The sequence below is a fragment of the Rutilus rutilus genome (assembly GCF_951802725.1).
Source record: "Rutilus rutilus genome assembly, chromosome: 4".
NCBI classification, from domain to species: domain Eukaryota; kingdom Metazoa; phylum Chordata; class Actinopteri; order Cypriniformes; family Leuciscidae; genus Rutilus; species Rutilus rutilus.
This window is the reverse complement of record NC_140212.1, coordinates 33,181,197-33,246,413: the sequence shown is the minus strand read 5'-3', so window position 1 is coordinate 33,246,413 and position 65,217 is coordinate 33,181,197. Positions and strand designations below refer to the sequence as shown.

Here is a 65,217-nt window from a genome sequence, read left to right as displayed (position 1 = left end):
GCATGTATAGGATATTACATTGATTTTGTCTGTCTGAATGGAGTACTAATATAATAATATTTCGAAGGGCAAAAATAGGAACGTTTAATTGGCTTTACATCATCAGCTAACTCGATCACGTCGAGCTAGGTGATTTCAAATAGCCAGGCCAGGCTCCGCAGCTCCGCTCACGCCCCGCCTGTTTGCCTATTTTCTGTTATCCGGGAGTGACGCAAGGCCAAGATGGCGACGGCCGGCTCCGCCCACTTTAGGCTTCAAAAATGCTCTTCAGAAACCTACGGGTGACGTCACGGACACTACGTCCATATTTTTTTACAGTCTATGGTCCTAACACGAAACTAAACCACTGGCAGGTGAATGTCTTAATTAGCAAGTCATTTGTTCAAAACACTAAATTCAGTAATGAAAACACGGTTATGTGTTCCTGTGAGATGCGTTCTGCAGTGATCTTTGTTTGTAACTATTTTCGCTGCTGAAATGGAACAAAGACAGTCAATATTGTGTCTAAAATGTAAGTGACTTAATATTAACTGAAATAAGTGTCACAATTTCAAAAGTTATAGTATTCAGCAATCTTGGTCGTGTGATGTTGCTAAACTGTATCATATGTTATAAATATTAAAACTCAACATGAATTTTTTCACCGCAGTATGTTAGCTGAGTTTCTGTGTGTGTGCTGCGCTCATTTGTTTAGATTTATCCTTGAGAGGCTGCGGGAGCCTCAACAGCACAACGTTACCGTTAGTACATTATATTATTATTCACTTTCAATCGCCACTTATACTGAATGAATGCAGAATCATTGTCACGTTTTTGTGATTCCATAGTTATTTTTTGTTATTAGATGTTTTAATCAGTCTAATTGTCCGGTCACTTGCCCCATCAAAAAATCCAGGTCAATCATACATTCATTCAAAAATCCCAAAAATACTTTCCAGCCCCATCTTCTTTATAGAGATAACCACAATTAATGTTCTATTTACATGCAGCTAAACATACATGGTTGTATACAATTTAAATAGTTGGGATTTTTTATTTATTTTTTATTTTGCTGCAGTGTAGATACACCTGGATAAAACAAGCAAAGAGTTTTGTTCTGGCACCTCATTTGCAGAGTAATTAGTTATAGTTACTTGTTACTTTTCGCAAAAAGTAACTGAGTTAGAATCTGAGTTACATCATTACAAAAGTAACTAATTACCAGGGAAAGTAACTATTGCCTTACTTAAAAAAAAAAAAAGTTTAAATATGTGAAATAACTTGGATATCCCAATATTAAATATGTTAAAATGAATGAAATGGACACTAAATACAATAAATTAATTATTATAAAATATTGTACAAACAAAAAAACAGGCAGGCGTAAGAGGCAAAAAGAGAATCCAAGAAACAGGCAAAAATTCAAGAACCAAAAGACAATTAAATCAGGGATAATGCTCAGAGATACAGTGTAACAACATACAAGACTTCACAGATAATGAATGAGAAAAACAGGCTAATATGGGGTGAGCTAAACAAGATAATGAGACACAGGTGAATGTGATAATGGATGAAGAGTCCGGGCAGTGAGTTATGGGAAATGTAGTTTGTGAGGGAATGACAATAGTCTAATGTGGAGTGCCCTCTGGTGGCTCTCAAGGGCACTCCAGCTGGTGACTGTTACACTACAGTCGGAGGGCCAGTTCTCCTCTGGCCAACAAACAAACAGTGTATGATTATGATTTAGGCAGCATTATAGGTCAGACGTCAGATTGGATTGAAACAATCAGAATATTATCCAGTTCCATCTGGTTTAAGATCGGAGTCATCACGCCGGTATAGAGACGAGTTTGTTGAGGATCAGTGCCGATGGCTGTCGTGTCGATGACGCTTTCACAGGGTAGAGTCTAGTTGACACAATCTCTGCTAACAGTTCAGGGATGCGTTGTGGTCGTGTCTAGACACCTCCATCTGATCTGGACACGGCCCGGATCCGGCTGACAACATCATGCGTTGTGGTCATCTAGGTGCAGGAACACCATCTGATCTGGATATGGCCCGGATCCAGCTGATTACAGTAAACCTCGGAAAAACCAGAAAGACTAACATTAGCGTAGGTGCCATTCTTCTTATGATGTAACAAATACATCAGGGGTTATAGGAAGTATTCCCGGTTCCGGCTGACCTAATTTATGCAGCCTAATAATCATTTAACTGATTTGAATAATAGGAATGTATAATTTTCTATGTGTATGCTAGGTTAAAGATATGCGTTTGTAGTCTAGATCTAAACTGACAGAGTGTGTCTGCTTCCCGGACAATGGTAGGGAGACTGTTCCAAAGTTTTGGTGCTAAATAGGAAAAGGATCTACCGCCAGCAGTCGATTTTGACATTCTAGGTATTATCAACTGGCTAGAATTTTGAGATCGCAATAGACGTGAAGGACTATAAACCATTTAGTGCTTTGTAAGTAATCAGCAATATTTTAAAATGTTTATGATGTTTAATAGGCAGCCAATGCAGTGTTGACAGAACAGGGCTAATATGGTCATACTTCCTGGTTCTGGTAAGAACTCGAGCTGCAGCATTTTGGACCAGCTGTAGTTTGTTTATTAAGCGTGCAGGACAACCACCCAGTAAAGCATTACAATAATCTAGCCTTGATGTCATGAACGCATGAACTAATTGTTCCGCATTTGTCATTGAGAGCATATGGCATAATTTAGATATATTTTTAAGATGGAAAAATGCGATTTTACAGATACTAGACACGTGACTTTCAAATGAAAGATTGGTATCAAAGAGCACACACAGGTTCCTAACCAACGACGAAGACTTAACAGAGTAGCCATCAAGTGTTAGACTAGCCTGGGTTTCCCCATGCTGCCTTGCGCGCGATTTTATTCACGCTGCTAGGCAGCCTGGACACCATGGACCAGATTTTCCCCTCAAAAAGGGAACCAATCACAGAACGGGGAGGGAGCAGCAAGACGATGACGACGTCTATGCGACACACCGAAGCAGTTTGTTTATATTTATGGATCCAACATGGCATCAGACGCGAAGTTACCTTTCGATGCAGCCTTAGATAGTGTTCTAAGTAGTTTAGAACGCAAGTTTATTTCGTCTTCTTCCTCGTTGAATTTCTGTCGCTCTACATACGTCATCTGGTATAATTTAAACGATTGGCTATACGTACAGGCGCATTTGATAGACATTCGTAGCGCCCAATAAACGGCTCTGGGCATTCGTAAACCACGCCTCAAATACGAGAAAATTAACATGTGGTTCCCAGACCACGTCTCAGACGAGGTCTGACGTTAGCCAGGCTAGTGTTAGACAGTACATTTACATTTATTCATTTAGCTGACGCTTTTATCCAAAGCGACTTACAATTGCTATATATGTCAGAGGTCGCACGCCTCTGGAGCAACTAGGGGTTAAGTGTCTTGCTCAGGGACACATTGGTGTCTCACAGTGGATTCGAACCCGGGTCTCTCACACCAAAGGCATGTGTCTTATCCATTGCGCCACACCACACCACAGTATTCTAGGTTATTACGTGAGGAAGTTTTTTGTCCAATAATTAGGAACTCTGTTTTTTCAGAATTAAGTAGTAATCTACACTAAATTGGTTAGTTCATGCGTTCATGACCTCAAGGCTAGATTATTGTAATGCTCTTATGGGTGGTTGACCTGCACGCATAATAAACAAATTACAGCTGGTCCAACACTAATCTACACTATTTAAATGTTGCTGTGGGACAATGTGAGGACACCCTAGGGATACCTAGTATTTTCTTCCTCACAAAAGTAAACAGTTTAACAAAAAGTGCTCTTAATACTGAACAATGTACAAACATAAATAATAGTAATAAAATAAAATATTTTTGGTGTAACGTCATCATCAGAGGCTATTTAAGCCAAATTCTAGTCGTGTTTGCCGCACGTGTTTAAAACCGGTCAAACAAATACGTTTTCTTTGAACGTTCCCTGCAGGTTATTTTGGAGTTTTAATTTATAACCATGTAAACTAATTAAAACGTTACAGATTATACCAATAGGCCACAGAGATTATTCTAATGCTAAAATATGTAATTTATTTATAAACAAACTATATTATGCTCGGACACCCTCTCTTTCGTGTCGTGTCGAACGCGCTCTCGGACACACTCGGTCTCTCTTGCGCACTGTCGGTGGTCGCTTCGCTTTTGTCCAGTCCAGCGCCTCATAAACACACACACACACCAGAGAAAAAACTTTGCAGGTCCTATGGCTGAGAAAGAGCCTACTCGGATGAAAACCGCTTCAGTGAGCTCAATTATAGTAACGCCACATGTTAATGTCAGTAACAGTAATGGCATTGTAACGGAGGAAACAGTACTTCGTTTGATTACTCGCTACTGAAAAAAATAACACTGTTAGTAACGCCGTTTATTTATAACGCCATTATTCCTATCACTGCTCATTTGCCTCTGTTATAATCTATAAATAAATTTTGTATATAGTCTAATCTGTTCTGCCATTCATTTCTTATTTAGGTTACTCATCCCTTTTTGCCTCTTCATAAATGCCTTTTGTCAAGTGTCTGGTTTTAGCATGTTTGGTTATAGTTTGTGCCTAGATGCTAGATGCCAGTACTGTGATGGTGGTCATTTTTTATTACTGCATTGGTAAAGGACCATCCTCTAACAGTTAACAGAGTGGAAATATACAATTATATTAGTTGTGCAAATAATTCACATCCCTTAAATGAACTTTTGTTGTAATTCAAACTTTAAGATTTATAGATAAATACAGTGGGTACGGAAAGTATTCAGACCCCCTTAAATGTTTCACTCTTTGTTATATTGCAGCCATTTGCTAAAATAATTTAAGTTCATTTTTTTTCCTCATTATTGTACACACAGCACCCCATATTGACAGAAAAACACAGAATTGTTGACATTTTTGCACATTTATTAAAAAAGAAAAACTGAAATATCACATGGTCCTAAGTATTCAGACCCTTTGCTCAGTATTTAGTAGAAGCACCCTTTCGATCTAATACAGCCATGAGTCTTTTTGGGAAAGATGCAACAAGTTTTTCACACCTAGATTTGGGTATCCTCTGCCATTCCTCCTTGCAGATCCTCTCCAGTTCTGTCAGGTTGGATGGTAAATGTTGGTGGACAGCCATTTTCAGGTCTCTCCAGAGAAGCTCAATAGGGTTTAAGTCAGGGCTCTGGCTGGGCCATTCAGTCACGGAGTTGTTGTGAAGCCACTCCTTCGTTATTTTAGCTGTGTGCTTAGGGTCATTGTCTTGTTGGAAGGTGAACCTTCGGCCCAGTCTGAGGTCCAGAGCACTCTGGAGAAGGTTTTCATCCAGGATATCCCTGTACTTGGCCGCATTCATCTTTCCCTCGATTGCAACCAGTCGTCCTGTCCCTGCAGCTGAAAAACACCCCCACAGCATGATGCTGCCACCACCATGCTTCACTGTTGAGACTGTATTGGACAGGTGATGAGGTTTTCTCCACACATACCGCTTAGAATTAAGGCCAAAAAGTTTTATCTTGGTCTCATCAGTCCTTCAGGTGTGCTTTCATGTGTCTTGCACTGAGGAGAGGCTTCCGTCGGGCCACTCTGCCATAAAGCCCCGACTGGTGGATGGCTGCAGTGATGGTTGACTTACTACAACTTTCTCCCATCTCCCGACTGCATCTCTGGAGCTCAGCCACAGTGATCTTTGGGTTCTTCTTTACCTCTCTCACCAAGGCTCTTCTCCCCCAATAGCTCAGTTTGGCCAGACGGCCAGCTCTAGAAAGGGTTCTGGTCGTCCCAAACGTCTTCCAAGGATTATGGAGGCCACTGTGCTCTTAGGAACCTTAAGTGCAGCAGAAATTTTGTTGTAACCTTGGCCAGATCTGTGCCTTGCCACAATTCTGTCTCTGAGCTCTTCAGGCAGTTCCTTTGACCTCATGATTCTCATTTGCTCTGACATGCACTGTGAGCTGTAAGGTCTTATATAGACAGGTGTGTGGCTTTCCTAATCAAGTCCAATCAGTATAATCAAATACAGCTGGACTCAAATGAAGGTGTAGAACCATCTCAAGAATGATCAGAAGAAATGGACAGCACCTGAGTTAAATATATGAGTGTCACAGCAAAGGGTCTGAATACTTAGGACCATGTGATATTTCAGTTTTTCTTTTTTAATAAATGTGCAAAAATGTCAACAATTCTGTGTTTTTCTGTCAATATGGGGTGCTGTGTGTACAATAATGAGGGAAAAATGATTTTAGCAAATGGCTGCAATATAACAAAGAGTGAAAAGGTCTGAATAATTTCCGTACCCACTGTAAATAGTGTTTTTTTTAAACGAGTTCATATGATTATTGCTTGCTATTAAAGACATACTTGTATTCATAGAAATGCCCACATATCAGTGAACTTATTACATAAAAATGCTTTCAACATTTAATTATGCAACACTCTTTACAGAAAAATATCCCCCAGTTATATATAAACTGACTACTTGCAAGTAATGTATTAAAATGACCTTCCTTTCTGTTTTACAGGATTACTTAGGTTTTTTTTTTTTAAGATCTCTACAATATCAAACTCAACAGCTCTTTTTTTTTTACTGTATTTTTATTGAAGATTTTTTTCAAGCTTTCAACAATAAAAAAAACAGGGGGAGGAAAAGAAAGAAAGAAAGGAAAGAAAAAAGAAGCAATCAATAGAACAGGGGGTATGCATTCTGTTCAGGGGCAAGCATAGGTTTAGCCTATATATAATCATTGGTTGTTTACATTGCAGTACTCAATCCATTTCTTCCAGTTTTTTAGAAACAAGTCCTTTTTAAGTTTCAAAATAAAAGTCATTTCTTCCATATTATATATTTCTTTAACAATTTTTATCCATTCTCCAAGCAAGGGGGTGTCCGGCTTATACCAATGCCTTGTAATGCTCTTCTTACATGCTACACTCAATATATTAACAAGATATATACTGTATCTCCTTTCAACACTGAATGTGTAGTGTTTCCCAGATACAATGTATTGAAATTTCTTGATATTTTATAACCTAAAATCTTTTGGATCTCCATCAAAACCATGTTCCAGAAAGGTAATATTTTCGGGCAACTCCAGAATACATGTAAATGGTCAACATCAGTATGTCCACATATGCTCCAGCATAATTGTGGTGTAGATAATTGTTTACTTCTGATTCCGGGAGTAATGAAATAACACACTAAATTTTTCCATGCAAACGCTTTCCATCTCTGTGAATAGGTAATCGTATGTTGTGTCTTGCAAGCAAAATACCATTCTTCATTTGGGATTTCTTCCCCTAATTCTCTTTCCCATTTCTGCTTAATATAACTAGATGTGTTTTTTCTATTCTCCATCATGGCCCGATAAAGGGAAGAGATTATTCTGGGATTATTCTTTGTATAGGAGTTAACTATCAACTCTACCAGTGTATTCGGCCCCGTACTATCCATTTTTTTAGACTCCCTTTCAAAGTAATTCCTTATTTGTAGATACTGATAAATTTTTTTTTTTTTTTCAAATCATAATTTTCTTGTAATTCAGCAAAACTTTTAAATTTTTCCATATGTAACAAAGGTGCACAAAGCAGTCAAACCTTTAGTTACCCATCTCCTAAATCCTACATCGAGGAGCCCTGGTTTAAAATTTTTATCTAATGCCACCCATCTTAACAATTTTATCTTATTTTTTAGGTTATACTGCTCAACCAGTTTAAACCATATCTCAAGTGTAGTGACTGATATTTGATCTAGATTCTTTTTTGATGCCGACATTTTTTCTTTTGCTAGCTGTAGCGTTGTGTATCTTATTCGAGGTTTTTTACCCTCCCAAATAAACCTTGAAATCATCCTGTCCCAAGCCCTGAACTGAATCTTAGGGATCGTTACTGGTAAAGCTTGGAAAAGATACAATAATCTCGGGACAACATTCATTTTCACGACCTCTATTCGCGAGCTGAATTCCATAGGTAGAGTCGTCCATCTCTCAATGTCTCTTTGGATGTCCTTATTAAAAATATTATAATTATTACAATATAGTTCTGAATATTCTTTTGTCAGAAATACCCCCAGGTACTTAATGTGTTTGCGTCCCATTTTAGGTTATATTTTTGTCTAATTAGTTGTGATGGGGAATAATTAAATGATAGAACCTGAGTTTTTGAGACATTTAATTTATATCCAGATAGTTTCCCATAATCTTCCAGTAGGTTCATAAGTAATGGGAGAGCAGTTTCAGGCTCCTTAAGATAAATAATGACATCATCAGCAAACAACCCAATTACATGATGGTCATTTCCAATTCTTATCCCACCCAAACTTCACTTTGCCTTACTGCTTGGGCCAAGGGTTCAATATAAAGAGCAAAAAGAGTGGGGCAAAAGTGACGCCAAGGGGTCCTGGCCAAGCGTCCATATGTGACGAGCTGGGAGTGAGAATGTGTTGGTTTTAAAGTTTAAGGCACATCGTTTTGAACAGATTCATTATTTTTTACTCCAAAAACGCATTATCATACAATGATCGTATTTCTCCATTGGGTGAGGTGGATTATCCTACCGAAGAGTGAATAAATCAGTAAGTTAGTGAATATAACTTAACTAAAACATGAATTAACTTACTTTCTTTTTTTTTTACTATAATTTTATAAATGTTATTTAGTGTAATTATAAATAAATCTAGCGTTAGGTGGGCGGAGACTCTGCTTCACACACTAATCTATACGCTACTCATTCATGTTTCTACCGTCGATGAGTGATGTATCATATGGAACTTAAAACTAAAGTTTAGTAACATATTGTAATGTTAGAGAACTCAGTCCTATTTGTTTGATGTATTATTATGTTTTGTTTTTTTAAAAACTTGTTTTAAATGATTGCACATTGATTTTTTTAGTTGATGTTGTTTTGAACGGTTTTTAAATCTGTATGTGGAGAACCACGTTCTAACTTTTTTCAGATAACGTTGTAAAACGTACGAATACTAAACCATTGCATTTTAACTTTATACACACATTGTTTTTAAAAAGTTTTAAATGTATGTGGAAAATAAAACTTTTCTTTAATTAAAAAAAACTCGCTGATCTGTTACCCAATACATAGCTGGTGTGGGAGGGGTCTTGGTGTGGGAGGGGTCTAGGGGTGGAGTCTACGTGTGGCTACTGTGCAGACCTCACAGATGTCATTCTAACTTTTGGGATGTAAGAGTGTGGTCGCTTTTCGCTGAACTCCTCATGAGGACTTTGTAACTTTTGGAATTAAAATCTCTACACCTTTGGATATGGATATACATTTGGATAAACCTTTGGTCTTGGATATATCTTTGGTGTTGGATAAATCTTTCGAGCTGGATATACATTTTGGATAAACCTTTGTTCTTGGATATATCTTTGATGTGGAATATACCTTTGGAGATAATAAGAGTTTTGGTTCTCTTTCAATAAACGGATTTGCAAAAAACGTAAGGCTATTTTTTTAGATACTGTGATTTTTAACATGATGTGGTTTTAATATCATGATGTGTTTGAGACACTTTTTAAAGATATTTTATGTAAAATGTAACATTTTACAAATAATGTGTGAAAGTTAAATGCTTACAAATCAACATTTTTAAAAAAATTATCTTTTTGTAAATGAAAAACTCTTAACTTGTTTTACTTTTCTGTAAATGACTGAACATTTAATTTTTTATGTTTTAACATTTTTAAAATGTTGTTTTAGATGTTTATATACTAACACATTTTGATATCTTTAAGAAAATATAATTTAAATTTTTTTATACATTTTTTTACATTTTACAAATGTATGAATGCTAAAGACGTGTATTTTAACTTTATACAACGTTTTATACACCTTTAAACACTATGTAATTGTGAAAGTACAACTTTTCTTCAAATGTATGTTAGAAAATAGAACTATTTGCTATGTATAATTTTAATACATGTTGTTTTAGAGGTTTTAATTCTAGAACATGTTTGCAATTCGAACTTTTTAATTTTTTTTACATTTTACAAGTGTGTGTGTGTGTGTGTGCCACCCGTTGTATTTTAATGATATACATTGTTTTATTGTCGTTTTTTTTGTGATTGTGAAAAGTAGTTAGTTAACTTCTATCAGAGTTAGTACTGGCTGCAGATAAAGTCCTAATTGTTGGCGTTTTAATATACATGTAGATAACGAAAAAGATGTATTGGGATTGGCATTTAAAGACATTCTGAACTCTACTGGAGTTAGACAACACGTGTCAGGACCTACTCATTGTCGTAATCATACTCTAGTCAAGTCACCTTTATTTATATAGCACTTTTTACAATACAGATTGTATCAAAGCAGCTTCACATTGATAACATGAAAATAATACAAAAAAGTTTGTTTCTAGAAGAAAATTGCATAATCGTCCACCCATAATAAGGCAGATCAATAATATTGTTGAATATTAAATGTCCCCAACCAAGCAAGCCAAAAGCCAAGGCAACAGTGGCAAGGAACCAAAACTCCATCAGTGACAGAATGGAGAAAGAAACCTTGAGAGAACCTTTGTTGAGGATCAGTGCCGATAGCTGTCGTGTCGATGAGGCCTTCACTTGGCTGATGAGGCTGGCACTTCAGGGATGTGTCATAGTCACGGATGGAACAGGAGTCAGACAGGTGGTAAGTGAAATGTAGCTTTATTAACAGAAACGTGGAACCAGATGGAGATATGGTGAGTATGCAAGCAGATGATAATCAGACAGGAACTTAACTGAAGAATAATCAGAGTCTCTGTTTCAGATGGCGGCTGGAAGATCTCAGGAAGAGGGCTGAAGACTGATGAAGGCAGTTGCAAGACGGGATCCGGCTGACTTCAGTAAACGGGAGGGACTGGTTGACACTTCAGGACTGCGTTGTCATCGTGTCCAGGCGCAGGTCCTTCATCAGATCTGGATACAGCCTGGATCCGGCAGGCTGCGGGAAAACCTCGGGATAAACAAAAACACTAAAATTAGCGTAGATGCCATTCTTCTCATGATGTAACGAGTACATCAGGATTTATGGGGAGTGTTCCCGGTTCCGGCTGACCTAATCTATGCAGCCCAACTTTGAATTATAGAAGTCTATAATGCATTATGTGAATGCTAGGTCAAAGAGATGTGTCTTTAATCTAGCTTTGAAATGACAGAGTGTGTCTGCTTCCCGGACAATGGTAGGAAGACTGTTCCAGAGTTTTGGTGCTAAATAGGAGAAGGATCTACCGCCAGCAGTCGATTTTGATTTTCTAGGTATTATCAACTGGCCGGAATTTTGAGATCTCAATAGACGTGAAGGACTATAATGCGTTAAGAGCTCGCTCAAGCACTGCGGAGCTAAACCATTTAGTGCTTTGTAAGTAATCAGCAATATTTTAAAATGTATGCGATGTTTAATAGGCAGCCAATGCAGTGTTGACAGAACCGGGCTAATATGGTCATACTTCCTGGTTCTGGTAAGAACTCGAGCTGCTGCGTTTTGGACCAGCTGTAGTTTGTTTGTTAAGCGTGCAGGGCAACCACCCAGTAGAGCATTACAATAATCTAGCCTTGATGTCATGAACGCATGAACTAATTGTTCCGCATTTGTCAATGAGAGCATATGGCGTAATTTAGATATATTTTTAAGATGGAAAAATGCGATTTTACAGATACTAGACACGTGACTTTCAAATGAAAGATTGGTATCAAAGAGCACATCCAGGCAGAGCCGTCGCATAGACTGTGCGAACTATGCAACCGCACAGGGCCTCACGCCACTAGGGGGCCTCGCAATCCTGCTGTTTTTTTGTTTTTTAAAACATCTCACGGCACGAATGTAACAATTCTACAAATAAATAAAACATCTCCACTTAACTAGCAGAGTATTCATTTCGTTCGTTTTTTAAATAAGAGACGATCTAGCTCTGAAATGTGTTTTTTAAATCAAGTGATCAAAGTGCTCGTTGCCGCTGCGATCAGAGGCGCGGATACAGTGTTCTCTTGTGTGGCTCGTGCACACGCCGCACTGTCTTCACTCGGACGTGCGCTTCAATCCGTTGCGGATACTCTCTATTCGTTCTGGTGAAATCACAAAACATAATGCACACAAACGCTGTAGGGGTGAAATCTTTGCGTGGCAGGGGGAGCTGCCACTCGACCAGTCACGGATATATGCGCCGGCCACTCGACCAGTCACAGATATATGCGCCGGCCACTCGACCAGTCACGGATATATGCGCCGGCCACTCGACCAGTCACGGATATATGCGCCGGCCACTCGACCAGTCACGGATATATGCGCCGGCCACTCGACCAGTCACGGATATATGCGCCGGCCACTCGACCAGTCACGGATATATGCGCCGGCCACTCGACCAGTCACGGATATATGCGCCGGCCACTCGACCAGTCACGGATATATGCGCCGGCCACTCGACCAGTCACGGATATATGCGCCGGCCACTCGACCAGTCACGGATATATGCGCCGGCCACTCGACCAGTCACGGATATATGCGCCGGCCACTCGACCAGTCACGGATATATGCGCCGGCCACTCGACCAGTCACGGATATATGCGCCTGCCACTGCGTTATATGTGCCGGCCACTGGACCAGTCACGGATATATGCGCCGGCCACTCGACCAGTCACGGATATATGCGCCGGCCACTCGACCATTCACGGATATATGCGCCTGCAACTGCGTTATATGCGCCGGCCACTTGACCAGTCACGGATATATGCGCCGGCCACTCGACCAGTCACGGATATATGCGTCTGCCACTGCGTTATATGCGCCGGCCACTCGACCAGTCACGGATATATGTGCCGGCCACTCGACCAGTCACGGATATATGCGCCTGCCACTGCGTTATATGCGCCGGCCACTCGACCAGTCACGGATATATGCGCCGGCCACTCGACCAGTCACGGATATATGCGCCGGCCACTCGACCAGTCACAGATATATGCGCCGGCCACTCGACCAGTCATGGATATATGCGCCGGCCACTCGACCAGTCACGGATATATGCGCCGGCCACTCGACCAGTCACGGATATATGCGCCGGCCACTCGACCAGTCACGGATATATGCGCCTGCCACTGCGTTATATGCGCCGGCCACTCGACCAGTCATGGATATATGCGCCGGCCACTCGACCAGTCACGGATATATGCGCCTGCCACTGCGTTATATGCGCCGGCCACTCGACCAGTCATGGATATATGCGCCGGCGACTCGACCAGTCACGGATATATGCGCCGGCCACTCGACCAGTCACGGATATATGCGACTGCCACTGCGTTATATGCGCCGGCCACTCGACCAGTCATGGATATATGCGCCGGCGACTCGACCAGTCACGGATATATGCGCCGGCCACTCGACCAGTCACGGATATATGCGCCGGCCACTCGACCAGTCACGGATATATGCGCCTGCCACTGCGTTATATGCGCCGGCCACTCGACCAGTCATGGATATATGCGCCGGCGACTCGACCAGTCACGGATATATGCGCCGGCCACTCGACCAGTCACGGATATATGCGACTGCCACTGCGTTATATGCGCCGGCCACTCGACCAGTCATGGATATATGCGCCGGCGACTCGACCAGTCACGGATATATGCGCCGGCCACTCGACCAGTCACGGATATATGCGCCGGCCACTCGACCAGTCACGGATATATGCGCCTGCCACTGCGTTATATGCGCCGGCCACTCGACCAGTCACGGATATATGCGCCTGCCACTGCGTTATATGCGCCGGCCACTCGACCAGTCACGGATATATGCGCCAGCCACTCGACCAGTCACGGATATATGCGCCTGCCACTGCGTTATATGCGCCGGCCACTCGACCAGTCACGGATATATGCGCCTGCCACTGCGTTATATGCGCCGGCCACTCGACCAGTCACGGATATATGCGCCGGCCACTGCGTTATATGCGCCGGCCACTCGACCAGTCACGGATATATGCGCCTGCCACTGCGTTATATGCGCCGGCCACTCAACCAGTCACGGATATATGCGCCGGCCACTCGACCAGTCACGGATATATGCGTCTGCCACTGCGTTATATGCGCCGGCCACTCGACCAGTCACGGATATATGTGCCGCCACTCGACCAGTCACGGATATATGCGCCGGCCACTCGACCAGTCACGGATAATATGCGCCGGCCACTCGACCAGTCACGGATAATATGCGCCGGCCACTCGACCAGTCACGGATATATGCGCCGGCCACTCGACCAGTCACGGATATATGCGCCGGCCACTCGACCAGTCACGGATATATGCGCCGGCCACTCGACCAGTCACGGATATATGCGCCTGCCACTGCGTTATATGCGCCGGCCACTCGACCAGTCACGGATATATGCGCCGGCCACTCGACCAGTCACGGATATATGCGCCGGCCACTCGACCAGTCACGGATATATGTGCCGGCCACTCGACCAGTCACGGATATATGCGCCGGCCACTCGACCAGTCACGGATATATGCGCCGGCCACTCGACCAGTCACGGATATATGTGCCGGCCACTCGACCAGTCACGGATATATGCGCCGGCCACTCGACCAGTCACGGATATATGCGCCTGCCACTGCGTTATATGCGCCGGCCACTCGACCAGTCACGGATATATGCGCCGGCCACTCGACCAGTCACGGATATATGCGCCTGCCACTGCGTTATATGTGCCGGCCACTGGACCAGTCACGGATATATGCGCCGGCCACTCGACCAGTCACGGATATATGCGCCGGCCACTCGACCGGTCACGGATATATGCGCCTGCCACTGCGTTATATGCGCCGGCCACTCGACCAGTCACGGATATATGCGCCGGCCACTCGACCAGTCACGGATATATGCGCCTGCCACTGCGTTATATGCGCCGGCCACTTGACCAGTCACGGATATATGTGCTGGCCACTCGACCAGTCACGGATATATGCGCCTTCCACTGCGTTATATGCGCCGGCCACTCGACCAGTCACGGATATATGCGCCGGCCCATACGGGTAAAAAGAGCAAATAAAAAAACAGATAAGATGAGAAATAGCTAAATAAGATATGTATTGCACTGTGTGCTTTTGTGTATCATTAGGAGTGTCTGATAGATGTAAACAGTGAGAGATCGTGTGGCTGGTAGTGGCCGGCGCGATGCTAATAGAGCCACGAGCGTGCTGCATTTATTTATTTTATTTTTAAACCTTACATATTGTGTAAGTTCGAGTGACCGGCGCATATATCCGTGACTGGTCGAGTGGCCGGCGCATATAACGCAGTGGCAGGCGCATATATCCGTGACTGGTCGAGTGGCCGGCGCATATAACGCAGTGGCAGGCGCATATATCCGTGACTGGTCGAGTGGCCGGCGCATATATCCGTGACTGGTCGAGTGGCCGGCGCATATAACGCAGTGGCAGGCGCATATATCCGTGACTGGCCGAGTGGCCGGCGCATATATCCGTGACTGGTCGAGTGGCCGGCGCATATAACGCAGTGGCAGGCGCATATATCCGTGACTGGTCGAGTGGCCGGCGCATATATCCGTGACTGGTCGAGTGGCCGGCGCATATAACGCAGTGGCAGGCGCATATATCCGTGACTGGTCGAGTGGCCGGCGCCTATAACGCAGTGGCAGGCGCATATATTCGTGACTGGTCGAGTGGCCGGCGCATATATCCGTGACTGGTCAAGTGGCCGGCGCATATAACGCAGTGGCAGGCGCATATATCCGTGACTGGTCGAGTGGCCGGCGCATATATCCGTGACTGGTCGAGTGGCCGGCGCATATATCCGTGACTGGTCGAGTGGCCGGCGCATATAACGCAGTGGCAGGCGCATATATCCGTGACTGGCCGAGTGGCCGGCGCATATATCCGTGACTGGTCGAGTGGCAGGCGCATATATCCGTGACTGGTCGAGTGGCAGCTCCCCCTGCCACGCAAAGATTTTACCCCCTCTCCACAAACGTGTATCTGCTTGATATACAACCACTGATGAACATAATCGGTTTTGATGAGAAAAACCGACCCGGTGGACTCTTAAGCTGTAGCAATTCAACTTCCAAGTACATCACAGGAGAGGATGTCTCAACCTGGGTCCAGATGCCTTGTCTCGAGCCTGCGAGTCTAAGGAAAGAGAAAGCTTGCACTGTATGGCCATAACAACATCTAAGTGTGCATCAGACATACCTCACACTCTAGCTGAAATCTCTCAAGCACAAAGTAGTGACAATACCATTTCTCTCCTGCAGTTGGCCCAAAAAATCAGATAAGTACAGTATCAACAGATTACCTTCGAGGCCCACCTGGGGGTGTTCTATCGCCGGTACCTGTAAAGAATAACGGAGACAAATTCCAATTGGTTGTTCCTCAGGCATTAATACCTGGATTTTTACATTACTTTCATGATAACTCTCGGGAAGGACATCTCGGCCGACTAAAAACCCTACTGAGGCTCTTGGAGGTTGCGTGGTGGCCCACTGTCCGCAAAGACATCTGGCAAGACGTCAAAGGAAGCGATATCTGTCAAAAATATAAACACGACAACACAAAACCCAGCGGCTTTCTACAGCATATGCAAGTGACAGAACCAGGTCACACTTTGGGTATGGATTTTATAAGACATTTTCCTCTCAGTAAGAAACAAAACACTTACCTTCTTGTGATAGTCGACTATTACACAAAATGGGTTGTCTGAAGTTTAAAATCATTGGTTACCCTGAGTGGGAGGGACCAGCTGAAATAATAAAAAAATAGGGCCGATAAATTACACAACACACACACACAAACACAAAAATACTTTGTGTGTCTTAAGACTTCAGCAAACGCTGTCTGCTGCTAGACATGGTCCTGCTCTTCTTTTTCCCATCTTTGCCTCCTCCTGCACGCAGAGTTTCTTTACGCATGACCTGCGACAGAAAACCCACAAACACCATTTAACTGTAATGCAAACCATAGTTAATGAATACATCAGAATGGGAAAGAGCTATGCTGTGTGCCTTACATTTCTCAAAGCAAGCTGACGGAGTTCTTCGTGGGTCAAAATTCGATCCTCCTCACAGTCCTCAAAGTCCTCATAATCACAGCTTAATCTTGCACAATAAGACCAGGAGCATATATTAATAAAACAATAAAGTCATCATTTCCACCTATTTTGTGTACTTTTGTTTTATCTCCATAGACTGTGTCTATAGCTCAACATACTGTATGAGAAGCTTCTCTCACCTGGTAATGGGCCTGGACGGACGTTCCTGAAGGATCTCTGTGTGTCTCAGCACGTCTGGTTTCTGACCCAGCAGGACCTGAGCAACCTCTTTCAGGTCGCAACTCTTCTTCCGGTCCTATTTATTAACATTAGTTACACCACTGGTCAGCATTTCAGAATAAGTACTTTTATACTTATCAAGGATGCATTTATTTGATAAAAAATACAGTAAAAACAAAGAAAACAGTGCTTTTAAATTGCAATAATATTTCAATTTTAATACATTTTTTAAATGTAATTTATTCCTGTGACCAAAGCTGAATTTTCAGCATCATTACTTATCACCAAATCTGAGTAAAAGCAAAATGATGCTATTTGGCAACGGTAATTCCAATGCTCAGGAATCAATTCAGATAGAGGGTGTTGTTATAGAGCGGGAGCATGAAATCTAATTCCTTGGAGTTATTATAGATGATAGAATTACTTGGAACTCTCATATTAAATACATAATCACTAAAATATCAAGAAGCATTTCAGTAATTGCAAAAGTAAAGCATACTTTAAACATCAAAGCTCTGCATACTTTATACTGTTCTCTGATCTTGCCCTATTTACATTATTGTTCTGTGGTATGGGGTAGTACTTATATAAGCACATTAAAACCAATAGTAATGCTGCAAAAAAGAGTTATCCGATTAATTCATAAAGTTGTTTTTGGACCACACAAACTCATTTTTAAAATCAAAGATCATGAAGTTTTATGACATTGTTGAGTTCCAAACAGTACAGATGCTATACAAAGGTTCCAAGAACATACTGGTTGTTATGAATTACGTGATGAATTAAATTTTAGGACTCAGAAACATAGCGCAACAAAAAGTTTTAGCCCTACAGCTAATGGGGTACAATTGTGCAATAACTTGGAGATGGACATGAAACGATGTCCAAACATCAACCTGTTCAAATATAAATACAAGCAAAAGATTTTTGAAAAGGTTAGAGAAGAATAAATAAATTGCCATTAGGGGTATTTCTACCATGATCAGACACTGCAAGTGTATATAATCTAATTAATCACATTATAATCAATATAATATATAATCAAATTATTATTATTATTATTTTTTGCTGTTGTTTCCTTGTTGTTGTTTTGTTGCTTTTGCACTATGTTCCTTTGTACTATTGTAAAATGAGAATTTTTATTGTATTAATTTTGGGGGAGGGCGCTTTTGCTTCGGTCCACTCCTTTTGAGCAGAATGTTTACTGCTCAAATAAACAAACTAAACTTAACTAAATTACTCCAGTCTTCAGTGTTAGTGCACGCTGGACTAAAAGACTTTATATACACACACACACACACACACACACACACACACACACACACTATCGTTGTGGTGTAACATTGTATTATTGTACATTTTCTTTTGTTTTGTAAAATACACTTGGGTTGGCTGCATATTTATCAGTGTTGCTTTAACACTATGGCTGTGTTCAAAATCGCCCCCTATACCCTCATTCACTATTCCCTAAATCACTCCACTAATATAGTCGAGTTAAAGGAGTGAATGAAAACGAGTGAGTGAATTCGGACATTGAGTGCGCCGGAAGGGCTGCCGGTTTGCATCGTTTGTGCTTGATGCTTAATAGTCATTTGAAACTTAGCAAACTGGCAGCTCTAATAATAAGAAACTCTTTATCACAGTGCATTGTGGGATTCAGGGTTCCTACACATATTCCATTTAAAAATGCCATAATTTTCCAGACTCAAATTACTTAAAAAAAAAAAAAAAAGTGTGCAAAATGTGTAGGGCAGTACATTATATTTCAAGGCCTTAGGTCTGCTTTAACACACTGCTTTAACACACTTTAATGGCGGCCAAGAAACCACACCGTGAAATGGGCTGATGGTGCAATAGGTGGCTCAGTGTGCATTGTCTATGCTAAGTTTAATGGTTTCCCAGAAACCCAGAACACATAATCTTTTCCATAATCTGCTTTCTTTTTTCCATACTTTTCCAGACCTGGAAATTACTCAAATCAAATTCCATACTTTTCCAAACTGCGTAGGAACCCTGGGGATTGAATGTGTGCACTCAAATAGTGCCCTATTTAAGGCTACAGGGGGTGATTTCGGACACTGCCTATGAAATAACCTGTTGGTACATTCTGGTCCTTTCTGTACCTTATAATTAATGAAGGCTTGAATGATGAGCAGTTCACTGATTCTCTGCTCCACCAGGCTGAGGTACTTCATGATGTTACTGTGTTTGATGCTAAAGGAATAGCCCAGCATGTCTAACACCTGTGTTCGGTCGCAGTCAATCTTTTGGAACACACTGTCTGTCCCTAGAATGACATCAACATAAGCTTTACTGTATAAAAACGCAGGTATCATTCTTCTTCTTCTATGTTGTCATTTTTGATTCTTCCACGTGATTATGTTAACGCATGTTTGGGTGATTTTACTAGTACCTGTTTTGATCTGATCAAGGGTCTTGCTGATGTCATCAGCCTGGGCTTCGTGCTGTTGAGCTTGCGTCTCACACTCTTGCTGTAGTCCCTTCAACTCTTTTAATTCCACCTGAATTTTCTGTTCCTTTTGGACTCGTTCCATGTGGATCTGCTTCATCTCTTCTCTAATCTGGAACAGAATCAACACAAAAAATGGATTCCTACTGTTGTGTCTGTATTAAAATGTGAATATGAATAACATTCTGCTCGGTGCATGTTCATTTGGCCCAGGTTGGCCAATGTTTTGTTTGGTTTTAGTGTTGTTCTTATTAACTAAAACTATTAAAATTGCTTTCATTAAGTGAAATAAAGCTTAAAATGAATTCAAATAAATATTAGACGAAAAACTTCAAAAACTTCCATTAGAAATGTTGCTTTGACGATTAACTGAAAAAAAGTGGAAGTGCTAAAATTACTATAAAAAGAAAATAAAGCTAAACAGAAAAAAACTAATTCTAATAAAAATGACAAAATCACAAAAGAAACTTAACTAAACATGGAGTATTATAGTATAAATGCTATACTATATAATAACAAACACTATAATAGTACACAAATAGTACTAAAATAACAAAAGTAATTTTACAAAGTTCAGTTCATCTTGTGAACGGGTCTTTATTTGACTAGTTCTATGATTCACACACTGACCTCCTGGATTTGCTTTCTCGCTGTCTCAACTTTCACGTTCTCATTCATCACAAAGTTGCAAAGAGAAAAGTTCTGGTCCTCAACTGTTAAGAAACACATAAAGAGTTGTAGCAGAATGCATTGCAATCATTTGTCTGCACAAAACAGAAACCGTAAAGCTCACCGTGACTGAAATGTGTAGCCAACATCTCCAAATGATCTTCCCCAGTCAATCTCTGGATCTCCTGGAAAACCTCCTCCAGAGGGTCAAGCGTCTCCCCTTCGGCGTCTGCCCTCCTCCGCTCCTCCATCTCTGCCATAATAGAAAAAATAGCTGGATTCAGAATCAATTAATCAATCAGTCTGTTACAGAGTATAACAAAAGTTTGGGATTAGCAAGTAAATTCTATTTTTACTCAGCAAAGTAAATTAGATCTGCAAAATAGATCTGCTACACTGCTGCATTTCCAACACACCACTGTGAGCAAGATAGAGTACAACACAGTATTCGTTAATTAGCCGTAGCTGATGTGTACAGGCGGAGGGTTTCTGAAAGCGTATTTGAAGGCTGAGCAGCCAGCTCATTGGCTACTGATACAGCAGGAACCAATCAGCTGTGCCCAATAGATACAGATGTGATTGCAAACAGAGTTAAGGGCCTATCAGCCGGCGCCATCTAGAGTTTCATGACAGAACTTTGTCGGTAGTGCACACAATTTAACCAACAACAATTCTTGGTTACAAATATTGCTCTCTGACCTCGTCTGCGTCTCTTTTCCTGTCCATCAACCATGGCGGTTCTCGCCTTGTTCTTGGTGGTCATAAAATAGTTGAGTTTGTGTTCATGAGAGATAGCTCTCTTCAGCTCCTCCTTCTCAGCTGAGTACTCCGCAAAATCCTTCTTCATCATGGCAACTTCGGTCTGTGCCTCCTCTCTGAAATACACACATATATAAATAGAACCGGCTACAAATGTCCAAAACACGTACTGAGGGCGAAGCGATGTGTAAAACCATACAAAATAATAACTCTTATTATGCGTGTCATTACGTCAGTATCAGTATTTGCTTTCTGCCATGCACAGATAAAAAAAGTCACTGAACTTTTGCTGTGCAATTGTAACAATGAGCACTCAAACACACCAAACCAACACTTACTAAAAACACACACAAAACTGATTTTGCACGGGCACTTTGCACTAGTAAATAAAAAACTAAAACAGATTTTTTTTTTTTGTGAAGTTTTTCATGATTTTGTGAACTTTGTATATAAGCGAAGAAACTTAAAATCTCAAAGTACCTGTCATCAAAAGCTGTGGCTGTATTGTCCATAACTTCACCGATTTCCTTACGAACATCTCGCAATACCTGAAAGAAAGACAACAGCACTTGTTTGACCTGTGTTCAATCACTGCATCCCTCACACTCATTAAACACCCAGAATGACCAACCTTCTCCCGTCTGCCATGCAGCTTCTGGAATCGGGTGCGTTCCATGTGGAGTGTCTTGAGCTCTTCTCTGAGCTGGCTGTTCTTCGTCAGCCGTTTGTTACACCGATTTAGAGCCTGCAGGGACAGCAAAAACATTTAAGGAGAAGTTCATGATTTACAAACAGCTTTCGCCAGCGCAAACCCTCTTTTGGCGTTAAAAAACGACTGTCAGGATGTACTAAAGACACGCAGTGAAAAATGACCGTAGAATTATCGCGTGCGGCTGACATCATTGCAGATGCTTTCCCTTTCAGACACAGTATTTATTGTATATTTCAGTCCGATCGAGTCATCGATCCTGTTACTAAGGCATTATGTGGTTTCGTATAAACGTAGCTACTCACACCAGTTCTTAAGAAAATCTTTGTTATGATGTTCGTACGGTCTTTTTATAGGCTTCCCTATAAGGTATCACCCAATCCATGGTATCATTTGAAAGCTTAGAATCTAACCTTTACAAAGGTTCCATCACTTTAGTTTATATGATACATATCAAATGCAATATTAGCTTAAATATGCATTGGTCCCAGGCAAAAAATTCCGCTTTATGATTGCGAAGAAATCTTTCTACAAATATTTATTTTTTATATATTTCACAAAACAGTCAAGTCATATATCACAAGAAAGCTCTCATTCTAAGGAATTTGTCTATTAAATCTTGTATCTTCTGAAAGAATAAAATGATCAAAATCATAAAGCGCCTATTTTTCTATATTATAGCACAGACAACATATACTATAATATTGATCACATTCAGCAGTGTTTTATATCATTTCAAAGGGTTTTCTGTAAAATGACACTGGAATATTGCATATGTACCACTGTATATGGGTATGAGCAGAGTTTAGATTTGGGTAGGTGGAAATTACATAAAAAAAAGCTAATATTCCTCCCTTCAGATTAATATGAACATCTTTTTCATTATAGAGAATTTTTTTTTATTTTTTCCAGTGTTTGCTGGCATCTAGAGGAAACAGCCATACTTGTCTGCATGTTGCTAGAGCCCACAGGGCCTGAGTTATACACTTTCAAAAATGAATTTAAGATTTAAAAAAAAAAAAGAAAAAAAAAAGCGCCTCTTTTTTGGGGGGGTTATTACAGCTCAGACAACATATACTTCAATGTTTATCACTTTTAGCACGGTTTTATGAAACTGTAAAGGGTTTCCTGTAAAATGACACCAAAATTGTCTATTTTGAAAAAAAGATGTGGAAGTGGGAGGCTTTCCCCAAAAATGGTCCAGGAGCATAAGAGGCTAAGGAACAAATGAACCGTTTTGTATGGCCAAATGTTTGGTGCCCACAGTTGTGTGTTCAGTGAAACTGCATGCTGTGAAATGTTTGATTCTCTGTTTACCCAGTCCAGTTTGTTCTGCAGGGTGTCGGTGGCCTTCTGAGTCTGGCAGGCCTGAGACGTTCTCGCTTCCACCAGTTTGTTCTCCATATTCATGATCTGTAAACAAAATGCATGCAAATAATCATACATCTGTAGCACCAACAGTGTGTGTTTAATAAGTTTAATAACTCGGCACATATGCACCTCCTGTTCCATCTGTGTTTGGGTCTGTCTCATATTATCTAGTTGATCCTCCACCGTGTTTCTTTGCTCTAGCAGAGCTTGGATTCTCTCAGTGTCCTGGCTGTCGTTCTTCCTACGCGATCGGCACTCGAGCTCACGAAGAAACTCCTCATGTTCCTCACGCAGCCTAGAAATCTCCTGGCTGCAGACAAACACGACACAACAAACAAAATATGCTCAAACACACACATTCCATACAAGACACAATGCAATACATGTACTGTACACAGGGCTCGCAAAATCGCTCGCCCGACGTCCCGGGGCTATTGTGTTTTCCAGTCGGGCTACCAAAATGCATAACCGGCCTGGCCGACGGGCTATCTGAAATAGTGCTCGCTCAGTCAGTCTGGTTATAATCAGATCCAGCGTGTTCTTCATCTTCAATCCGCAGCGGCGCCGAGCAGAGCGCACGTCAGAAACAGAGGACTGGGTGTGTGTGTGTTCATCTGAGCCTCATTGGTCTGTCACTGCTCGTCAATGTCAGAATATTTGAGATGACCAATCAAATCAAAGTAGGCGGGACTGTTGTTCACAGAAGCTTTGAGCAGAGCGACTCGCTTCAGTTTACGGTCGAGTGCCAGATAAGATGCAAGTAGCTAAACTAAACATTTCACATTTGACAGCTTTTTTAGGTCATAAATGTGAAACGAATGACAAAAATAATCAGGCAAACGAACATACTTTTGTCGAATTTCGCCATTTTGAACTGAAAATAGGCCTATGTAACGTGACTCATGTAATGTAATAATTAGTTTACTGTCATTGTGAGGGGACAAGAAACATTAACAAAGCCGTTTTCATCATGTTAGGCACAAGATTGATAATGAATGTGTACATGTTGAGAACTACTATAATACAATTTGTAGCCTTCAAAGTTCAGCTTTAGGAGGGGAAGAGACAGGGCGAGATGAGGAGACAGAGAGAAGAAGAGAGAGTGATGGATAAGAGGAGAGAGCAGGTGTTGACACATAATCTACTGCCCGCTGACATGGTTTTATAGCTATTTCTTATCCTTTTTTTGGCCTTCAAACGTCCTGAAATGCACAGAGAAATAAAAAAAACCCTAATAACCTCAAATGTAGGACCTCAGTGATTATAAAGCCCTGTCTACGGCCCTGTATTAGGAATAAGATCAATAATGAATGTGTACATACTGTGAATGAATTTAATAAACTTAGTTAGGCTACCTAGCTTTCCTAGCAGCTTTCAGTAAATTAATGCGTCTGAGAAAATGATTCATAAATCAATCAGTTGACCGTATGTTTACTTTCTTCACTGACAGACAAAAATGAAAAGCCGATATCAGTCAGAGCTCATTTAATTCTGAAATTTAGAGAGCCCTGGTACATAATGCAACATTGCAGGATGACATTAGATAGGCTTCTAATGACAAATCTTTAGGGTATTGTGAGTGTGTGTGCTCGCGTCTCATTGAGCATGTGCGCGAGTTTGTGTGTGTGTGCTCGCGTCTCATATGAGAATGTGCGTGGACAGTTTGTGCGCGCACGCGCGTCTCATATGAGTATGTGCGCAGAGAGTTCCGCGCGTCTCGTGTGTGTAGAGTTTGCGTGTATGTGCGTGAGCGACTTTAGGCGTGTCGTTGTGCATTTCATATGTATTTGTTTGAGCACTGACGTTGACGAGTTAACCCCTTAGGTATCGAAATCTGGTACCGAAAAACAAGTCATTTTTCGATACTCGATAGTATCAAGGCAATTCGGTCGGTACCTAAAAAGTATCGAACTCGGTACCCAGCCCTACCCAATAGACTTAATAAACTCCTGAAAGTGTTTTGTGGCACTGACCGCTGTTTGCGGATCTCTTCCTGCGACTGGACGCTGTAGGCCTGCCGATCCTGGTCCATTATACGCAGCTGTCTCTGCAGTGTTTCCATCTCTGTCTCAGCTGGACACATAAGAACATTCATCTGTCCATCTTAATTATCCATAACAAAGTATCGAAACTGATTGAACACGATAATATTGCCACAGAATAAAGTACATTTACAACACAAAAAAAAATCGTCTTTTTTCACACAAGTGAATGGAAAGGCTTACTGTGAGATGGTTTCAAATCTGTGTCACTGGAAGGCCTGAAGATTGGAGGATGCTGGACAGACTGCGGTCTCAGGCGCACTCCAGGGTTTCTCCCAGGCGGAGGATGAGGTTTCAGGCTCTCTCCGGGCTTTCCCCCAGGCGGTGCATGAGGTCTCAGGCGCACTCCGGGGTTTCTCCCAAGCGGTGGATGAGGTCTCAGGCTCTCTCCGGGCTTTCTCCCAGGCGGAGGATGAGGTCTCAGGCTCTCTCCGGGGTTTCCCCCAGGCGGAGGATGAGGTTTCAGGCTCTCTGGAACGACATGAGGGTAAGTAATTAATGACAGAATTTACACTTTTGTGTGAACTATCCCTTTAATGTTTTCTAATGTGGTTATAATTGGTCATTGTTCTGTTTTATGAACATTTTCAATATTTTAAAGATTTATTGTTTTGAAAAAATGGTTTATACAGAAAAGAGTCACATCAAAAGTCACAGTAAAAACTTTTAAATTGTTTTTAAAAAATTTTTTCAAATAAATGCTGCTCTTTTGAACGTTCTATTCAAAGAATACTGAAAACTGTATCGTAGTTTCCACAAAAATATGAAGCCGTACAACTGATGTTTCTCGATCATCAAATCCTCATATTAGAGTGATTTCTGAAGGATCATGTGACACTGAAGACTGGAGTAATGATGCTGAAAATTCAGCTTTGATCACAGGAATAAACTACTTTACTATATATTCACATGTATATTTATACATTTTTAGTAAAGTTATTTTTAATTTAGGAATATTTCACAATATAACTGTTTGTAGGGTGTGTTTGATCTAATGCAGGCTTAAGGTGTGATCAGGAAAGTGTTTTTTATGTGAAAGATGTATTTGAAGTGACAATAAATGGTTTGCTATACTCTTTTGTGAATTGTCTTATTTTGACAGTTATTATGAATATTAAATATAACCATGTTGATTATAATCGGTTGAAATTAGGCCTGAAAAAGACGTCTTTTCAACTCACTTTACAACCTAATTTTAGACGCGAGTGGGACGTTCCTTTTATAGGCGTCCTTTCAGCGAAAGGCCTGAAAAAGACGGCTTTTCACTTTTCAACCAAATTTTAACGTTGTTTAGACGACTGGTAATGTCTTTTCGACGAGTTTTTGCTGTGTGGGAATCTCACCTCTGGAAGCCCCGAAGATTGGAGGAAGCTTGACGTTGCTCTCGCTGGGGTTTCTTGCAGGGACGTCTGAAGCACACAGAGGTTTAACAAGGCACGTAGGTCGGTTAAGCAAGCGAGATTTACTTCTGTCCATCTTCTAAACTTAAACGGTGCACTGTTCGAGAATTATACAACTGTTGAACTAGTTAACAAGCTGATCTGATCTGAACTGAACTTTTTAGTAAGTTAACTAAAAAACTTTGCTCTGTGATGTCATCGGAATGCTTTCTAACGGCGACGTCACAGAGCAAATGCAAGCCATAGCATTATTGTTTTGATTTAATTCGCTCCGTGCACGGCGACCATTGACGTTCGAACTTGAGAGAAGGGATCTCCCATACTGGCAATGGATCTATTATTAGTATAATTATTTTATAATTAGCCTAAATATTGCAATACTTTGCACTACACTTTTGATATAATTGAGTGTATAATATGGTGTAATAATATATTATACTAATAATATAATTATTAGTATAATTATTTTATAATTAGTCTAAATTTTGCAATACTTTTCACTACAGTTTTGATATAATTGCGTGCGCAAAATATCTCGATACTGAACAGAATCGATTTTTTTCCCCCACCACTAGGCCTATCTATTATTATCACAGCGGCCGTCAGCTAACTCTTCACGTCATGTCATCGCACTTATTAGCATCACAAAAAGATATACAAGAGGAAGATAAAGGAATTAGGAATCATAGATCCATATGAAGCACCACAAGTTCTTTTTACAGGCATTAAATGTGTAGAAAAACTTCCTGACATTGAGTTCGGTGACATTTACAGCTACCTTAATCACTTTTGCCTGTTTATTGCCGCCAACCACTTGTTTCTCCGTTTTGTTTCTTTTGGGATACGGTACCCAGCATTAGATTCTGGCCTTGAGTGAAGTGGTTTCCAAAGATTTGAAATGTGATTTGTTTCCTTCTCTTAAAGGGGAAATGAAGCAGTCAATCAAGTTTACATGATTTACAAGTAGGGTTGCCCCCTGTCCCGGTTTTACCGGGATGGTCCTTCTTTTTAATAACCTGTCCCGGGAAATTTATCCACTCTCCCAGGACACTGATTTCGAAAGGCTACGTGAATATGTAGGTTCAATTTACTATTTTCTCACTTGAAATAGCCTATGCATTGTGCACAAAGTGGTAGGTGTCTCTCATAGGGTGTCTCTTGTGTGTAGAATGCGCTATCATTGGCTCTGGGGCGGGTGTGTCGTGTGGCGTAGGCCACGTCATCTAGCGCGTCTGTCTTGGCAGCTAGCCAGTTACTACAGGCGGCAAATTGAAGCAGTGAAGAAGACTGGACGTCATCAACATCGTTTGTTAGTGTTAACATGGGTGGCGAGACGGAGGACGAAGATGACAGTGTGTCAACAAAGACTGACAGGCCAGTAAAAAAGAAAATGAAACGTTCGACCTACTTTAATAATGACTGGATGAAAAATGACAATTATTCCACATGGCTGAAGCAAACACCAGGCGATCCACTATATGCTACTTGCTCCATATGCTCAGGTAAAATTCTGGTTAAACATGAAGGCAAAACTGCTTTGGATGACCATGCTAAAACGAAGAAACATCAGAGTCGCGTTCAAGTAACCAGACAAACAAAGGCAATTTCATCATTCATGATTACAAAAAGCTCAGAGGACAAAATTACTGTCGCTGAATTAACAGCTACCTATCACGGTGTGCGACATGGCCATAGCTACCTGTCAACTGACTGTGGGAACAAGGTCAGTGCAAAAATATTCAGTGACTCTGATATTGCAACTAAAATGTCTTGTGGCAGAACTAAAAGTGAGGCCTAAAGGCGGGCATACACTGCGATTTTCGTCCGATTTTGAGCCGAATTCTGACTCGTGCGACTCTTTTTCGGGTCGGGCCGATTTTCAGCTTTGTCTTGCGTCGTTTGTCGTGCAGTGTTCGTGCAGTGTACAGGGGGAAACGAGAGGCGATTAACCTCTCCCGACCGGCAATCGGATGGTCGGATGAATTTCTGGCATGTTCGAAATTTTGGTCGCTCCTCGTGACTATATCGCACAGTTGAAGCAGAGCTACGAACCGATAGCCCTAAACGCAGTGTTTTTTCCCTCTCTGCGCCTGCGCGAAAACAGTTTCATCTGCAGCAACAAAAAAACAAACAAAAAAAAAAACAAGAAAGAAAAGGGAGATAGGCCTATTTAAGTTCTGTAGTTCAAAGCTACAAATTACTGTTGCTTACTGTTCGTGTTGCAAAATGGATTAACCATTACCCACTTCTTCCAAGCCACCTGCGATGTACACTTTGCCTCTTTTATTGTTAAAAAATGTTTTTGAAATAAAGCTGTTTTTAATTTTCATTGATGAATTATTACTGTTAATAATTAATTATATGTATATAATTCATTGTAATCGACCTAAATGTTTTAGACAATTTTCAATGAGGAGAAGTAGCATAAGCTTCTATGTAATATTTTATTATCCTCACAGCGCGTTGGTTATGCGGTGATGTGCTATGAAATTGTTGCATGGCAATTTAATTATAATAGCCTATCACTTTAATAATAAAAGTAGCCTTCCCTAATAATAATAATAATACAATAATACTAGTCTACTAATAATTTAATATATAAATTGGAAATGCTAAATCTTCTTGATATTGATAGCTGATGCTTGTTTTGACAATATCTCTGGATACATGATATCGTCTATAGGCGCAACCCGGCACGAGGATTTATCACGCTGATTCGCGCATATTTCACACGTATAGTGTGAGCAGTCAAGTCGCAGCGCGACGTTCGGACCGTACAGTGTGAGCACAGAAATCCTGAGCTTTGGCTTTACATCGCATGCGATATACTCGTTCAGTGTGAGTAGGTACCTTGCTGAAATCGCACAGACATCGCACAGTGTATGCCCGCCTTTAGTGGAAAATGTGTTGGCACCATTTAGTCAGCAAAGATTAGCAGCAGAGTTGCAGAAAGCGCACTATTTTGCAGTATGTTCTGATGCATCCAATTCTGGGCACACGAAATTGTTTCCCTACACAGTCCAGTATTTCTGTGCATCCGAGGGTGTGAAGTATGGATTGTTAGACTTTTACGACGACTCCAACGAATCTAGTGAAGCCATATTCAAACAAATAGCGTCTATTACTGAGAACAATGGACTTTCAGTCAGCCAGATCAGTGCCTATGGTGCAGATAACGCATCAGTTAATTATGGTCGGCACAACTCAGAGAAGCTAACCCACAAATTGTGAAGGGCAATTGCAAGTGTCACATCATAAACAACACTGTCAAAGCAGCTAATCGTGTCTTTAGTGCTGGAGGGTGTGACGTGGAGGCCTTTGTGCTGAAGGTGTATAGTGAATTCAGTTGTTCTGCTAAAAAAGTGGAATTGCTTAAGGACTTCTGTGAATTTACTAATACAAAATACAGGGAGATTCTGAGGCATGTCCCCACACGCTGGCTGTCTTTGCTGCCAGCGATACAGAGGATTTTAGAGTGTTGGCCAGCTTTAAAGTCTTATTTTGTATCCCTGGGAAAGGAAGACTGCCCAAGCATCATCTGGACATTTGTGTGTGGTGCAAGTGATGCAGAAAATGTAGACTGTACTGTAGCTGAATGTATGCTTGCATTCATGCACAATGTGATGCAAGAATTTGATTCATCTATTAGGGTGCTCGAGAGTGACAGTGCTACTGTGATTGACGTTTACTCTGTGATGAACCGATTGCGCAGTCAGCTGATCGCAAGGCGCACAGACAAATTCTATGGAAGCAAAGCAAAACAAATACTGAGGAGCCTTTTACCCCAGCAACAGGAACCGGTCAGGAGCCTGGTGGACAGATTTTTTGAGAAGGCAGTGCTGTATCTTGAGGATAAATTTGACTTCAATGACCAGGTTCTTGCACACATTGGCTGTCTCAGCCTTCATGAAGGAGTTGGAAGTTTTAGTGGAAAAACTGGCCCTGGATGTTGAAGAAGACAAGCTGTATGATGATGTAGTCATTCTGAATGAGGTCTTACACACCATTCCAACAGACCTTTCCCCAGACAGAAAAAAGGGCCTATTTTTTCAGCAAGGCAACTGAATCCACCGAGCTGTTGAAAGTAGTTGCTTTTGTTTTTTCCATACCAGTCAGTAATGCCTATGCAGAAAGAGTGTTCAGTCATATGGAGGATGTTTGGTCCGATAAAAGAAACAGACTGTCAGTCAATCATGTAAACTTGATTGACTGCTTCATTTCCCCTTTAATGCTGGATTTATTATGGTGTCTGTTATGTGGGTATTTAATCAGTAAACTGTTTTACGTTATTTTAGAATGTGTCAACTAGAAAAAAGATTATTTTTGTGAAATAACTATGTGTATTGTGTTTGGAAGTCATGTCTCTGTCTTTTAATCTAATCTTTTTAATTGAATCTTTTTAGGTTGAATATTTATGTGGTATTTTTATTTGACCTTATTTTCCTGGTTGATAACATCCCCTAGGAGGCAAATCCTCTTTTAAGAATGTGGAAAATATTAAGTTAAATTACATTTAAAAAATTGTTTATTTATATGTTGATGACACTTAAATGAAAATATGTCATGCTCTTTTGAACACACCAGGGGCCTGTTTCAATAAGGAGGTTCAACCAACTCTGAGTTAAAACTTGAACTCTGAGTTGACTTACCCTGAGATGGAAAACTCTTAGTTTTCAGTTACAGAACAGCTGAAATGAGTTAGTTCAATCAACTCTGAGTTGACTGACTCTGAGTTAAGCGCGTGCACCACAACTATAAAAAGCCATTATCAATGGAGCACAGATATTATGAGTCACCATGGCAACAGCGCCAGACAAAAAGAGGTCTGCATATTTCTTCACATTTTAATTACTGTTATACAGTGATGGGTGTAATGAATTACCAAGTAATCTAAATACTGTAATTTAATTAAAGAGATTACTCTTAATTCTTCTGTAATTTAAAGTTAAATCTGATGTAATTGTATTAGACTATAGAACAATTCTGTATATTTACCATACATTTTTAAAAGTTATATATTTTAATGTAACCTTCTCCCTCTACACACTTTGGTCAATTCAAGAATAATTCATGCAATTGTATATTGTTTATTTGAAAGCATTAAAAGTGCTGTTTCTTGTCTCTCCTTGTATTGTTAAAGTGTTTAAGGTTGACATGGGATTTAGTAATTAGTAATAAGTAGACCAATACTTTCTAAAGATAGTCATTATAACATTAATCTAATTACACTGTTGAAAATGTCATTTGTAGTTAGTAATACAAGTAACTTACCCAACTGTTATAATATCTGAGGTGAAACTGGAAGAACAGTATGTTTTTCAACCTAATTTTAATTTCCATGTAGGTGCAATCCTGCAGGCATTAAAAGAACATGGCAGCAGCTGAAAATTAAATATAAAAACATAATTCAATCAAGTAAGGCTTGAGCATATCATGGGTGTAGGCTACCTGACTTTACAAACATGTGACATATTAAACAACTAAAGCATCCAGTGTCTAGCAGTGCAGCAGCATTTTTGGCTGAGAGAATTCCTGGAGGGACTTCAGAGCCAGTCACTCCCAAAGATCCAAGGGCCTTCATAAAATGTAAGAGGTTTACATATGTGTTATTTTTCATATAGGCTATTTTTGATATTTCAATTTATTTTACTTTGGGTTAGGATTTTTGTTGGTCCCAACAGATTCTGATGGTAATATCTGTCTTTTGGACATCACCTTCTGTTGCACAGATGAACAGTTCAGTGATTTTCAGTAAATGCCAGTTTAATTCTGTAGAATTTGTTCAGAACTACATTATGTAACTCTAATCTACTACTGTATTTTCAGTTGCCAGTTAAGGAGTCATAGACTTTATCTTATAAAAAATAAATAATAAAAAAACTGCAGTAAAAAAGCAATATTTTATTTATTAATGAAAGATTAATTTTATGAATAAAAATGTACTGAAAGAATGAATGAGGTGTTTAAACACTACTTCCTCTTTAAAAAAGGGGAGGAGACTGAAATAAACTGTGGGTTTACTGAAGAAAACCTGCTCTCGACCAGGTTAGGTTTACAGAGTAAGTTACCATGGTAACTGACTCTGAGTATAAGTTACCTCTCTTTCTGAAACAGGCTTGACTTACTCTGCTTTCTCAGGTTTAACATACCTCCCATTCTGAAACAGAAAACTCAGAGTTTCCCTCATTTCAGGGTTAACATACTCAGAGTTTTCACTTAACCTCCTTTCTGAAACAGGCCCCAGATCTGCTCCATATATGTCTTCTTTTATTTACAGTTTATTTCATCTAAGGCTGTGTGGAAGTCAGTTGCAGTTTCTGTGTTTCTGCTCATCTCTTTCCTCTTTCTTTCAGTGACTATGCTTGTTAAAAGCAGGTGTTCAATCATCACTTAATTATGTCATTAACTCATTAATCATTTGATAATTTTCTTAAAAGTTTCATGGCTTCCAATATATTTTGTTGTGTAAATATCTGAACATGCAATATAACAAAAGAACAGACCAGCTGCTTTTAAACAAAACATTTTTTATTCTCGCTTCATGCATTCTTTTTTTAATCAACACTTGAATGTGGGTAAGTTTCATAAAAAAAGCAACATTTTGAGCAAAACGCTGAGAGTAATCACATTTTTGACAAAAACTACATCCAGATCAGATTCAGAACGATAATCAAAACACAGATTAGTGTCGAGTAGATCGAGACCATCAACACCCCTAATGCTTTACAGTCCTATAGCTCGTCCTGGGTCGACATTTCATACAATAACATTTGGCAGTTTTGATTTATATGCTGTTTAATGTTTTTGAACATATGCATATGATGACATACGATATCGCTTGTTTCTGCATCTTCTCCTGTGTTTTGATTTGGAGATTCAGAACTCTTTCAGAAGATGCGTAATAGCGCCCCCTACCGCATAACAGTGAAAACATAGAAAGCCGTAAATTTCCGTCAATGACGGGGAAAGAGTTGACTTCTTCAACACTGCTTCAGTGTTATTTGAACATTATAGTTATTATATATTTATTGCGAGTGTACACAAATATAAGTAAACACTTTGCAGTTTGAATGATGTCCTGTATGAACAAAATGACGGAGTATGTTTTTATGTTTCCACTGTTTGATCTCGCCTGTGCCTCTCTCTCTCTCTCACACACACAACACACACACACACACATTGCAATCTTGACATCGCAGCCTGTTCATTATAGCCACAGAGCTTGAGAGCTAAAGCGAGCTACAGATTAGGTGTCCCTAAAGAACCCGCGTATCTAACAGTAGTTCCGCATTACATTAATTAATTTGCACGCAAGTTTTATTTATTTTTATACCGTGTATTCTCCGTGTATATTCATGCACCGAACCGTGACGCCTGTACCGTTTCGGTTCAATACGAATACATGTACCGTTCCACCCCTATCAACTACACTATATAATCTACCAGTCTATCCACCACAGCTAAATTAAAATACTACTTAAACAAATACATAAATACAACTGTCAGGATTCCATCTCCACCACGTTCATCATCACCGCCCACTCATTCTCTCTCTCCGCCCACTCAGCCTTTCTCCCGTTCATTATCCCCGGACTACTAATCACCTTTTATTCAATTCTTTGTTTTCTTGTGTTACTCGTATGTGTTGATGTCTTCGCAAGCAGAAACCTGGTGTAAAGCATCACCTCAGATTTCCATGAACAAGCCTCATGAGGGACGAGTCATCAGAGCGACTCTACGTGCGAAATGGACTCTACAGGATACAGACTTCACAGCTATTCAGGCGCCATGGACTTTCAAGACTTCCACTCTTATTCTACATGGTTCTCTGTGTAATCATGTGACATTTTACACCCTGCGTCGCAGGTGTCAACAGTTATGGTTTTGAGAACAACTATGACACTCATGTAAATCAAGGACACAACACAGAATAAGTTATATGTGCCTGTAACTTACACAAGTTACAAGAATGAACTTGCTATGTGCCTGTAATTTACACCAGTTACAAGAATTAACTTTTAAGTGTCTAAATTTGTATTTTGTGAGAGTTATTAGAACTCTCAAAGGGGGAAGTGTTGTATTACATATTTATTAACTGTTTAATTTAGTTTTTCCACTGCAATAGTATATAAACTGATAAAGTTTATATACTGATTTATTGAGTCTCCATCAAGAGTCTCCTTTCCTGCCAGACCTGTTTTCTCTATTGTGTTTTAAATGAGTCAGATCACTTGATTCTCACCTTTCGGAGCCCAGACGTTGAATCGTTAGGTTGATTGACTTTCACCTTTTGGTTTTAATGGCTCTGGGATGGCTCTTGGAATTGGAGTTCCTGGCCAGTATCAGCATGTGAATAGTTATGCGGATTCAATTGGACTCGTGACAACGTGACAACACGGTGTATTACCAAGACTAAGGTGATTAAAGAGTACTGGATCTTCAATACAATACACAAAAGAACTTACAACATTACAGGGACCAAAGTGTTTTAAAAGAACTTTAATTACAACTTAATAACAACATTGAGTTTTACCAGATTTGAATCATTCAAAACGTTTCCAAAAAAACGGACAAAACAACCCGTTTTGAAACAGGAACATTTTAATGATGTTATTAAACAGGCATTGAAATGTATAAGATTAACTTACTGAACATGCATTGGATGCTATCACATGAGAAACTTTTATGAGGGACTCTAACCAAAAGAAATAACAATTCTGTCAGCATTTCCTCACCTCATGTTGTTTCAAACCTGTATGACTTTCTATCTTCAGTGGAACATAAAAGGAGATGTTTAGCAGAATGCAAGGGCAAACTTGTCTCTGTTACTCTATTCTCTCAGAAGGTGTTTATACAGTAAACTCGTGTCTGTAACTCTATTCCTGCTGAGGCTGAGGTTGGCCCTAACATTCTACTAAACATTTTTATCTTTTATGTTCCACTGAAGATAGAAAGTCATACAGGTTTGAAACAACATGAGGGTGAGGAAATGCTAACAGAATTGCCTTTTTTTGACAAACTACTGCTGCCATAAGTTTCTTACTACAGAATGAAAATAACAAAAACAACAAACAAGTAATAATCAAAATAGAACAACATAAAATAAGACACATGATGTAACTTTACTCGATTTGGGCTTTCCTTTTAAAAATGAATTCCACGATTTCTGACAAAATCTCTGATGTTTTGTGCACTGCGCTTTGCCAAAACTGGATCTTCTACTGTCTTACACTGCTGGCATTCAGTCAATGTGGCCAATTTCCCTTTCGTTATATGCGCCTTAAAATGTTTCATTACAGCGCTAACTTCCGCATTCAACCAGCGCACTTTTTGTCCTCTCCGTGGGTTTTCAATTTCTGCCTCACTCTCATTCTCTGTACAGAATAATGAATACGTTAGTAAGCTCTAACTATAAAAGAGCTCATGTACTTACAATAATGGTCGTTTTCTAATTTAAACCTCAGGTACCTTAACAGGTACCTTCAGTGGTCTCCTCAATGGTCATCTTATGAACATCTGCAAGAAATTAGTTATATACTGATCAGGAAACTCGGATGTAACTTAAACTTATAGAACTCAATGTTAACTGGTTTTAAACCTGATATCTTAATGACATTTCAAACAACATTATTCTAGGGAGTAAATATGATCAGCCTGTTAAACAGCTGCTTTTTAAAACTTGTGTTCATCTGTCATTTATCAGTTTTTGGCAAACATGAAAATGATCAACTTATTGGTTGATCCCTAATTTCAATAATATTCTGTTAGAAAAGTTGCACTATATGCACAGTATACAGTATAATTGTATCTATGCATTTTATTTATGCCAATAATCTAATGAAAATTATGGGTTAAAATAATAATAAACAAACACGTTCATAAACTTGATACATACCAACATCACTGGAGACACCTGCAGCTCCAGAAGGAGCATCATCCTCAGACTCGCTCTCATCAGGATCACTGGCATCAGAATCCGTCATACTGATCTCATCTTGAAGAAAAAGTGAAATTTAGAACATGAGAAACGTCTACATGTTTAACCTGTACTCAAAAGTATTTTGTGAAAAATGACAGTTAGACCACACCCTACACTGTACTCAATGAATGTACATCACATAATTCAGAGTTTCCTTAAACCTCAATATGAGTGTAAAAGATCCACTCTACTGCCTACACTAGGATGGACATACCTTCAATCTCAATGTCTCAATGTTCAGCCTCCACAGCCTTCCGGCCCCGCCTCCCCTGAGGTGCCCTGCTTGTCACAGGGGGTGAGGGTCAGGGTGAGGACAGTGTCTTCACTCGCCTTCCAACCTGTACAAATTTGATTAGAAAAAAAAGTAGGAATGAGGCTGAACTATAATCTATTATAAAAATTCAAAAAGGCAGATTATTTGACATTCCCGCACAGAATTTTAAGACCAGTATATTTCTTAGCTTGTATGCATTTACATATTTCTGAAACACAGGCCAAAAAAAATGGGCTATAGGCTATTTTTAACACAAGTGGATGCAAGTTTACGTGATTTTGGTTGAGGCGTGAATAGCTAACGGCGAAACAATGGGGAAAACAGGGAAACTGAATATCGGACTGGTATCTAAAGAAAACCCAACTCTATGTTGTACCAAATTTTCAGACTGCACTTGGTAACCTATATCAACAGGGCTATGTATTGAACATGGCTGGAATTATAACCTTAAAACCCCAGAGTCTTGTTTATTTATTTATTTTTCGACTTAGTTTCTCCGCAACAAAAAGTAGTTCTATTTTCAGTGGACAGTGTCTTGTTTGCCACGATTGCCTCGTCCATGTAACCAACATTCCACAACATTGAAATGTAATAAGGTTGTCATTTGTTGTATAAACTATAATAAATATTTGCTAAGTGCTGAAAAAAATAGGGAAGGATTGACAGTCAACTGTACACTGTATGGCGACTGAAAAAAATTATACTGTACATCTCACCTGCACAAACCAAGTCATAAAAGGCTGTCATTTTGCTGAGGTGTTGTGTAGCCAGCGGGTCCAGTTCACATCTTGGGGTGAGGGAAGTTATTTTAGGTTTTTTTTGCCATTGCCTTCCTTCTGAAGAAGGAGGAGTGGCTTGTAGCCCATGGCATGTAGCTTCATTTATATCAAGACATTTATTTCTAAAGGATAAAAAAAGTATGTTATCAAAAAAGCTGAGTGTAATTTCAGTTTGAGGCAGGACTTGAAATGTGTTGTTAGATAAACTTCACATTATTACATGTCATATTATATTACGTTCCTGTAATCATATTGACAGAATTTGAATGCACTCATGACCAGCAAAGTCATCGTCAAAAGTGAATTTTCTATTTTGTCAAATTTACTGTATATGAAAAATAAGATCTGGCTTGAATTTGATGTTAGAATTATTAACAGATCAGGGCTCAACATTAACTTTTAAAAGTGGTTAAAAGTGGTTGCCAGCTTGGCAACCAGGCATGAAGTTTTGGTTGCCAAAGCCAACCAAATCTGCCACAGATTTTTTTCCATACATCTTTCATATTTACCATCCTAATGAATAGGTTTACACTGAAAATCAATGTATTTCAATACATTGCAATTACATAACAGGATTAGGCCTTCAAGGAGGAAGGTGGGACATCTACAGTAGGATACAGGATTTAGTAAAGTACACAGTATAGGCCGGTTCTTTACTTTGGTGGACCACAAACTATACATCCTGTAGGCCTGTACTGTGTATAAGATTGCAAGAGTGAGAGCTGTCGAATAAATCTGCAAATTTTTTGGGGGGTCCTTTTCAAATGTGCTTATAAAGCTCTCCCTCTCTGTCACATCCGCTATGTCTCTTTCTCAATGTGAGTGCGTATCTCTCTCTGCCGATGTGTCTTCTTTTTCTTAGGCTACTTAGAAATTAGCCTTTTATATGGGCCTACTGGTCTGGATTAGGCAAAGGGTACTTAGTTCTTTAATATGTCTTTCAAGTTAACAGTCAGTGACCTCAATGGTTGAATCTGCTGGCCTGTTCCCAAAACAAAAGCCATAACCACTTTGAACTTTTCACTCTTTACCCCCGACCCCCGGACTAGCAACAACTAATGTTGTTACATTTCTCTTACGTACATGTTGACACTGGAAAAGGAGTTGCTTCAATCTTGTGGTACATGTGTATAATGACAATAAAAGGCATTCTATTCTATTAGATTCTAAAGAATCTGTGTTTAAAGTTAAACTCCACTTTTAACAGTAGGACCTAAATTCCTAATTAATTTTAGATGAATGCCATGACTAAATGCATAACAAACTACTGTAAGGGGGAAACACATGCTCAATTTAAGTCAGTTTTTCAATAAGTTTAGCACGCCTGCACTAGGCTTTAACTGTGTTGTGCTGATAACAATGGTAAACAGAAGTGAACATTCAAGTTACGATTGGTGCATAAACTCTGTTTAGAGGTGGGTAAAAGTAAAACCTATATTTCAGAAATCTGGTTTAAATCACTCTTTTCAAAAATAAAAATATATGCATTCGAAAAATATATTATGATCTTCCGTCAGAAATGTACAGGGTCCAATGGTCACTCAATCAGGACTGGTAAATGGTGGTGACCCTATTTAAAGAGGTACCGTTAATTGTACACACCAAAATGATGGCTTCATCCCGCATGGCTGCCTCATTGTGTTTTTTTTTTTTTTTAAGATTGCCAAGCCACTCCCCCTTCTTCTTATCAAGGGCCTGCAGCCTCTGCGTCAAACAAGCCTTCTTGGGGTGCTCTTTTAGCCTGACGTCGTCATACTCAATTCTAGTCAGAATGTGAGTCTGATACCGCTCCATAGAGATTTGATTATGGGGCGTGTCTCAACCAAACCAGGAAAAAAAAAAACTCTGCACTCAATTGGATAGACCTACAACCAATCAGAGCAACGGAGTAAATGACGCATGTTCTTCATTCATATTTTCAACCAACAAAATGTCGCGGCTCTCTGTTCCTCTTTTAAAATGAATGCGCTGTCGATATAACAGACGCGATGGCGGAATCTACACATGATGTTTCATAAACAAAGTTCGGGAGGAGCACGTACAAATAATCAATCCAATATAAACTTGTCATCAAACAATACCATGTCTAACGTTACCCTATCTATCAGCATGAGGAAGCATATTCACTCTGTAAACTTACCTAACACTCCTTGACAGTTTTTCAGCATCCCTCCACCACCCCGAATCCTCACTCTTGTCTTGTTCTCTCACAACCAGGAATACGGGGGAGCATGGCTACCGAGCCCACAGCCCTCTCCTCGGACAGCACCTCATATACGCATTTATTCTATCGACTTATTTGTGTGAAATCTTATAAACGCATTTATTCTATCTGACTTATTTGTAAATGTGAACTCGTGAAATCTCAATTCTCCAGCAGCAGTCGTCTTTGTTGTAAACTAATTCAAATCAAGCGCTCTTTGGTGACGTGGACGATTACGTTGCATTGCTCATCTGTCCATCATCGTATAAAGCCCGCCCTGACAATTTGATTGGTCCGAACAATTTTTGTTCGGGCATAATAGCTCCTCAACGGAGCGAGTCCAGACCGAACTTCCCGACCAAAAAATATTGTGGGCGGGGTTCGGGCTGGCACCCAGGCTAGTGCTCTTTCCCACAGGCTTTACAAATCTTGGTGGCACAGGGCATGATCTGGGGGCAGTTGGGGCATTTTTTTTTAATTAGAAACCATGTTGTCTGAAGAAAAAAAGAGAGAACAAAGAGAAAGCCATTTGTGTATAATATAGGCTCCCCACAGAGACATTCTGAATTATTATCACACTATATGATTTAAAATCACACTATATGCAAGGGACACTATGTGCTTTCTTAATTCCAATGGTCAAATTGTCTATTAACCAGTCTTAGATATATTGTGCTGTTGTGAGGGGCCCACCCCTTCTTGGTTCTGCTATGCTATGCCCACACCTATCCTACTACATGCCAAATGTTAATATCACATTAAATTACACGAAAAGCGAAAAGGAAGAGTTGAGAAAATGTTTGTGAACTAGTAGGCTACACTAACATGGGACATGCTAGGCTAAACCAGTTAACACTTTATAGGGTTTTATATCAGACAAATGGAAACACCAAAGCAATGTCACAAAAAGTTAAAATAGGGCAAAAGGCAGTCATGACAATATCCCAGCAACATACTTGACTAATACACATTTGCATGCATTTCATCGAGTTACATAGGCTACTTGTTCATGAAGTTGCAAATCATTTTAGTCTACCTTAATCAACGACTCCAGGGGAAGTAATTGCCATGAGTGGCGGGCGCGCCGTCATCCGGATATTAAACGAGACATAAATCAAACACACCTCACTTCATCACAAGGTCACAACCCAATTTTTTTTTTTTTTTTTTTTTTTGCTGTAAGATGCGCAATGTTTTATTTTCTTTCTTTTTTTAAATTACAGAATTCAATATCAAGTTCTTGACACATTTCTTTTACACATTTTCACATTTAGTCAGTATAACTTGAAACAACAATAATCTAAATAAAAAGAACCTAACAAGGGGGTGCAAGATGGCGGCTTGGAAGTAGCAGCAGTTTTAGGTCGCTCCTGTCAGGCTTATTCGTTTTCTTTTCACACTCGCTAAGTGAAGTACGCAAGCTCTGATTCTCGACTATAAATCTTGTGTAGTATGTCGCTAGAGACTTTCTGGCTGCAATCTTTGTCGAAAATGCCAAGACCTGCTAAGAAAACGGCGAAAAAAAATTCGACCGCTGAGGGATCGGCCGACGAGCCTGAACAGAGTCAGACAGATGCTGGCAGCAAGGCTGAACTTAGCCCGGCGCTTGCAAAAGCCCTTCAAACTAGATGTACCGCATGGCGGTACAAAATATGACCGCCGCTCAGGCCTGCACTGGCTTTCCACAAAATTAAATGACGTGGAGCAATTTGGCTGTATTGCGTGTTTATGTATATAAGTTGTATATTTTAAAAGACTGTCTGGAGTATTCCTGTGGATCATGGATAATTTAGAGTTTTGTAATTATTTGCTATTACTATTTAAGTTTTATATCAAAAGTCATTAGTTTAGACACTTAACATCCGTAATGTGAAAATGTCACATTCATAACAGTGGTTTTCCCTACATAATGTATTATAAAAATGAGTTTCAAAAACACACTTATTGTGTTCAAGCAAGTCTTTTTCATGCTACATTGGTAACAACAAACAGCTTTTTAAACAAAAACAAAACAAAATTAAACTCATTCCCACTGTACCTAGTAGAATACTTAAGTAAATGTCCCATTGAAATTAATGGGATTTTATGGATTTAGGTGAAGAAAGTGTACACATAATACATTTTGGTCTGTACCATGAAGAGAAAACTGATTCAACTATATAAACTATATATTTTCTGAAAGCGTAGACTCTCAGGATGTGATCTAACATGGCATGAAACATGTCCCACCCACCTCATTAGTATACTGCCCAAGCATAACACATTGGGTATTGGTAAATCGGGTATATGGCTGATACCTAAAAAAAGTAGTAGTATGTGCATGTCTGTCTGTGTGTGTGTGTGTATGTGTGTGTGTTTGTGTATGTGTGTGTCTGTGTGTGTGTGTGTCTGTGCGTGTATGTATGTGTGCGTACATGTGTGTGCGTGTGTGTGTTTGTGTGTGTGTGTCTGTGCGTGTGGATGTCAGTGTGTGTGCATGCTTGCGTTTGTTTGTATTCCTGCATGTGTGTGTGTGACAGTATCATCCTAAACCAGCAACCCTTCGCTCAACAGCACCATCTACAGGCCGATGAGTGTACAGTCACTAAATGTGCACATAAATGAATTTATTTTATACCCCCCCATGGATGAAATTCTACGAAACTTAGCATACCCCCAGAGGATGTCAAGTTAATCATACACATGAAATATGGTGCAGTTCTGAACATCTCAACTGAAGATAGAGGCGATTAAAGCAGAATAATATTGCATTTTCATTTTTTATGGGAAGGGGCGCAAATCACTAATGAGTGATTATGGGCTAGGTTGATGTGGGCCCTTAAGACCAACATACCATAAAAAATTTCTTCATCCTCGGTGCCACGGTTGAGGTAGTTATTTAGGAAAAACTGCATTTTTTGGGTTTGGGGGGGCCCAGTGCGGGGGGGGAGTGGCCCCCGGGGACCAAACGAAATTTTTCCGTAAAAGTCTAGTGGGGCTACATGCCCACCAAATTTCATGTTCCCCGGTGTTTCGGTGTCCCTGGTATCGTTGACGAAAAATTCAGTAGATAAAACCCCCCCCCCCAAAAAAAACCTTTGACAATCCCTATATGACCGCTTTCGCTAGCTATGCTAGCGGCGGTCATAATTATGACTGAGAATATTTCTAACGGCGCTGATCCACTTGTCCGTGCGACACTTCTGTCGCGCCGCGCTCCACTATATTCCTATGGGTGACGTCACGCGACTTTGTCGCACCCGCAAAGCATTCCGGGAAGGCGGCGCTTCATTTGAAAAAGTGCTGCGCGTCAAAAAGCTGGCCGATGCCCATCTTTATGCAAATGAAGTCCGTCAAACGCGGCGCGTCTATCCAATAGAAGTAGAGCATATGGAGACGGAGGGAAGTCTCTTCGCAGGTCACATCCTACTTCAAAAATGCGCGGAAACTTTAGTTCCAGAGTTCAAAATGGAGGAGAAACTGATTGTGGCTGTCGCAGGATTCCCTAATTTATATGATCCGACTTTATTGTCATATAGGGACAACGAGCTACGCAGTTCCGCATGGAGAAGGGTGGCAGAGGTCGTTGGAGTCCCTGGTGGGTTTTATGAGTTTGTATTGTGTTAAATAAAATGTTAATTGATTCATAGCAGACAGCATATGTACATCTGCAGAAACGGGTTCATATGCTAGTAGTATTTATGATAGCAGGTAACATTAGGATGGTAGGTAGAGAGATTTTGATGGACTTTTACATAAATAAATAAATAAATACATACCTCATGACAGATCTAACCATTTGAAATGGGCATATCAATTTGCAGCTTAAAGTTTAAACACTACAGAATAATGAACACTGATGAGAATGATAGTCATGAACACCATTTAAAAAACTTAATTATTAGCTTAAAGCAAGATTAGATGCACAGACAGATTCATTGCCTGTACTTTTCTCTTACATATATTTTTATTATTATTAGAGGATGTGTGTCGGTCAAGGTGGAAGAGCTTGAGCGACCAGTTCACCAGGGAAAAGAGGAAGGAGAGGGAGAGAAACAGGAGTGGGGCTGGGGCCTCATCTGCTCGGCCATGGAAGTATATGGCTGTGATGGGGTTCCTGGCCCCATTCATGGAGTGTAGGCCGACCACCTCCAATCTGTTCCACCAAGCTACCCCTGCCACTGCCCCCCCAGCTGCACCCATCCCTTTGGTCAACTCCCCTCCAGCTTCACCCACCCCGCTACCCCCATCAGCACCTACCCCCCCGGCTGCACCCCTCTCACCTGCACCCACTCCCCCACCTGCACCAACTCCCCCACCTGCACCAACTCCCCCACCTACACCCACTCCACCTCTCACAGAGGTGGGGGGAGACCTGGAGGAGGCAGGCCCTTCCACCTCTTAGTTCAGGCCACAGATGAGGAAGAAAAGAGGGCCAACCATGTCTGTGTTTGAGCGGGAGCTCTTAAGTACACTCAAGGAGGCTCATAATATGGAGCCGACACCACCTCCTCTTCCTCAAGTAGCTCTGTCTGCAGCGGATGAGGATGAAGTTTTTTTTATGAGCCTCTTGCCCGCCATCCGGCGAATGAACCTACCCAAGAGGGCCGCGGTTAAATTTAAAATTTATTCCTTGGTTTATGAGGTGGATATGGACGGAAGGGAGTAATTTTATTTTAAAATGTTCTTATGTTCATGTTTGTGTTTATACATTTTTTATATTTAATATTTGTAGTTTATTTTGTTCAAAAAGTTAATATTTATATTTATTAAGTTAATATTTTGTTCAGTGTTCATATTTATATTTATTATTTTAAGTTTATTTTGTTGAAAATGTTTATATTTTGTTAAATGAGTTTATATTTATTGTTTTAAGTTTATTTTGTTCAATAAGTTCACATGTTCAATAAGTTAATATTTTGTTCAATAAATAATTAAGTTTTTTAAATGGTGTTCATGACTTTCATTCTCATCAGTGTTCATTATTCTGTAGTGTTTATACTTGGTGTACACATTTGCTAAGCCAATATAGATAGTTACTGTAGATAGATTCAGTGCAACTGTACAAGTAAAATAGAATGTTGTTTGGATGAATCCAGTAGATACCCACGTAAAAAAAGAAAAACTTCAGAGGTACAACTAATAACTAAACCATAAAATTACAATTAACTTTATTTTATTTAGTTAATAAATAACTAAAATCTGATTCTGATGTTTAGTTATTAACTAAACTAAATCTTTAGTTACCTAGATTTAGTAACTAAATCTACCATTTATTAGTAGATAAATGGTTATTTATCTACTAATAAATAACCATTAATAACTAATGGTTAACTGAAATAATAATTTTAATAATAATAGTTTTTTTATGAAAAAAAAGATAACTGACGATATATGTATTATACACAGAATGAAGAGTTTAATGACAAGGTTGAGTTAGAACAGGTAAGTTGTCACAAAGGGTCTTGTAGTGTAACATCCCTGTGAAGTTTATTTAGTGGGGTTAATCAGGCTAAAAGGGCTCATTGTTTTTCATAACAGTGGGGTGAAAATGCTGTGTGAAGGGGGAAGTCAGGTGTATCACATATATCTACTTTACATTTCCATGTGTTATACTTCTGGAATATGGACCTTTGCTTTTAAAGAGCAATGTATGTATAACGCTTGTGCTACTTTGGAAATATGCCTTTAAAGGACAATGTGGGTGGCTCTTAAAAGAGCCGTTGTGTTATGCAGCTGCTGTGCCGTTTTATGGCTGGACCTGCAGCGAGGCGAAGTTGCCTCTCACTCTCAAGGCCTCCCGTGTAGCGTTGTTGGCAGACATCCTGGATACTCCCCGGAGACAACTACCATCACCAGGCCTACGGTAACTACCTCCGCTGTGCCTTCTCCTCAGGGTCATGACACGCAGGTAGTTGTGGAGAACGCAAGTGGCTCTGACACACGTCTCAGCAGTAGTGGGGCTGACAGCCATCACTCTTCTGTTCATTCTCCACTGTGAAGACAGAATGCCAAAAGCACACTCAACTACAAGCCTGGCACGACTGAGACGGTAGTTGTACACCCTCTGCTCTCCAGGGACATGGGGGCCAGGGAACGGGCGCATGAGGTTCCGGCGGAGGGGAAATGCCTCATCCCCTACAAACACAAATGGCATGTCACCACGATGCTCAGACCCAGGGATGACCGCAGATTCAGGGAGGTCCAGGGTACCATCTCGGAGGCCCTCACCAAAGGCAGAGTTGTAGAGGGATCCGCCGTCACTCGTCCTGCCATATCCACCAACGTCAACTACCCTGAAGAGGTAGTCGGCATCGACCACTGCCAACAGCACGATGGAATATGTACCCTTGTAATTATAGTACAGGGAGCCGGAGTTGTCTGGGGCCTGGATGACCACGTGCTTCCCATCCACCGAACCAAGACAGTTGGGGAAGTTCCAGCGATGGCTGAACCCTTCTGCAATGGCACGCCAGTCCTCCATGCATGGTGCAGGCAGGTACTCCGGCAGCAGGGCATCCCAGATGGCAGCTGACACCTCTTTCACCACTCTTCCCACAGTGCAGTGGCCCACCCTGTAGCTGCTAGATATTGTCCTGAACGAATCCCCTGTTGAGAGGTATCTGTGAAGACATAAACATATATTAAATATAATAGAAATTAACGGTGGGACGCATTGTTACGTAATCTGCATGCATATTTAAAAAAAAAACTAATTTATCATTAATAACACTTTTTAATTAATCATTTTAAAGTGTTTATTACAAATAAATGAAAAAAAAATCTATAAATTTTAAAGTGTTTATTACAAATAAATGACAAAATTATATAAACTAGTGCAAAATGCCCGTGCAAAATCAGTTTTTGTGTGTGTTTTTAGTAATTGTTGGTTTGGTGCCCGTGAAAGAGACTGTGAACGCATTGAATAGGATATGTTTAGTTGGTGAATAGCATAGGCTACTATTACACAGTAGTGATAACGTTAAGCGCACCAGAATGAAATATAATATATAATATACACGTGCAAAAGCGGTTTTTCTATGTGTTTTTAGTAATTGTTGGTTTGGTGTATTTGAGTGCTCATTGTTACAATTACACAGCAAAAGGTCAGTGACATTTTTATTTGTGCATGGTAGAAAGCAAATACTGATACTGACATAATGATGCATTGGAGTATATATTTATTTAGAGTGGATATTTGTGTTTTGTTAGTGCAGACTGGCTGTTCTTGAAGATTACATGTTATTGTGTCAGCACCTCTTTATAGACAACATTGCTCAGAAAGTGGCGCTTTTTGTTTGTTTCATCATCTTGAGCAAGAATACGAAGTCTGCTTGATCTGCCAACTCTGCTGGCTGCAACGTAGAATTGACCATGACTGAAGAAGTCTCTTGTGCAGAAGACACCAACACGTTGCAAAGACTGGCCTTGTGACTTATTCACTGTCATGGCAAAGCAGGGTCTCACAGGAAACTGCTTACGTCGCAGGGTGAATGGAAATATGTTGTCAGATGGGATGAGGGTGATGCGTGGAATGAGTAATGTGCGTCCAGCATTGACACCGATCACAGAAGTCGCAACCAAAAGATGAGGCAGGATTTGGTCAATGATGTATCTCGATCCATTGCAGTGTCCATTTTGTTGGTCGAAATTTCGAAGTAGCATGATCACCATTCCCACCTTTAAAGTGATGCGATGGGGAGGCATACCAGATGGGCAGAGGGTATTTAGAAACTCAGTTGGGTACATATGGTGACCCTCAGATTCTGCAGTGTCCACACTGTTGCAAACATGCTCTTCTCCAGGAAAATTCTTTGTCATATATTCATTCACTTTATCAACTTCAGAGTTGGTTGGGCACAGTATGACACGTTCACATAGCCACTTTGGATTGGAAATGTTGACTGTCATGTCATCATATACCCAATTGACAATGTCCTCGAGTTTCTCACCAGAAATTGATAGTGATTCATTGAGCTCAATTGCAAATTCACCCTCTTCTGGAACCACAGGAATTTTCCCCTCACCAAGGTTCAAAAGGAATTTGGCAAAATCTGCTTCTGTTTGTTGATCTCCAGCAGCTTGAGTGATCCTCATGTTTTCTGTTAGACGAAGAATCTCAACATTTTTCCATAGGTGTGAGCTCTTGAAACACCTGCCTATGATCTGGGTTTGGCTACCATGTGGGACAACAGTAAGGATTTGCCTCCAGTCACCGCTGAAAACCATTGTGATGCCACCAAATGGCTTGTCTGAACCTCTGAGCCACTGGAATGTACGATCTGCTGCTTCTAATGCACGGCGATCCATCATTGACACTTCATCCACAACCATGAGATGCGTCATTCTAATGAGTGTTGCAGTGCTGTCATGTTCACTCATACTGCAAGTGGACTCATCGGTGAGAATGAGAGGACATTTTGTCCTACTGTGAAAGGTTGTGCCTTTCGGCAGTAGGGTAGCTGCAATGCCACTTGCAGCTGTTGCAAGAGCTACTTTGCCCTGTGCACGCACTTTGTTAAGGATGTGGCACAATATGAATGTTTTCCCAGTTCCACCACTTGCATCAAGGGATATCATTTTTCCAAGTCCCTGTTCCACACTTTCCATCACTGTTTCGACAACTTTTTGTTGTTCGTCATTGAGGCTGTTTTCTGTGTCAGTAATGATAGTTTGAAGTTCCTCTGTGTTGTGCTCAGTCTCATGCTGGATGATGCGGGGAATTTGACTCCGGACGTGAAGTGGATCAGGCTCAGGGAGGCCAAAGTTCCCATTTAAAGTAAAACCATGTCTTTCAACATGGTCCTTAAGGTCAAGTAGCACTTGAGTCACGATAAATTCATCTGGCTCATTCACATTGGCCCTGTGCATGAAATCTTCACACAGCACATGCTTGTGCCTTTCCCAGAACTGCAAGTGTTCGCCTCTAATAACAAACATTAGCATGTTGGCGAATACCTCACGCAGTGCTGAGCCAAATGTCACATTTGCAGCCTCCTCCATAACAGAATCTACTTCTTGGTCATTGTCAACAACGCCATGCGCAATGCAAGCTGCCAGATAGGTGTCCATGACCACATCTCCAACTCGTCGGAGGTCTTTGAAGCATGTTGGCCCTGGCACGCGGTACAAAAGGATGCGGAGATAGAATAGTTCAGCAGTGTGAGGGTTGAAGGCAATCATTGGAATTCGTCCAACGGTGTCAGCCATGCGGTCATCGTGAGAACTCAGTCTTTTTTTACGCAATTGAAATTTCTTCCGTGTGTATGTGAAGAGTTGAAACACATCTGGGTACACAATGTGTCGCATGTGTGGATGAAGAGACATTGCTTCAAAAAAGGCGGTCAGTGTGGTGGCAGGTGGCCCTGAGTCCAACAGGTTCTGGGCAGCCCCTTCATCATTGAACATGATGACCTGTTCATCCTCTAGATGAATTGCAAGCATCTTTACTGGTGGCTGTTTCTTCTGAATGGGGAAGTCGTATATGCGCCAGTATCCCTCAGATGCAGTGATGTAACGCCCTAACTCATAACGTGTCACCTCATCACGTCGTAGTATCTCACGGGTCTCATCATCAGGCACATCCAGTCTCACCATGCACTGATCAGGTCCCTTCTCCAAATATTTATACAGATATTTGACACTGGAGACAGCACACACAATTTCAACGTTAATATGCGCATTGTATCGGAGCAGGAGGTACGGATTGTATGGCACAACCCATGTATTATTGACAGGTACATTGACGCCACCTCTGATGGTCTTGATGATGGGAAAACCAGGTGCTCCTTCTGTTCGTCTTCGGTACAGTGGGTAGGAGTTGTCTGAAAAGCTTGTGTTCTGTCTCAATTGTTTGGGATAGTCTTTGGTGCACTTTTTGTCAACCATGCAGGGGCTGGCACTGTTCCATTGTCCACATGGACCGTGAATCATGTGTGATGTTACAATGCGATGTAGTTCCAAATTTGTGTTTTTGTCAGGAATCTCTGCAGACACCACACGGTCAATATCGCTGGCGGTCCTGGGTTTGTCGCGGGCTACCATGGTCATGAGCATGTGTATATGTGGAAGATGCCTCTTTTGTGTTTCCTTCACCATCACATATGCATCAATGTGTCCCAAGATGTCACGTTTGAGGAGGTCTGTGAGGAGTGCTTCCACCTTCATGTGAAATACTCTAGCAATGATGTCTGGTCTCTGATTGGTCTGTTGACCCTCAAAAAGTGACCCTGTGATTTCAGGCCAGTTCGGGTTGCAAGTGAAGGTGAGGAAGAAGTCAGGTTTTCCTTTGATTCGTACCAAGGCCATGGCATCTTGGAACTCCTTGGCGTACCATCGGGGTGATCCGTAAATTGTGGGTGGCAGGATGGTTAGGCGTCCAGGAATGATCTCAGAGTGACTATTCAGGGCATCAACAATGATTTTATACTTTTCAGCCTTGATAGACTTCTGGTTGTGGCGGATCCAGTTGAGGCGGTGTGACTCAATTTTTGCCATCATATCACATACATATTGCTGTGTCAGTCTCCCACCACGAAGCAGCAAATTGAAGTGTTGAGCAATGTCACGCACTTGAAGATGGTAACGGTAGAAGCATGTTGGTGTGATGCCTGCCAGCTCAGTGTGGTATCCTTGGGAACCCTGAGGCAGAAGCAGCACATATGACAATGGGTCATATGCTGGATGCATGGCGTTGATTGTCTGAAGCCTTCCTCCTCTGAGATGAAGAGTGACAGCCAGTTTCCCAAACTGCTGTGTAGTTGTTACTCCTGGAGCAATGACAGCCACGTCACTATTCAGTGATGGAAGATTCACAGTGCCACGATGAAGGTCATGACGTCGTGTGCGAGCTGTTAGGACAATTTTCAATTCATTGGCATTGTCATTTTGGGTCACATACTCAATGGCTGACTTAAACTGTTGCACGTATGGATTGCACATGTGAATGGCCTCTTGCGTCCTCAGTAAAAAATCTTCATTCAGATCACTGTTTGAGGCATGGGCTCGACGGTTTTCAAGCTCATGAGCAGGATCATGGAAATAGATCTGAGCAAAGAGTGGTGTGCGACCTTGTTCAGGAAGGGGGCCGGCAATGTAATGATAAACTTTGCCTTGTATACGCACACCTGGGTTGAAGCCAGGCATAGCTACCTCTTTAATACCAATACTTGCCATTGCCAGCGCATTGTTGTATTGTTTTGCTTGCTTCACAAAACTTTGATCAAGGAAAAGGTCCTTAATAGCATCTGGAGGCTGTGGTGGGATTGAGCCAGGCTTGGGATTTGTGGCGTTATATGTAAGGTTGATCTTACCGGAGTTGCAGCAGAATCCTTTTCTCTCCTCTTTCCATACATAGGCACCACAATGTGAACATGTAGGACATTCAAACAGTGAGGTCTTGCTCAGCATGTGCCTATAATCACCATGAAGTTCCTCTTGGAAGAAGTCTGTATCGTCACACCGAGCAAGGTTGCGATTGTCTTTTCGTGCCTTTTCCAGACGGGCGAGACGCATCTTCTGATGGCACGTGGCATCCCTTGCTCGTCGTTCCTCTTGCTGCTGAGGGGTCTCCTCCTCTCTCAGAAGGTTGTGTCGTTGACAGTCATGCATCTGGCGATCCGCTCGTATCTCAGGTGTTTCCTTATCTCTCATGTTAGCATGGTGAGCAGCGTCGCTTGCCAGCCGAGCACGGCGTTCATCCTCTTCCTCATCTTCACGGCGCCTTTCCTGACGTGCAGCGTCACTTGCCAGCCGAGCACGGCGTTCGTCCTCTTCCTCAGCTTCACGGCGCCTTTCCTGACGTGCAGCGTCACTTGCCAGCCGAGCACTGCGTTCGTCCTCTTCCTCAGCTTCACGGCGCCTTTCCTGACGTGCAGCGTCACTTGCCAGCCGAGCACTGCGTTCGTCCTCTTCCTCAGCTTCACGGCGCCTTTCCTGACGTGCAGCGTCACTTGCCAGCCGAGCACGGCGTTCGTCCTCTTCCTCAGCTTCACGGCGCCTTTCCTGACGTGCAGCGTCACTTGCCAGCCGAGCACTGCGTTCGTCCTCTTCCTCAGCTTCACGGCGCCTTTCCTGACGTGCAGCGTCACTTGCCAGCCGAGCACGGCGTTCGTCCTCTTCCTCAGCTTCACGGCGCCTTTCCTGACGTGCAGCGTCACTTGCCAGCCGAGCACGGCGTTCGTCCTCTTCCTCAGCTTCACGGCGCCTTTCCTGACGTGCAGCGTCACTTGCCAGCCGAGCACGGCGTTCGTCCTCTTCCTCAGCTTCACGGCGCCTTTCCTGACGTGCAGCGTCACTTGCCAGCCGAGCACTGCGTTCGTCCTCTTCCTCAGCTTCACGGCGCCTTTTCAGCCGTGCAGCGTCACTTGCCAGCCGAGCACTGCGTTCGTCCTCTTCCTCAGCTCCACGACGCCTTTTCAGCCGTGCAGCGTTACTTGTCAGCCGAGCATGGCGTTCGTCCTCTTCCTCAGCTTCACGGCGCCTTTCTTGACGTGCAGCGTCACTTGCCAGCCGAGCATCTCGGGCTTCGACTGACTGAGCATTACGTGCATGACGCATTGCCTTGCGTATCCTCTCTCTGTTGGTACGACTATCTTTCGTCATCTTAGCATCAGCAAAGGTGGTGTAACAGTAGGTCACAATCAGGTGGTCTGCAAAAGATTAGATGCCCAGGATATGGGCAGAAATGTGGTATGAATATAATTAATTTGGTTGCTGTTCATAACTAATAGTTCATTTGAATTATCATAACTAATAGTTCATTTGAATTATAATAATTTATGCACATCAGTGCACAGCCACATAGACGGAAGAGACGTCGGTTCTATTTCTAGCATGCACGCGTTTTCGGCGAGACACGCAGGCAGTGTGCAATAAAAACGGACACGCAGGCCGGCGACACACTGGCTGCGTGGCGTGAGCGTGGCGTTTTCTGTCTTTGCACACCAGAAACGTGTCTGACGTGATAAGCCTCATTGGTGATATATTCGACATATGGGTAGAGAGTTGTGGAAGGCATATTGACAGGTGCAATATTTTGAAAATCGATAATTATTATTTTTTTAATTACATTTATATCTGCATCTGTCTCGAGCCGCGTCTGAGACGCGAGCGTCTCACGCAGGCAGTGTGCAAACTCTAACCTGTTCACATGGGAGCCGAAATAAAAAACGGACACGCCACGCAGCTGAGCTGATGGAGATTTGCCGTTCGATCGGTAAGAGGATATTAACCTCGTTTAAGCCTGCATAGCCTATTTACTACTACTACTACTATTTAACATATTAAACATCATATAGTTACAGGCTAACTTCAGCGCTCATGACACAGTAATAAAGAAGTAAACTTTAAATAAACATTATTAAGAAGTAAACAGTGTGACTTACAGATTCAGTTAACATCCAGAGAGTGTGTGTAGATTCAGTTAACATCCAGAGAGTGTGTGTTTATTGTTTATTTTTAAACATCCAGAGAGTGTTAAACCACAACCCATTATGTCAGATTGTTTATTTTTAAACCACAACCTTTTAAAAATGATATATTTAACGATATCTTTAGCATTTCTCATCCAAACAACGTCAAACTTGGCACTGCACTTACTCGTGACCGTAGCGAGACACCTGTCAAGTTTGAAATCCATCGGACTAACGGTTCGAGAGATATGCGGTTAACAGACACACAGACAGACAGACAGACAGACACACAGACAGACAGACAGACAGACAGACGTTTCTGTAATTTATAGAGAGATGTTAATGAACTAATAAATGAACTAATAAATGTAGTATATTCAGGCAGTACACATTAACCAGTATATGTAATCACTTTTAGATATCACACATTATTACGAAAATTTGAAAAATGAAATGTGGTGTTTCTCATTGAAATACCCTATTGATGTTGAGTATCTAGTAATTAATTAAACAATGTTGCTTTAACCCTTAAAGACCTAGAACATTTTTGGGGCGCCTGACTCACCTGTACTTTTCTTTGTTTTTCTAACCCATTCTAGCAGCAAGCATCAAGTGCCATATATCATTTTAAACAGGAGAGCCTAAAGTTTCCAGCTAGCTCATTTAAAGTCCCAGTTTTACATTTCTTTTGTCAGAGAATTTATGAAATTAACAGGATTTTAAGAAAAACGGCAGCAAAAAATGTGGTGTTTTCAGTGTGAACTCAAACAGAACTATCTGAAGTTTTGTTTTTTTTCTTTTAGAAAGTTAGACTTGGTTGTTTTAGACTTCCAGATGAAATTTTGTCTACATGTAACAATCCCTCAGCAAGTTATAGCCATTTATTATAATATTATTCTAGGCGTTTTTGAGTAAAACAGGTGTATTACATTTACTGACAATGTAGATCTGTCCAAATAAGTTTAGGAAGTAAAGTAAATAGAAAAGTTGTTATATTACAACAGAACACTGAAGCAAACATTTTTCTTCAGAAAATTATATTATAATTTGACCATGAACAACAAATGCAAACAATATAACAAGTAGTGACAACTGTGCAATATAAATACTAACAATACAATATACATTGTGTAAATGAACAAATGGTTCAAATAATCTTCACAAACTAAATACAAAAAGAAATAAACAGTGCAAATGAAGAAATGGTTCATTGAGGCTAATATACTGAGTGCTAATGAACAAATAGTGCAAATAATCTTCACAAACTAAATACAAATAGATAAATAAACAGTGCAAATGATTCAAACAATCTTCTGAATCGGAAGGTTCCACCAGGTCTAACGACTTGTTTAAAAAAATAAATTCTAACACATCCTCCGATTTGTACTGCTGTTTTTTTTTACATACTCATGCTCTTTCATGTTTTGCGCTCTTTCGTGTTTTGCGCTATGGTCAAAAACTTTGCATCCGTTAGTTTTCATGAGTAGTTTTCAATGCATTGCGTTTTAGTGATGGCCGGTTCGTGAACGAATCGTTCTTTTGAACCGGTTCTTTTTAGTGAACTGGTCGAACCAGTACACTAAATCGGACTGAATCGTTCGAAACAGTTCGCGTCTTGCGTCAGCGCTGATCCACAACAAGTTAAGTTACTCACTTTCGGACATGAGTCCTGACAGTCCCTTCGACTCAAAATAAACCAATATCCCGGAGTAGGCATATGTTACTCCAGTAAATCCAACAGTTCACTGAACTGAGACATGTTGTGCTGAGAGAAGTGATGAGCACGAGCAGATACTGAGCATGCGCGCACTGCCGAACGTACAGGTACAGCGGTTCTCGGATCACCAGTACAGAACTGTGAACTGTTTCTTTCGGACGCGTTCGATACGGAGAACCGATGAGCTGATCATGCGTGCATTTTTTTCAGAGGGACGAAATGCATGTTTCTTAAGTATTTTATTGAACATCAATAAGTGTAACAAAATAAAACATGTTAGAAACATGTTTATCACATAGGCTACTGCCTTTTCACTGTATTATTTTAAAGATTGGAAACAATGAATGGATTATAAAACTAAACATTTATTATTATACTAAAACATTATTTTCAGGAACAGATGATTTAATTTCTAAGTAAGGTGATATACGTTTTTGACGTAGCCTAAACTCTTTCCAAAGTTTTAAAGGGTGCAAATGTTTATAATGTGTTAATCAAAACATAACGTATTAAACATACTGGAGACATGCATCGAGTTTTTAGTTTTGTCGACTGATTTAGCCTAGTAAGGTTTCAGTAGTTTTCAGCTCACACACAGGCATGCTACGGTTCTCAAGTCAAGAACTGGTTGTTGAAGCAGTTCTCGGATCACCAGCACAGAACCGAGAACTGTTTCTTTCGGACACGTTTGATACGGAGAACCGATGAGCTGGAGAGACTGCGCATGCGTGATCGCACCGTCTCTGAATCGAACTTTCTTTTGGCCAACTGATGCTGTGTTTATATACTGTCTGTGCTGTGCTGTTACATGAGCACGGGTGAACCAATGACTTGAATGAGGGGCCGAATTCGGCGAAATGTAAGTTTATTTAATTGCAAATAAAATAAAAATGATGAAGACCAGTTTATTCACTTTAAGACATGTAAAACATCCGCGTTTGCGCATTGCCTTAGGCCTACTACAGGGTTCATTTTCAAAACGTAAATGTAAGAAACCTATCCAAGATGATTATGACGATGAGTACTGAAGTTATGATTACAAATGCCTTTATTTGAATGTATATTTATACGCCGGGATGATAGAATTGACGTCATTACGTGATGACGTAAAAGAACTGGTGAACCGGTTTTTTGAACCGGTTCATTGAAACGAACTGTCCGAAAGAACCGGTTCGCGGAAAAGAACCGGACTTCCCATCACTATTGCGTTTGTTAAAAATGTATAAAGAAACGTGATTGGTTGTTAAAATCACCAATCACTATGTTTGTTGGTTGAGTTGATGACCGTTTGGACGAATCTGGGCATGGGGGTGGGACTAAGCATCAACAATCGTTCCTGTTTGGCTCAGAGAAAGAAACCACATGTGTTTCCTTGACGAATCACTGCTGCAGATTTTGATGACGCAATCACCGGCACTACGGAGCCACTGAATGACCAATAGAGACACCCGTGATAACACGGGAAAGCTGAGAATCTCATCTTTACGGTGCATTTTAAAGCATACAGATTGGATTAGCGACTCAAAAGTTATTAAACATTTTAGAACGATAGTTATTTTATGCCGCGGGCGGCTGTATCGGTCTTTAAGGGTTAAGAAGAGGATCTATGACCTCTAGAAGCATCTCTTTCAGTAGCTTAGTCGGTATAGGGTCTAACATACTGTACATGTTGTCGATTTAGATGATTTAATGAGTTTAGTAAATTCTTCCTCTCCTATAGCAATGAATGAATAAAATGTTTCTTCAAGGACACTACAATGCATTGCCTGATGCGATACTGTAGTAGACGGTTGCATAGTTATAATTTTCTCCCTGATATTATCAATCTTGTTAGTAAAGAAGTTCATAAAGTCATTACTGCTGTGCTGCTTGGAAACATCTGGGGTTGAAGATTTATTTTTCGTTAGTTTAGCCACAATTTCAAATAAATACCTAGGGTTTTGTTTATTTTCTTCTAATAGGTTTGAAAAATAAGCAGATCTAGCAGCTTTTAAGGCCTTTCTGTATGCAATCGAACTGTCTTACCATGAAATGCGAAATACCTCTAGTTTTGTTTTCTTCCAGCAACGCTCCATTTTTCTGGCTGCTCTCTTAAGGGCCTGAGTGTGCTCGTTGTACCACGGCGTTGGACTATTTTCTTTAATCTTCTTTAAGCGCAACGGAGCAACTGTGTCTAGAGTGCTGGAAAAGAGAGAGTTAAGAGTTTTTGTCGCAATATCTAGTTCTTCTAAGCTATCTGGGATGCTGAGATGATGAAACTGATCAGGAAGATTATTGATAAAGCAATCTTTAGTGGCAGAAGTGATAGGTCTAACATATTTGTAACACGGAGTTGGCTTTGAAGCCTTGGCTAAATGAAGTTTACACAAGACTAGATAATGATCTGAGATGTCGTCGCTCTGCTGCAGAATTTCAACGGCATCAACATTGATTCCATGTGATAATATTAGATCTAGAGTATGATCTAGCTTATGGGCTTAGAATGAGCCCCGCTCAGCCCGTATTCTGTCTTACAGCATAGGCTTTCTGTAATATTTCACCGGTAATAAGACCGAAATAATATTATTAAAATAAAGAAATGAATGAATACAATGATAACATCTAAATAAATGTTGATAGATGTAGCGTTATAATTTAAAAAATATCAATAAACAGCAAAGCAATCCAGCTTCCCTGGCAATAAGACCGAAATAATAACATTAAAAGAAATACATATCGTCGCTGTCAGGCAGAAACCAAATTTTGTCAATTTCATATTTTTTCACAAATCGATGCTATTGGTCAGTCCCCACGGGGTTCCGTTATTTTTACAAATTATTAAACAATCTAAAGTGTTGAAAATCGCTTGAGACCAAATCTCTTAACTCCATTGGACACTTCAACGATCTGAGAATCCTCGTAACTCCTCCTCTTCTTCACTCCGCGGCGGGAGCCTCCGCGGCATTTTGTCTCCTCAGGATTGAAAGTCGCAACGATTAAGAAATCCTCGTCGAGCAACACGTAAAGCAAGCCTTAACTCTGATTTGATCTGTGTTAAACTATGATATCAGTTATTGATGTATTTTAAATGTCTACCCACACAGCAGGAGACTCCTAGGCGGATCCGCCTTCAAGTCACCAAACCCGCGTGACTGGACATTCGTGGATCACATAGGTGGATCAGGATCAGCTCCGCCTCCGGGCGGCGCCGTAAAATCTACTGTCAAACAGCGGATCCAGAGCGGACCCATGTCGGATCCTCGGACGCGGACACGCCTTTACTGTAACGGTTGAACTACGCACACCAAGAGTTGATATCAGTCGAGACTTTCTTCACTGGGACACGGTTGCGCTGAACCCTCTTTTGAGTAAGTATTGATTTATTGATATATTGCGACATTCACAGTAAACATTGTTTTTTTAATCATCATGTATACTAATGATTGTAATGACATTGTTTGATATTAGGACAACTTTAGCATGTTCACTCGTGGATAATGGTTTAGCACTAGCTTCTAGCTAGCTGTGCATTATTAAGTTTGCATTTTGTCAATTTTGGTCTCATGTGTAATGTCTATCTGCCATCCTCTTTCCCAGATAGCAATGAGTCGGCGGACCGCCGGCGGCGCTCCGGAGGCAGTAGAAGCGTCAGAATGGCGTAATCGCAAACACGTTTGACGGCACAAGCGGCAGCCGCCTTCCTACCGCCTTCGTTCCACGGCCGGCCCGCGGGCCAACCGCCGTCCCGCCACCGTTATATCGAAGGCGGCCCTTCCGCGGCCCGTCGGAGGCAAACGCTATTTTCTAGCGATCTGTCGCCGCTTATTTTATATATAATATATATATATATATATCATATATATCATGCAGTTTATCAAGAATAATGATTGATCAAACCAGTCAAATTTCCATTTGGCGTTTTAATTCCACATTTCAAAGTACAGTAACTGTCATTGAAACACGATGTCAGATCACTGAAATATAAATAACAGAAAAAAAGAGAAATATATATACACACACACACACAAAAAAAAAAAAAAAAAAAAAAAAGAACATGCAGGTTTCCAATTAAATTGTTTAAAAAAAAACCAGCCTTAGCTTACAAGCAAATTATAACACTTACAATAATTGTTAATAATATAAAGAGGTCAGCTCTGGGATGAAAAGAATTACCAGTAAAGATAAGTAATGAGTATATCTGGTACCAAAGAATGTGCAGGATACCAAATAAATCCAGGTATAACATCACATTTACAAGCCATTTCTAACAATAGGATAAGTGGTAATAATTTAGAATAAAGCTCTGGTGTAGAATAGACCATTATAATGGCATTGCTGACCTGGGGTACAATATTTCACTGTGCTGCAATAAGATCTATGTCTCTTGTATCAACTTCACATATATATATAAAAAATACTGAGGTAAAACCAGTAGTAGAACAGATATAACTGCAATGCTGACCTGTGGCACAAGGATTTACAAGCTATATTTAACAATAGAATAAGAGTTAAGCACTGTGATGGAATGAAAAAAGCAAATGTTAAAAACAGATTAAGTAGAATATTTGGTACCAGGTAATGTGCAATATCAAGTATCAGAGGTATGAAATAGGATTTCCAAGCTATTTTTAATAGAATAACAGCTAAGCACACTGATGGAATGAAAGTAGAATTTTGGTACTAGTTAATGTGCAATATCAAGTATCAGGTATGAAATAGGATATATAATATAATAGAATCGTTAAGCATTGACGGAATGAAATAAGCAATACTAAAGTCACAGTAAGTAGAATATTTGGTACCAGATAATGTGCAGATATCAAGTATTAGAGGTATAATCAAGGACTACAAGCTATATTTAAAAATAGAATAGTTAAGCATTGTAACAATGAAATAAGCAGCAAATTGTATATTAAGTAATTGAGATCTTTGGTATCAAAGAATGTGCAGGATACCAGGTATAATATACATTTTAACATTCAATTTACACATGACTACAATTGGGAACAAATACAATTAACAGTAGGAAATCTGGCTGTAGAGAACACAGCCAATCAGAATGTCTGGAGTGGTTGGGGTCTGCGTGGCATAGTGGGCTAAGAATTGCAGGACAGTCCAAGTCATGATAATCAGTGGTTCAAGCCTGACTACGGGTTCTTCGGTTTTCCCTGACCTCCAGAATGAGGCTGTGCAAATTGGCATACCTTAAAATGATTCCTCGTGCGCCTGTATAAAGGACAAACAACCTCACCATCCAATATCCACCCAAGGAGCTGCCCTCAAGGCAGGGTCACAGGGAATTTGAAAAAAAATAAAAAAATAATTTCCACAGTGAACAGTGTGGATTGGGTGAGTGCAGTCTGACACTTCTGGCTTCTTTAGGGGTCTTGATGTTACTGACTGCAGGATAAAGAAAGGGTTCCAGTTGTCAGTGATGCTGGGGTGTCAGTAGTCAGCCTAGGTTTAAGGGGTCGGCTGTGGGTCCCTTCTCAGCTGTGCGGCGCCTTTTTCCGCCTTCACGGTCAGATGCTCCTTTCAGGTAACGCGTAACGTTAACCTGGACGGCTTCATCAGTGGCATCCTGGGTTGCCGGGTTCTTCCGGATGGCTCCTGTAGAAAATACAGATCTGTCATTCCATTTGAATGGCATAATGCCATACACATCTACTAAACATTTTTTTTTTTTTTAAATCCAACTTACTTTGAACAATGGTCTTCAGGAACATGTCTCTAAAACATGCTTTATCCCCAACTCCAGTCCAGGTTGTATTGATGGAAAGGTGATTAGAGAAGATACTCTGAAGCATCCGCCAGACGGTTGTCTTTAGGTCCCTCCCACATTTGATTGCCAAAAACCGAAGCTGAAAATACAAAAAAAGTGTTACAAAATCATACATAAATATAAAATGTGACAGGCTGTGGATTCAGACTGTAGAATATGCAGTGTACAATCTTAATTCTGGAGTTATAAACGAAATCAGGAGCTCTTTATCCTGCCTCAAACTGTTGTCAAGCAACGCCAAATCTTCCTGGGTGTCTAGGGGGAGTAACAGATCCCCTGGCAGGGATAACTCTCCAACAGACACATTGGCACTGAAATGTTGCTGTCACGGTTCACAAATCCTTGTGTTCATTTTGTGGATCTGTTGGTGTGTGTTAGGTGTGGGGTCTATGTGTGTTGCTTGTTTGTTGCCTAGTGACCAGCTCATCACTCCAATCAGTCACTTCAGCTGCAGCTAGTTACTGCCTATATCTAGCTGGAGAGAGTAATGCTGGGTGTCGGTTCGTCACTTATGTCTTGTTCTTGTTGCCAGTTACCTCGTCTGAGCTGCCTGCTGTGTTCTGCTCCCCGCGTTCTCCCATGTCCCATGTGGCGCTGGATTACCAGTTCGGGAATTCACATCGACCAGTCTCTTGTAGTGCACCCTGAGTATTCCTTTATGGTTTCGTCTGTCAAGTTTCATCAGTCTCCTGCATCTTGTCTGATCTGAGTATCTTCTCTGTCTAATAAACTGAGTAACTTGCAATTGGATCTGGAACTCGTTATTGTGACAGAACGAACCAACCAAACATCATGGATCCAGCAAGTGCGTCCGAATTGAGCGCAATCCTGTCAAAGAGTGATATTCGCATGCAACAACAGGAGGAACAGACGATAGCAACGGGTCGTGCTGTTCAGGCGCTGGTGACCCAAGTCTCCGAACTAACGACCCAGCTACAACAACTAAGGACTGAGACTGCGTCCATGCAACAACAAGTCACCGCCATTCCATCTGCTTTTGCCGCTCAGAGTCAGACCATTCGTGCCACTGAACCCCGTCTTCCACCTCCAGCATTCTACTCTGGTGAGCCCCAGTTAGGTCGCTCGTTTTTAGCCAAATGTTCTCTGTACATCTCTCTTCAACCTTGGTCATTTCCTACGGAGGAGGCTAAGGTGGCCTTTGTTATAACCCTGCTCTCGGGTCGAGCAGCCAGTTGGGGAACTACTGTGTGGGAAGTGGGAACAGAAACTTGCGTGCTGTGCTTCGTTTGAGACATTCTCCCGTGAGCTCAGAAAGGTCTTTGATCGCGCTGCTTCCGGTAGAGACGCGGTGCGACTTCTCGCGGAACTGCGTCAGGGAGATCGTACTGTAACAGACTATTCGATTGAATTTCGCACATTAGCTGCGGAGTGTGGCTGGAATTCAGAGGCTCAATGGGACATGTTTTTATACAGACTTTCTGAAACCATAAAGGATGAAATTTACTCTTTGAATTTATCCGCGGGGGTGGATAAACTTATAGATCTGGCTATTCAGGTGGATACGAGATTGCGGCGACGGGGTCCACGGACACAGCGAGAGTGGCCTGCCAGTGCACAGAGTAAGGTATCTTTTTCTCCTGGTGAAACTATGTCTTTTCCAGATCCTGAACCCATGCAAATGGGCAGGTCCCGTCTATCGCAACAAGAGAAACAAAGAAGAAGAGAGAGGGGACTGTGTCTGTATTGTGGAGCCGCCGGTCACATCGCTTTGCAGTGTCCGGTAAAAGCCAGCACCCGCCAGTAGGTAAGAGGTTACTGACGGGTGGAACTACATTGACTAAATCCTCTTTTTCAGCTACTCACCTTTCTGTGAGTTTGAGATTACCTTCTCAGAGTTTTGATTGTGAGGCTCTGGTTGACTCAGGAGCGGAGGGTAATTTTTTAGACATTAACCTGGCTCATAAGCTTATGATACCGGTGATGACACACTCTCAATCTATCTCGGTCATTGCTCTTAATGGTCAACTATTACCTTAAGTCACACATTCAACTGCTACCGTAAGACTCGTCACCTCAGGCAATCATTCTGAGGATATTGACTTTCTTTTGATCGACTCTCCTTCTGCTCCTGTGGTCCTGGGACACCCCTGGCTGGCGCTCCATAATCCTCATATAAACTGGCGTATGAATTCGGTTTTCTCTTGGAGTGAATTTTGTCATGCCACTTGTTTGTTGTCTGCGTGTTCTTCTGTTTCTTGTTCTGTGTTTCAGGATGAACACATGGATTTGTCTAACGTGCCTTCGGAGTATCTGGACCTGAAGGGAGTGTTCAGTAAGTCTCGGGCTGCTTCTCTCCCTCCGCATCGTCCCTATGACTGTGCTATAGATTTACTGCCAGGTATGTCTCCACCTAAAGGCAAGTTATACTCACTTTCTGCCCCAGAAAGGGAGGCCATGGAGAAATATATTTCTGATTCTCTGACATCTGGGTTCATCCGTCCTTCCTCTTCTCCAGCGGGGGCAGGGTTCTTTTTTGTGGGGAAGAAGGATGGCTCTCTGCGACCGTGTATTGACTACCGAGGGTTGAACAACATCACGGTAAAGAATACTTATCCTTTGCCGTTGATGTCTTCAGCCTTCGAGCGGTTGCAGGGAGCATCCATCTTCACAAAATTGGACTTACGTAACGCTTATCATTTGGTTCGCATAAGGAAGGGGGATGAATGGAAAACTGCTTTTAACACCCCTAGGGGGCACTTTGAATATTTGGTTATGCCTTTCGGGCTGTCCAACTCCCCTGCAGTTTTCCAGGCACTCGTGAATGACGTGCTGAGAGATATGGTAGATCAGTTCATATATGTTTACCTGGATGACATATTGATATTTTCTTCTTCTCTCCAGGAACACGTTCAGCACGTCAGACGAGTGCTCCAGAGATTGTTAGAGAATGGGCTTTTTGTCAAGGCGGAGAAATGTTCGTTCCAAGCACAGTCGGTTCCTTTTCTGGGTTATATAATCTCCTCCGAGGGTGTGTGCATGGATCCTGACAAGGTTAACCTGTTAAGCTGCAACCCCACTTTTGAAAAATCCCCAGAAATGACATACCCAAACTGAAACAGATACAGTTCATGAACCCTTTGCATTAAAAGCACAAGTATGATCTCATTTGAAAGCTGACACCTGGCAGTTTATTGTAAATGTAGAATTAATTATTGTCATAATGACAAAAATTGTTATAAATAGCTTCAAAGTTTTGTAAAATTATTAGAAATTAATTTTTATGAAACATCCTCATGAAAATAAAATTGAAGTTGGCACTGGAGCAATCTAGAAATGCACTACAGCTAAAGCCATATGTCTAAACATTCTATGTTTAAAATCTGAAGATAATAAGTCCAAAACTCTGTATTTAGTTAAATGTTTTTCAAGACCATGTCAAATGACTTTATTTTGATTTGACGCTAAAATGCTACTGATGTTTATTGTCATCTTCTAACCATCTATCCAGTATATTGTCTCTATTGTTTTGTGGTGCAGACGATCCCCATTCAGTCTCAGTCTCCCCCTGCACACATTCACACCTCTCCAGCCTGGTTATGGCTCGAAATATGCATTTCTTTTGTCTGCATTATAGCCACTAACGACTGGCTATTCACAGGCTATTCATAGGGTTTCAGTCCCTAATTTCTTTTCTCAAAGTTTACCTCAGATTTTAAACTGTATCAAATGCATTTCTTGAATAAAGACACATTTCAGGTAGCATTCAAAAAAAATAAAAGTATAACTTCTAGGTAGCAGGTGCACCTAGGGCTAGCTAGCATGTTAGCTTAGCACACCATCAATACACGACAATTTATGAGATTAAAACCATGTTTGTGCTCTAAACTTACTTTTTAACGCACGTTGAGTATTTTAAATAATCTTCTGTGATCTAATTTGGCTTCAGATAAAAAAAAAATCAGACAGAAAATATACTATTGGATAGTGTTCTGCACAATGATAGTCTATATAGATTAGCATTACATTATAAATATAATCTATTATTATGAAAATACCTGGCATGGCTTGAAAAACACAGGTAACTCAAATATCAGTGCAATCATGTTTATTGTCTTCAAAACATCTGTATCTGCATGTTACAGCGCGATCTCTTGTTAGCTTTGTGTGTATCAGTGACGTCCTGGAATGTCACATGGTCATGGCTCTTCTTCATGTTCCATATATGGACTATTATTGTGCATGTAGCGCCCTCAGGCTATTGGTATGAATTAAAAAACACAGTATCGGAATACCAAATGCTCATAAAGATTACATCGACGCATTTGGGTATAAATTCAATAAATATTATTCCTGTCTATAGAAATATGATGTAAATCTATGAGAATCTATCAATATTTCTCCAAATCTGCACAGTTTTGAGCTAAAGCCCTGAGGGACGTTGT

At 40.9% G+C, this 65,217-nt stretch overlaps 2 protein-coding genes across 2 annotated transcripts; both read right to left on the bottom strand.

Annotated features, from left to right (window-relative positions):
* Positions 1-15,988: 15,988 nt before the first annotated feature.
* Positions 15,989-19,860, bottom strand: LOC311289059 (uncharacterized protein; the record flags this gene model as incomplete). Its single annotated transcript, XM_084406819.1, has 5 exons — positions 15,989-16,934; positions 17,030-17,117; positions 17,251-17,366; positions 19,414-19,577; positions 19,704-19,860. The coding sequence occupies 5 exons, from the start codon at positions 19,858-19,860 to the stop codon at positions 16,836-16,838; spliced, it is 624 nt and encodes a 207-aa protein (XP_084262945.1). The 3' UTR covers positions 15,989-16,835.
* Positions 19,861-20,350: 490 nt separating this feature from the next.
* Positions 20,351-37,710, bottom strand: LOC311289058 (outer dynein arm-docking complex subunit 1-like; the record flags this gene model as incomplete). Its single annotated transcript, XM_084406818.1, has 12 exons — positions 20,351-20,473; positions 20,554-20,682; positions 21,129-21,304; positions 21,669-21,736; positions 21,820-21,933; positions 23,215-23,310; positions 23,398-23,578; positions 25,242-25,341; positions 25,494-25,781; positions 26,654-26,719; positions 36,606-36,704; positions 37,680-37,710. 12 exons carry the CDS (start codon positions 37,708-37,710, stop codon positions 20,379-20,381), a joined length of 1,443 nt encoding a protein of 480 aa, XP_084262944.1. The 3' UTR covers positions 20,351-20,378.
* Between the last annotated feature and the right edge of the window lie 27,507 nt (positions 37,711-65,217).